Raw genomic sequence first — 65,000 nt, 5'->3', positions numbered from 1 at the left:
CGGATGACTCAAATTAACCTTAATCCATAACAACTACAAATGAAGCCTGACACTAATGTTGTACTTCTGCTTGCTTTAGATGTGATCATTGAACTAGAGGTTCCAAACACATCTTTCCAGAGAAAACACTCATGCAGTAGATTTCTACCGTGTCTGACACAGTAGATGCACAAAGTGTTGATTATGCAACCAGGCATTCAAACTTTAAAAAACTGGAAACCTGACAGACCGGACAGACAAGAACTTTCCCATCAGTAAGTTCAGGGAAATAAAAGGAGAAGACTGAGTAATTCATTCAGTAAATAAAACCAGGTCATTCCACATCAGTCTGTGTTACTGGTGAGCTCTGCAGTGCTTGAATATCAAATTGTAATTTCAGAGCCTCCAAGCATTACTTTTGTCTCTGGGCCTGTTTAAAATTAAGCATTTCCTAAGATGGCAGGTCCTTTTTATCATACCCATCTCGTACAGGTTCATGCTCCAAAAGGCCCATCTTTCAGAAGGCACTGTGAAAATGTAAGATTTAATCTTTTCTCTGTGCTGTTTAACAGGATTTTCACCATTTTTGTTCCTTGTCACAAACACAGAAATACCATGTTCCTCTTGAAATGTTCAGTTAGACTTTGTTGTCTTTTAAAAGGTGGGTGGATTACAAATGTAAAGTTGCATTTAAAGTGTGTACATAATTGTATAATACAGAATAAATGTTTCAGGATAAGAACTTTTTAAAGTTTTTACACCAAATTTTAAAACAGAATGCCAGGGCTATCATCTTTTTATCAAGCAACATTAAAAGAAACAACCTGAACACTCTTCTAAACTTGGTTGAATTAACAGATGAGGAAAAAGATGTTTACTATCAGGGACACTAGTACCCAAAAATAAATAATTTTTTTCTTCATCCATGAAAACGTCTAGAGCTATGCACGGTCACCCTCGTTCCATGATGAAGGAAACTTGAGCACTCGAGAGGAGACCGGCACCATTTAGATATTGTAAAATCTAGTGAATGTATTAGGTGTACTATCTGCTAGAAGCGCCCCATTCACCAAGGCTGCCATGGCAGCCATGCCCCTGGTGGAATGAGCTCTCGCTCCCAGCAAGCATGGACAGCCTATGGCCCAATAGGCCATGAGAATCAAGAAGGCCACCTGAAATATGCCACAGCTCCATAGGTCTTATTAACTTCCATCAGAGAATGTAATTCCCCACGGTCTTCCTTTCCAGCCTGCAAGTGTTGAACCTCTCAGAACGTTACCTTACCAAGTTGCATATACTCTTCAAACAATTTGATGACTTCTTTCTCTGAGGCTTTCAGACAGTAGTTTATCCTATATATTTTTGGGTTAAGTTTCACATCCTGCTTCCTGAAATGCCTTTCATACAAAGATAGTCCTTTTTTGCTTAACGGGTGTGACCAGGCCACTGGGATCATGCAATCCAACCACTTAACTCAGTAGCTCTCTTCTCGTCAGAGAATTAGGATCTTAGTCATGACCTCCTCTTGTAAGGGTCCCCTTTTCCTGCAGATTGGAATCCAGAGGCCCTGGTCGAAGGTAACTGCGTGTTCGGTCTTTTCTTTGCGTCTCGTTAAAAATCACTGATATTTATTGATCTTTTGCCTTTCCAATTATAGTACTGACCTTATACATAATTTTATCTGACTCCAATCTTTCGTGATTTTAGTTGTATTTATTTAAATATAACTGCTGATCCCTCTAGTTATGATTAAATTTGGATCATTAATTAACTATAGTATTTCCTAGTTTGACTTATCGTTCGTTAGGAGTCTGGGTCGCTTAGAGACCTTGTTTGGCCAGAACAGACTCACGATCTGGGCTTGTCCAGGTCTTAGTCAGAGGCTACCCCTTAGATCACTTACCTTAATGCAGCCATCTCCTCGATAGACTCAAAAGAGTAATTTTTATCGTTCCCTAAGTAATAACATGCTAAGCCAGTTTGGTGGCCTCAAAGATCTCAAAAACGTGCCCCCGGCTCCATCCATTGATCGTTGATCTGACTCACCCTAGCATGCCAACAATGAGGAAAACCTCAGAAGTCACTAACCTACTAGAAAAGTTATTTCAGACAATATTTTAAGTTAACCAAGATTAATGTTTATTTTGCCAGGCAAGAACAGTTTCCAAATTGGTTTAATTCATAGATATTTGACAATTGATCAGCAGTACAAAAATAACACAAAGCAAAATAAAACAAAATTAAATGGTCATTATGGTCTTTAAAAAGTACATAGTGTAGTGTATAAGGACACACACCACACTACTGAGCCGATCTGGCTACAGAATCACTCCTTGTTGTGTTTTGTCACTTTCCTTATATACTCAGACCAGACAAATAGATCCCAAATGTAGTTATAAAAACCTTTTTGGTGTTTAGGTTCCCGTGCTCCAGTGTCACACCTAACTGGAACACGTTCAGAGACCAAAAGGAGGACACACCTCCTTCTCAACAGAACACAGTTCTACCAGGTTCTTAATCTTTCCCATAATATAAGTGATTACTGTGAAATTGAGACCAATTTATCAATCATACAGAGACCTTTCAGAAGGTTAAGTAAGCAGGAAGAGCAGAGGTGAAGAGGGTGTCATAAAACCACAGGGTTGTTTACTCCCTTTTAATGTCATTTTGTTCCTTTGGATATCCCTTCTTAGATTAGTCTTATTGCATTTATAGGTTCTTGATTTCGCTCCTTACAACATAGTCTGTTAATAATTCTAACATAGATTGATTGACTTTGTCCATTGACACATTTATATTGAATAAATTAAAGCACAAAGCTGCTTTCATTGGCTATGTGAATAATGTAAGTATGCATAAATATCCTACATTTCAGCCACAATTTTTTCATAAAGGTGAACTCTTATCTATAATGTAGTTACGGTTTGTGGAATCCCAGTCAAATCTGAGTTAAATATCCAGGTGTAATTATATATAAAGATCAGAAAAAGAGATCAAAGCTTCATTTTAAACTCACCTCAGATAAACGTGTGCAGATCTTTCTTCTTCGTCCTGTGAACTGTAGTGTTCCACACCTCTGAGCTTTTACAGCTTTTACGTAACAAGTTAAACCAGTTTTTCTTCTTTTTTAGAGAAGAACGCATGTGTTGTGACATCCATTCTCACATTCACTCTGCTCTGGTTCAAAGTAACTGGGAATGGAATAATTTTGGTAGACCCCAGAGTATAACTTTTCTTTCCCAGTTTTATTAGTATACCTTTATTATTAAAACTCAACATCAATATAAAACTCTCTAGGGCTGCCGCTAATGACTAAATTTATTTTGATTAGATTCTTTTTTTTAAACAGTGAATAGATTAAAGAATTGATTTTAATTTCAAAAGCAATTTTACTGAAAATATATATTAACCATACTTTACTTCGTATTGTGACGTACTTCCAAAAGAAACAGAATATTGAATGAGGAAAACAGAGGGCGTGGCTTGTTTTGTCTGCTTTCAAATTGATTGGATGTAGTAAGGAAGGCGTTTAATTTGTTGGAGGGGTGGAGAATCAGTGCGATACAGTTCTGAGTGAACTTCCTAGGAGGGTTTGACGTCATTCTGGGCGAGAAATTTGCCACAAAAATATTGTATAGCATGACAGCATTGGATCATAAATCACGGTTTGGGAGGCACCTCCATGGATTGGAAGGACAGAGCTCATCATCAAAGTAGCAGTCTGACAGGCCAAAGGTATAGGGGAAAAAAAACTAAGACAACAAGTCATGTGTGACAAACCACTTCATACCGTATGACAAACAACCATGTCTGGGAACCGTCAAAAGAGATGAGGCATATGATAATACCCTTTCTTGACTTAGGACAACTTTGATCTAAAAAAAAAGGTGTGTGCTTTTAATCTTTTAAAGAGTGTGAATTGATACAACTTGTTTAGAGAATTGCATTGCAGTGAAATGAATTATTATTGAATGTAATACTGCTTAGTGACAAGGTTATTTTGTGTGAGTAAGGTGCGTTAACAACAGGACAGGTGCGTCTTATTTTGATCACTGTACCGTAAATTAATTTATCATAAACCCAGGGACAACTGAATCAACTGTAAAATAATTCAATGATAGCAAACTACAGGCCGATCTGGCTACAGAATCGTGCCTTGTTGTGTTTTGTCACTTTCTTATATACTCAGACCAGACAAATAGATCCCAAATGTAGTTATAAGAACCTTTTGGTGTTTAGGTTCCCATGCTTCAGTGTCACACCTAACTGGAACACGTTCAGAGACCCAAAAGGTGGACACACCTCCTTCTCAACAGAACACAGTTCTACCAAGTTCTTAATCTTTCCCATAATGTAAGTGATTACTGTGAAATTGAGACCAATTTACCAATCGTACAGAGACCTTTCAGAAGGTTCGTAAGCAGGAAGAGCAGAGGTGAAGAGGGTGTCATAAAACCACAGGGTTGTTTACTCCCTTTTTAATGTCATTTTGTTCCTTTGGATCTCCTTCTTAGATTAGTCTTATTGCTGCGCTGAAATATAGTGCTGAGTATCATCAGCATAGCAGTGAAAGCTAACACCATGACTCCTGATAATATCTCCCAGAGGTAACATGTACAGGCTGAAAAGTAACGGTCCTAGCACTGAGCCTTGAGGAACTCCATATTTCACTTTTGATCAATATGATACCTCCTCATTTAATGCTACAAACTGATAGCGGTCAGATAGATATGATGTAAGCCATGCTAAGGCGCTTCCTCTAATGCCAACATAGTTTTCTAGTCTATCCAAGAGAATGTTGTGATCGATAGTATCGAATGCTGCGCTAAGATCTAATAGCACTAATAACGAGATAAAACCACGATCAGATGATAAAAGCAGGTCATTAGTAACTCTAATGAGAGCAGTCTCAGTACTATGGTACGGTCTAAAACCTGATTGGAAATCTCGCAGATACCATTCTTTTCTAAAAAGGAATACAGTTGTGAGGATACTACTTTTCTAGTATCTTTGACAGAAAAGGAAGATTAGAGATTGGTCTGTAATTTACTAAGTCTTTGGGATCAAGATGTGGTTTCTTAATGAGAGGTTTAACTACAGCCAGTTTAAAGGTTTTGGGAACATATCCTAATGACAATGATGAATTAATAATGTTTAAAATAGGATCTATGACTTCTGGAAGCAGATCTTTTAATAGTTTAGATGGAACAGGGTCTAACATACATGTTGCTGGTTTAGATGATTTAACAAGTTTGTACAAGTCTTCTTCTCCTATAATAGAGAAAGAGTGTAATTTTTCCTTAGTGGATCTAAAGCTCACTATCTGATGTGAAACTGTAGTTGACGGCTGCATAGTTACAATTTTATCTCTGATGGTACCGGGGTTGTGTTTGTTTTCTTCTAAAAGGGATGAAAAATAATCAGATCTTGCAATTTTTAATGCTTTTCTGTATGACAGGATACTCTCCCGCCAGGCAATACGAAATACTTCTAATTTGGTTTTTCTCCACCTGCGCTCCATTTTCCGGGCTGCTCTCTTTAGGTGCGTGTGTTGTCATTATAATTGCACCGTATCGATCGCAAGACCCTCCAAAGGATAGTGAGGACAGCTGAAAAGATCATTGGCATCTCTCTGCCCTCTATCACGGACATCTACACCACACGCTGCATCCGCAAAGCCCACAATATAGTACAGGACCCCCACACACCTCACACACATTATTCATCTTCCTTCCATCTGGAAAAGGTACCGGAGCAGTCAGGCCCTCACAACCAGACTGCTGAACAGTTTCTTCCCACAGGCCATCAGACTCCTCAATAACCACACCTGAATGGCCTTCATGTCCCATAAGCATTCTTGCACGTCATATTCATTGTTGTGAACCTCATATTTATTGTTGTTTGTATTTTGTGTTCTTGCACTAATTTTGTCTTTGCACTGTTTGCACTAGTTTGCACACTGGGTTTGCACTCTACTTTCTGCTGTTTGCACTAGTCCGCACACTTTGCACTTTATGTGGCTAAGACACTGTTTTAGCTCAATATGTGAGTTCTTTTGTATTTTGTTGTATGTGTGACTCCATGTAGCACCAGGTCCTGGAGAAACTGCACAGCTATATGTAGTTGAAATGACAATAAAAGCCACTTGACTTGACTTATTCCTAATGAACTTTAAACCAAGTCCTTTGGGCAGAAGGAGGAAGCAGGAAGAGAAGAGGTGAAGAGGTGTCATAAACACAATGGGGGTGGGGTGTTTTGAAGTCCTTTTGTTCCTTTGGATATCCCTTCTCAGATCAGTCTTAATGCATATACAGGTTTTGATTCACCTCCTTACAGCACCTTTTAAAATAAAGGGGAACACTTTATAATAACGAGCCGTTGTAAGGCATTTATAAGTGTTTAGTTAACAATGAACTCATTATTTACAAAACATTCATAAATGATTAATAAGTGACATGCTAAGAGTTTGTGTATATTTTGTTAATATATTTACAAGTCATTTACAAGGATTTAGTTAATGATGAACTAATAATTTATAAAACACGACTAAGTATTCCTTAATGATTAGTAATTGATATGTTAATATTTTGTGTATGTTTTCATAATACATCACATAATCCTATGCTAGAATACATCTCCTATAATTCACATCATTAGCTCCTGACTACCAATACTATGAATGGTCGCTACGCTAATTTTCTTTTGTATCCCGAGGCATCTAGGGACTGGGCCTCTTCAACTGACCGTGTGAGGAGATGACCTTCCTGCGTTGATGTCAAGGAAAATAGAAGCTTCCTCACTGGACAATTAATATTCTTAATGACACATTTTTTCTTGAATTGTAATTTATCCTGTAATGTAATATCTTTCTCTTTTGTAAAGCTGCTTTGGAACAATGACCATTGTAAAAGCGCTATACAAATAAACTTGAAAACTTAAAACTTGAATGTAACGTTTAATTGCATTTTTAATTTAATTAACTCTTCATTAATAATTCTTAACATTTAGTGTTTTGTTAAAGTTGTAAGCTGCTCTCGGTTAAAAAGCACAATAAATGGAATTATCATAAAGCTGTTTTTAATAAAGATGAGCAAATTATTAGTTGTCAAGTGATGTGTAGAAATATGTTTCAATGACTTGAAGGCTGTGGGATCTACTGGTAACATGAATCATATTTACCTTCCAGTGAAGATCAGCAGTGAGCATTAAATTACTCCATGTGTCAAAGACATCCGTCTTTAGTTACACAGTGTTTGTAGATATTTCTTCCCTGCTACAAATGATCTGTAGATGTATACAAGGCATTTCTGACACTTTCTGCATACCCTATTCTAAAGTGTAAACTACTCCTCATTTGTAAATGTTTTGTAGATCTTTTTGTCTATTACAAACGATCTGTGTATGTATACAAGGCATTTACAACACTTTGTGCATACGCTAATGATAACAAATGTACGAGTAAGAAAATTAATTTATGCTATTCTCACCTATTGCAATTGAAATTTGTCAATGTGTGAATTATCTGCTAATCGTTGTGAACGTGACTAGAAGCAAAACCAGCTTTCTGTGACTGTGTACAAATATGAGGAAACGATGCTTAAATGTGAAAGCAGAATCATATTTATGAAACAAAGCTCTATCAAAATAACATTTTTTTATAATGTACTGTAACAACTTATGACAAATTGTATATAAAATGTATCTTTATAATAGGAGAAGATTTACATTCTTTCTTATATGACTGACTATCCCCACAGTGCTGGAAAATCACTGAAACTTTTGCAAAGTTGTAAAGTACAGCATCCTCGATAGAGTTTTCTAGTGTCATGAATAAGACGACCTAGAGGCCCACTGTGATACTCTCTTTGCCAGCCATTCAATAACTGCAAGGTGGTCCATCAGTAGCTCTTCTGTGCGGTTTCCCTGAGCCTCCACACCTTCTCCTTATAGGTCCTCCAGGCCCTCTCGAGATGTTGGGTATGAGCTCCTGTCTGACATCAACAAATGCCACACTGTGGTTCACAGTACAATGCTTGTAAATCGAGCTGTGGCAAGGCATGTTTGTAAGCCCTCCACTCATCACTGATGATGATGGACCCTCTCTTGGCATGATGAGCAATAAGTGGAATCAGTTCCTTTCTGGTTCTCCTTTCAACTAAGCGTAGAAGTGGTCTTGCAGGTTTGTGTCCCTGGTATTTCACCCCCAGCCAAACACCCACTTCCTCCTTTTCCATCCACCATCCATTCTGCCTCGCCTGCACTGAGAAAAAAGAAAGTCACAAGAAATAAAGAATTTGAAATAGATTTGAAATCTATTTAAATAGTTTTTATTTTAATCATGATTCAAGCCCCTCTGTGTAGTTATGGTGGATGGGTTAACATTTAAATGATTCATGTGATAAGTAAAAGAGAATATAAAAGAAAATTATAAAAATAATTAGGTTACAATTTATTTGAAGTTGTCCTTGTTACCACACGCATAATATATAAAAATGCATAATTTATTGTTATTATAGTAACGTGCCTGTAATAAGGACAACATAAATTGTCTTTTATGTTGAAAGTGACTGTCATCTATAACAATGAACTGTCTTCTTCCCCTATTTGCTGTCCTCTTCTTCTCCTCAATTGGTCCATTGCCACTACACACGCCTCACGCACTTTTTGGTCGTCATTGACAACGTTGCAGAGCTCCTTGCTATGTCATCCTCAATCATATCAATCTGCCGCAAACGAAGTCCTTGAGAAAACCTATATAGTACAGAAAAATTAACTGAAAAACATGTAATTGCAGCATATATGTAGGGTGTTAACCCCTTAACTGTCACTCACAGTTTTGAAGACAGACATAGTGCACTATTATTGAATAGGGACGCACCGATACCACTTTTTGGAAAACGAGTATTTGCATTTCAGTACTACGCCCGATACCGATACCGAGTACTTAATAAAAACATGATTTAAATTTACAGGTAACAGCTTTAGTCATATAATTTAACAAAAAACCAAGGGACTAGTTTGGAATTAAGAACATTTATTTAAATGAAAAGCATGTTGTATGCAACATATTACAGAATAAATAATTGTCAAAATGTAAACAGTGACAGTGCAACTCAAGTATTTTTTCAGTTTGTTGTAAACTCTGCCGCTTTGGACAACACAAGGGGCATTAATAAACATCTTTGCTATTTAGTGCACAATATTTGAATAAACTAACAACATCCACCAACATAGAACTGTGGCAGTCAGTGCAACTGAGGTAGGGATTAACATCAAGTCTAAGATGACTCACTTAATGGAGCCCATTTAGAAAAAGTGGCAGGTTTTTTTAAGAAAAGTAGCTTTTCTGCATTATCAGCAGTCAGCCTGTTTCTGTTTTCATCTATAATGTGTGACACTGAGCTAAAAAGCCTTTCACTTTCCACACCGCTACATGGGGCTGAGAGGTATTTATGGGCCATTTTAGCCAAAGTGGGGAACCTGATTTTGTTGACACCCCAGTACTTCAGAGCACTGTCTTCACGAGGGCTTGGGTCCTCTCCGAGGTATGTGTCGAGCTCAATGGCAGCACCTGCTTCCAGCGGCTGCTCCTTAGCGATTTCTTCAAATACGGTTTCCAGACTGCTGCTAGTGCTGGCCTGGGCCTTGAGGAACAGTTTAGCAGGAGGTTCTGCAGCTTCTGCCCGACTCCCCTCTGCCTCAGCTCTGGACATCATCTGCAGCTCCTGCTTCAGGTGCAGCTTGGCCTCCGGAGCAGTGTTGTTGGAGAAGAAGCAATCTTTATACCTGAACAAAATTCATGAATGTATTAATATGTGGAAAAATAGGACTGATTTTAGTTTCCCCTAAACCACTGTCACAAATGCCAGCCATTTGGCTTTCTGGTAGTAATAAGGGAAATATATTTCACATTATATATATTGCATACATTTGTATTTGTGTATTTTAGTTACAAAAATCTAATCTAATATTTCAGATGGAAATTAATCTTACATTTAGTACTGTAGTTTATCATTGAATACCTATAGCACACAGACTTTACCTTGGGCCAAGTATGGTGGAGATGAAGTACAGTGGGTTGGTCTCGAGGTCACTGAAGAGCTTCTTGACAGCTGCCAGTAAGGTTGCTTTCATTGTCTTGACGCCGTGGTCCTCGTCTGTTTCTCTGGTTAGAAGTCTCACTAGCACAGTCACAGCTGGGATGACATCAGAGGCTAGTGCGTCCTAGCTGCTCACTTTTTAGTTAGTTCCTCAAAGGGGCGAGGATGGCAACGGTCTTCTCCATAAGAGCCCATTGGTGAGCGGTGAGATAGTCAGGAGTTCATGCTCGGAGATGTACACCCCCAGCACTCGCTTTTGCTCAATGAGGGACTGGAGCATGTAATACGCCTGTACGCCCTGCTGCAGTCTCTTTATTGGCTGGCTGAGCTGTCCCTGAATGTCCTCGAGGCGGAGTAGGCTAATGCGAATGTTTAAAATGCCCACACGGCAGACTTGGGAGCCCTGCGTCATTCATGGCTTTAATCATGTTTTTGGCATTGTCACGAAGCACAACATGTACTGATGTTTTAGGTAGACCCCATGTCTGGAACATGCGCTATAGCCTGGCTGGTGTGCGAGCAGCGGAATTGTTTCGCATGTAATATGGCTCGGTGCGGCGTGAAACTCTCGCCTGTCCACTGGGAGGTTAGGCTAATTAGCGACACGGGCTAACACTGCTTGTCCAAATATCCGTGGTGAAACTAAACGCAGAGGAGGTTTGCAGTAGGCTGTGGATGTGTTTTTATGTGTAGTTTAGGCAGCTCCGTGTCAGTCATGTAGCGGCGTGCTTGGGACATCATATCTGGGCTCCAGAACATGAAGGAGACGCAGGAATCCCACATTTTCTACCTCCGAGAGTGGCTGGTCACTCAGTGCAATGTACTCGATAATTGCCTGTGTTATTTTCACAGCACGTGGATTGTCTCTGGACAGAGTTTGCTGCAGCGTGGGTACTCTTTGTACTCATTGTCGTGTCGGGATTTTAGGTGCTTGATTAAATTACTTGTGTTTAATGCGCTACCTTTTGAGCCTCCTCTGGACAATTTCGCTAAGCACAATTTTGCAGTCCGCCTTTGTTTTGTCATCTTCATTCACTTTGAAATAGTTCCACACGGCTGCCATGTTTCGCCTCGCCTTCTACCCGCTCTGAGCTGGGGCGGGGCCTGGGGCGGGGCCTGTGATTAACCTACACGCCTCTCAAACATAGACATTTCTCAGACTGTGGTATCGGTCCCCGCATCGGGGACTTTAACGAGTACGAGGACTTTAGCAATTGTGGTATCGAGGTCGGTATCGTGCATCCTTTATTATTGAATGACAAAATTCATGAATTAAAACATTTTTAACTTAATTTTGATGTACCTTTTTTTACGATAATGCAATGTTTGATTTTAAAATGGGTTTCAAAGGATGAATTTTGAGATTTTAAGTTTTCTAATTGGAAAAATCAATTGTTATGATTTCTAAAGTGTGATAAGAAAACTTTCTGTTACAAAGGTCTGAACTGCTGTAGGTACTTTTGTCATAATTTAACATATTACTTTTGCTATATAATTTTCTAACCAGAAAAGTGGTAAAATATATATTTAGGAGTCTTGACATTTCCCCGATATATAGTTTGTCATGATTAGATGACTATTTATTTCACAATTAAATACTAAAGTAAATGTAGGTGTCCCACTAGTGAGAAGTTTAACCCTACCTGTCCAGAAATGTCATCCATTTGAAGAGGGAGACTAATGACTAAATATTGACTTGTGCCTAACCGATGTCTTTATTCTTCTGCCTCTGTGACTGTTTCGCTGACACCTCCTAGGAGATAAGTGAAAAGACATAGAAGGCAAATAGGTTTTAATATACATTCAAATACAATATTGAACATGATCCACAGTGGTGAAAGTTCTTATAAAGTATTATAAAGAAATAATATTATATATTTCGTGTTGATATGAAGCATTCTAATTGGTTGTGTTAGTTGTGACGTAAGTGATGTGGCTGTTACTAGGAGCGTCAGAATGCAGCAGCAGTCGGACTCGGTTCAAAAACTTGGACCCGCTTTTAGAAAAGCGATTAGAACAGAATACTAATGAAACAAGCGTTGAGCGAGAAGAAGAAGTCGAAGCGGGCAGCAGCACAGGTAAGTGTACATTTAACACACAGTGCTAGCGTTTCTGTTAGCTATTTAAGGTACTTGAGGCCTTGCTGTATCGTGAATAAATCACAGTTGCCGACCAATCACTAACCGTTTTAAAATGAACCGTTTTTCAAAATGCACAAACACGTTTTGATTTTATAACTTTATAAGTTGAAAAAGCATTTTACTTGTTGTTGGTTAAAATAGGGATTATATATACTTCAAGACTACCTTGCCATTAACAAAAGTATAATAATGTATCTTGAATTAAAATATATGAAATGTAACCATAACGTGGCGTGGGATTTGAAAGTGTACACTTATTTAGCACAATCACTTAATAGGTGTAAAATCAGGCCCCGAGCTTTGCCCTTGTTTCAAAACTAAAATAAAGAAAACATTTGCTGGTTACATTGAAATGATGAAAACTGCAAGTACTGTTACATCTAAAGCACAAGGTATATCATGATAGAAACTATTTATTTTAGTTAATTTATTTGTTAATTCACTCAAACACATCCTGTTAACTTTTAAGTATCGTTTCAGGTGTGACACAATCCTCGACAGCTGTGCTGTTTGCAGAGAAATGTCATACACAGCTTAGTAAGGCAAAGAAAAAGAAGACCTTCAATCAAAGAAAATTGCAGAGTTGACCAAGAACGAGACTCTCTACTGAAGCAGTTGTCAGAATGTAACTCATTTACAATTACATTTACAATTACTAAACTTTGTTTAAACTATGGCAAACTGATGAAGACAATAGATAAGACAAGTTTGCATTCTGCCACATTTTTACTATTAAAGTAACAAAGCTTATCTCTAACAATAGACACAATATAGTCCAGATTATATATATATATATATATATATATATATATATATATATATATATATATATATATATATACATATATATATATATATATATATATATATATATATATATATATTAGACAAGAAAAGTAATGCTGGGATAGATGTTTCAGCTGACCTCAATGACTCAGACTTTTCTAACTCATCAGAGTCATTTAAGCAAACGGCATCATCATCTTCCTCCTCCTCCTCTTCATCTTCTGATGATCAGAGAAAGAAAGCAAAAAGCACAACAAGCACAAGAAAAAGAAGAACCAGAAGGAAAGAAGAAGAAGAAAGAGAAGATAAAGAAGGAAAGAAACTTGTTAAAGAGAGGTACAAGTGGTGTCTGTTTTTTTTTTTTTTTTTTTTTTTTTTATTGTCTTCAGCTGAGCACTTGATTGGTGGCTTGGTCAGACAGATGTAGAGAAGTTCTTCAAGTTGCCATGTTTAGGACCTTATTTTGGAGAATACACAAGAAAAAGGACAACAATTGTAGTGTTATTGTAATTATGGTCCCTTTGTTTCAGAGTACAACTCCATGTTAACTGTTTTTTCGCAGTGTTTATGTGCTGTTTGGGTTATACTTTTACTAGTTTGCATCCTACATATTTTTTCTGCCTACAAAATGTTTTTATCTTTAGGATCTGTAATAATATGTATTTAAAATGTACATTTCAAAACTGCTTTAATTTCCAAAGTTAACCATTTATTTTGATGAACAGAATGTTAATCAAGAATAGTGTTGAAATTAATTGTATTATAGATTTAGAGTTTCTTTGAATAAAATTTTAATTTTAATATTTAAGAACAGCTCATAATAAATAGTACTCATAATTAAATGTTACATTAAGAAGAATATTACTAAATAATTTTTCAATGTTACGGATATTTTTTTCAACTTGGTCATGTGTTTTATTTGTTTTTTGCAGCTGTACATCCAAACCAGGTTGTGAAAAGATACAAAAAGATCTTCCATCAGTTCAGGCAAGGGAAGAACTTGAGGTCTTCTTACAAGGCTGTTGGAGTGGACAGAAACACCGTGGTCGCCAGTGCTGCAATTGTTTCTCCAACAAAGTATGAAGAAGTCCCACAAGGCTACTCCAGAGGCCAGAAGCTGCAGACGTCTTCAGATGTCTTAAGCAATGACTCCCACACTTTTTTCAAAGGTAGATCATTTGAAAAGAAGGGAATGCTTCTCTCCACAATTAAGAGAAAGTAAAAAGTAGGGTACTACTGTGCCAGTTTGGCAAGGTTATGTTTTATACTTGTATTATACTTACACTACTTGTTCTACTAAAAGGAAGAGTTCATAGTTACCATTTATCATGTGGAGATTATAGAACTTCTACAAAACCGCCGGTTACATGTTGTGGGGCTTTTATATACAATTTGTCATAAGTTGTTACAGTACATTATAAAAATGTTATTTTGATAGAGCTTTGTTTCATAAATATGATTCTGCTTTCACATTTAAGCATCGTTTCCTCATATTTGTACACAGTCACAGAAAGCTGGTTTTGCTTCTAGTCACGTTCACAACGATTAGCAGATAATTCACACATTGACAAATTTCAATTGCAATAGGTGAGGAATAGCATAAATTAATTTTCTTACTCGTACATTTGTTATCATTAGCGTATGCACAAAGTGTTGTAAATGCCTTGTATACATACACAGATCGTTTGTAATAGACAAAAAGATCTACAAAACATTTACAAATGAGGAGTAGTTTACACTTTAGAATAGGGTATGCAGAAAGTGTTGTAAATGCCTTGTATACATCTACAGATCATTTGTAGCAGGGAAGAAATATCTACAAACACTGTGTAACTAAAGACGGATGTCTTTGACACATGGAGTAATTTAATGCTCACTGCTGATCTTCACTGGAAGGTAAATATGATTCATGTTACCAGTAGATCCCACAGCCTTCAAGTCATTGAAACATATTTCTACACATCACTTGACAACTAATAATTTGCTCATCTTTATTAAAAACAGCTTTATGATAATTCCATTTATTGTGCTTTTAACCGAGCAGCTTACAACTTTAACAAAACACTAAATGTTAAGAATTATTAATGAAGAGTTAATTAAATTAAAAATGCAATTAAACGTTACATTCAAGTTTTAAGTTTTCAAGTTTATTTGTATAGCGCTTTTACAATGGTCATTGTTCCAAAGCAGCTTTACAAAAGAGAAAGATATTACATTACAGGATAAATTACAATTCAAGAAAAAATGTGTCATTAAGAATATTAATTGTCCAGTGAGGAAGCTTCTATTTTCCTTGACATCAACGCAGGAAGGTCATCTCTCACACGGTCAGTTGAAGAGGCCCAGTCCCTAGATGCCTCGGGATACAAAAAGAAAATTAGCGTAGCGGCCATTCATAGTATTGGTAGTCAGGAGCTAATGATGTGAATTATATGAGATGTATTCTAGCATAGGATTATGTGATGTATTATGAAAACATACACAAAATATTAACATATCAATTACTAATCATTAAGGAATACTTAGTCATGTTTTATAAATTATTAGTTCATCATTAACTAAATCCTTGTAAATGACTTGTAAATATATTAACAAAATATACACAAACTCTTAGCATGTCACTTATTAATCATTTATGAATGTTTTGTAAATAATGAGTTCATTGTTAACTAAACACTTATAAATGCCTTACAACGGCTCGTTATTATAAAGTGTTACCCATTAAAGACTTGCCAAAAGCTATCTAAAACTTCTCATGTTGGGCCACACTGACATAAAGCCCAAGTTACAAACATTAAAAACAGCTTGCAATTTAATTTTGACAGGAATGGCTGTTGTTCTTGTATTGTTCTTTGAGTTGCTCAATTAATCTCTGAAGAGATTATCTTGTTCAAAATGTCCTGTGATTGCAGTAAGTGATGTAAAGTTTAACAGTGTTTGTGGTAAAAGTGTTTAAAATTCACAGTGGTCATCTTTAAGTTTTAGAGACTTGACTCGAGTTTTAATGCATGTCCAGTCTAGTCACTCAGAAGGATATGACATATTGTTGAATAGTATGTGTTCCTGTTCCTGTAAGCAATTTGCACAGGCGTTAAGAAACAAACAAAAAGATTTGCATGTAAAAATTTTTTACTTGTCTTTTGTATGACAAGTTCATTCATTGATGAATACATTGTGCGGTAACACTTTAGAATACTGATCCTTCATTAATCAATAACTACATAGGAACAAATCAGGTGCTTTAACATTTTAACTAATTCACAAGACTGTTACATTATCAGTAACCTAATAACAGACTTGTACCTGATGTCCTATTTCTGTTTATATGGGACACGCGATATAAAATCTGAAAATCAGACAAAATCAGAGAGTTTCTGTCCTCTTTGTAATGTGGCAGGCAGATGTTTGTGTGCCTCATTGTCACATGCTTCGAGCTCTGAGACTGCAGCAGTATCCACAATTGTCTTTCTATCCACACCGCATTTGAAGTACGCCTTCAAATAGCCCAAGACCTTCTTGTATCTGTTCATGGCTTGCTCTGGAAAAAAAGACTAACAAAGAACAGACAATAAAATATTAGTGTGTTATAAATAAATGGAAGTCTGACATCTGCTACAAGGATTACAAATATTACAGCCAAAAGGTCTTTGCTGAATTTGGTTGTATGTCAAAAGTTAGAGAAGCTTAACTTGGAAAATTAGGGTCTAAGAGGGAGAAGAACTTAATAATAATAATAATAATTTTAAAGTGCCTCTATTATTCTATTTCAATAGCTATTCATTTGTTTTGGGGTTAGATTTACATGCAGTTGAGGTTAAGGTCACTCTTTTCATTGCAGGATCATTCGTCTTCTCTCAGAAGATTCTGACCAGACCTCCTTTCTGAATTTCAGCTTTAGGGGCTTTTGGTGTAAAGTAAATTAATGACAAATGGATTTGAAAAAATAATGAATTGCACAAATTGTAAATAAGATCTATAAACAGTGTTTGCATTTTAGGGTTTGAAGCTCAATGTGGCTGTTTATTGAAAGGGTTCATTTGATGCAGTTTCAGTCTTTTCTTTCTCTTTGGAGTGTTACAAGCTCTTGGTGCATAACGATTTCATCTAGATATGTATATCTGAGACGCCTTATAATCAAATAAATGTTACATTTTTAAACATTTTAATGAATACATTTTAGACTTTAGGGTCCATGGGAACCCAGTTAGTTTGTTGTCTGTATTGTCTAAGTGAAGTGTTTGTATTCTCATGTGATCTCCTTTGTTTTCTTTAGGAGTATTTAATGAAGACTGTTGTGCAATTTCATCACTTCATCATTTGTGACAATTCTTAAACTAAAAAGTTTGTTTCACAAACATCAAAATGTTTCCACATTTTTCTTATTTATCTATTTTTATTTTAAAAGTTTATTTCAAAAAAAGTATCAGCCTCTCCCATTTCATTCCAATGCGTTTTTCAATAAAGAAATAAATAAAATGAAACATAAAGAACTGGTCTGATAATTTTCGGATTACATATACCAGAGATAGTTTAATGCAGCTCGACTTCATTCACGTTATACTGTTCTTACGGATGGTTTTCCTGAGGAAATACTTCATGGATTTATCCAATCAATTCAACTTTACCGTAACAGTATTAAGGGAATAGAAGAGGAAAGAAGAAGGGCGCGCAAAGCCAGACTGAAACGGGAGACAAGGAAACAATGTGCGCTCCCGTTCATTATCATGGCGAATGTGCGCTCTCTTCGAAATAAGATTGACGAGCTTCAAGCCAATGTCTATCACATGCATGAGTATAGAACTGCTTCAATTCTCGATTTACGGAAACGTGGCTTTAAGAGTAATGATGATGAAGATGCGCTGCATATAAATGGATTTGCTCCACCGCTGCGCCTGGACCGAGACAGTAAACTTACGGGAAAACATCATGGTGGCGTGCGCGTATGTTTATATGTAAATGATAGCTGGTGTTCTACTTGGTCATAACGAGGAGAAAATATGTACTTCAGACATTGAGCTTCTGGCTGTCTCTCTTCCCTTTTATCTCCCCAGGAATTTCCACAACTTTTTTATTTTGATTTATATCCATCCCAGAGCTAACGTTATAAAAGCTACTGAGCATATTATGAGCACGTTAAATAAAATGGAATAGCTATCACCAGACTTCCAAAGTTCATTCTGGGAGACTTTAATCTTGCTGTCCTGATAAGTTTTTAAAAGGCTATCAGCAGTATGTCAATTGCAACACTCGCTTGGGAAAAATATTAGATAAATGCTATGGTTCAGTTCCAGATGCATTTAGGAGTTTTCCCCTTCCTCCATTAGGCTCTGCTGACCATCATACAGTCTCTACTTGCTCCAAAATATATACCAGTTGTTAGGAGAGTAAAGAAGGTTACAAAACCATCAAACAGTGGATCAAGTGGAAAGTATTCAATCTCTTCAAGCATGCTTTGAATCCACAGATTGGGATGTCCTTCTTTCCATCTCCCAAAACCTCAATGAGCAGGTAGATACAGTTTCATCATATATTTCTTTTTTGTGTTGAAAGTATTATTCCTTCAAAAACAGTTACTATATTTTCTAACAATAAACTTTGGATTACCAAAGAGCTAAAGGAGATCTTGAATAGGAAAAAGAGGATTTTTTTCACTGGCTCTGAAATGGAGAAAAAGGAGGTTAATAAAGAGGTCAAGAGGGCTATTAAAATTGCCAAGATGAAGTATAAGAATAAAGTGGAGCAGAAGTTCACTGATGGAAACTCGCTCAGCTTGGCAGGGTCTTAAAACTATGGCTTCCATTAATAATGCGAAGTTACAAGCAACTCTAAAATCATACAAGTGGAGGGCAGTAGTTTTGATTCCCTACCTGATGATCTTAACTCCTTCTTCACCAGATTTGAGTCAGATAATTCTACACAGCTCTGAGGTAATAAGATCTCAACTTAAATCAGATAATTCTGCTTATATTTTCAGTACACAGGATGTTGTGAGAGCTTTTAGAGGAAACTAAAGAGAGGAGTTCATCTGGCCCAGATAATATCAGTGGACGTGTCCTGAGGTATTGTGCTCAGCAGCTCGGGGATGTTTTTTCGATTTTGTTTCAGAACTCAATGGATAGCTGCATTGTACCCTCAATTATGGAAACATTCCACAGTTATTCCCATCCCTAAGAAAATAAGATCACAGTATTGAATGACTTAAGACCTGTGGCTCTGACATCTCTGGTGATGAAAGCTATGGAGAGGATTTTAAAAATCATATTATCAGAGCAACTTACTCTTTGATAGATCCACTTCAGTTTGCATATATCGTGCAGGCAGAGGAGTTGATGATGCAAAACATTCATTATAGATGCTATTCATAAACATCTGGAGCATTCTGGAACTTCAGTCAGACTTCTGTTTGCAGATTTTTCTTCAGCATTTAATACTTTGCAGCCTCATGTTTTGGCCAATAAACTTTCCTCTGCGTTTTCATCTAGATGACCAGTTAATCTTGTGGATAATCGATTTTGACTAATAGGTCTCAGAAAGTTTTGGTCAATAATGTTTTCTCTGATCTTCGCTATACCTCCACGGCTCCCCAGGGATGTGTGTGCTTTCACCCCTGCTTTATATCCTGTACACTGATGACTGCAGATCAACTCTCTACCTAAAAGCTATTTAATCAAGTATGCTGATGATACAGTTCTTCTGTCTTTGTTGTCAGATTCCTCACAAAATCATGGACCCGTTCTACAGGAGTTTTAGAGAGGTGTGACAGCTCACACCTAAATTAAATGAAAGAGATGGTGGTGAATTTTTCTAACAAGCAGAGGGGAAATTACTGCATGATCTGCAACTTCATTCATGGTATGCCTGTGGAGTTAGTCGAGATACAAGTGTGAGCACTATTTTTGATAATCAGCACAGAATTTCAACCAATACAGAGGACATTCTTGAGGAGGGTGTGTCAACGTCAGTATCTCGCCAGAAACATCATTTGGAGTCTGTAAAGACATTATGCTGACTTTTACTATTCTTTTATAGAGAGCATTGTCACTTTCTTTGTCTTGGTGGTTTTCTTCTATTAATTGGCACAGAACAGAGGAAATCAGCTGCAGAGTGTTATTCTGGTGTGCTCTAGAATGAATTAGCCCTGCCTGTCAGATCCCTCATAGTGTATATGTAGTCAGCAGATATTCAGGCTAGCAAATAAGATCATCAAGGATCCTCATATTCTCCATCCAGTGGATAGAAGCTTCCATCTGGCGCGTTCGTTGTCCTGTTTGTGGGAGCTCAGAGAAGGAGGGCTGCTTTTGTTCCCCAAATCTATTTTGCTTTTAAACTCTAAAATGTAATTTTGTTTGTAACTAATTCATAAACTGTATTGTATTTAATTGTATTTTAAAATGTATTCTATTGTGCTGCTCAATATGTCTTAAAATTGCCCCTTGAGGACAAATAAAGTTTTTGAAATTGAAATTGAAATTGAAATAAATGTATGGACTGTTAAAAGACATGCCTCTTGTGCATTTTCCTTTTGTTCCTTTCCTTTTCTTGTCTTTATCCTTATGTTTTGCTGGATTTTCAGGGTGCAGGGGATGAAGGGGACTGAGTTGAGTTGATTCAGATGAGGATGATGAGTCAACTTTGTGATGTTTCTTTTCCTCTCAATTTGTCGTCTCATTGTCTTCTTTTTATGTTTCTGTATGACATTCGTCTTCTGTACTGGAAGACTTTGGCTCAGCATGACTCCATGTCTTTCTTTGCTGAAAGGGCTGATAAAGATACAAACAAATTATATTTACAGCACATTTATTTCTTCCATTTTTGCCAACTTCCATCTAAATTATTGTTAAATGTTAACTTACTTTATTACTTTTGTTAAGGAACACCACAAAATATAATTTAAAGCAACGACAGACTCAGACTGGAGTACACTGCTCCATTATATACCAGGGTATGTTATAATGTAGACTATCCCGTTTCCTAGCAAATAAAACATTTTATAACTTCTTTGTACTGTAGCACATGATAAACGCACCATATAACTGTATGAAGTATAGTTGATTTTAGAGATAAAACAGCTTACCGTTAGTCAGGCTCTACGTGAAATCTCTCTCGCTTTCGTGTCCTTGGATTTATCTTCAGAATTTAATTTTTAGCTTTTATAAAGCATTTCCTCCTTCAGTTTCTGAACAGACACCCGTTAGTCAGTGCTGTTGCTGATCCTGATGGAATCCAAAAACACTGTAAGCTGCCTTTGTTTATTACTGTAACTTTCATCTATCTAAATATCTATGCTGAAACAACAATGCACAGTCCTACATCAATGGCTTCATTTTGTCACAGATCAAGTATATTTTCAATATTTCATCAATTTTATTAATTGGTGTAAAATGACCCAAGTTTACTGAATAGCTACAGAGGAACATATGAAAAACTCAATATGAATATTCTATTGTGTATATTAACACTTTTTATTCATGAATTAATAAGTAAAATTACACAGCTAAAGTGGTAGTATAATTAGCCAGGATTGTTGTTTTTGTGGGATGCCAGGTCCTTACAATGTAGGTTAAACAAAGCACGCACACACAATGTAGTGTGTCAACACTAACAACACTAACATTAAAATAACAAAAAATAATTCAATATTTAATGACTGTGTTTTGAGTGCTGGTTTAGGTTGGTCATAGGTACATAAACATGACACTAAAACAACCAGTAGATGGCAGCATGTGTCTGTTCAGGCGGAAACAAACGATTATTTCAAAATGGCTTCAATTCATTTTAGGATCAAATCAATAATCACAATTAGCTCACTAGAGTTCGAACAAAACAGATTGATTCAAAAATAAACACAGAAAGCGTTGCTCCGGGAATGCACATCAGCTCTGCTCTAGCTTTATTTTAATCCATTTCATTAAGTAAAACCAGAAAAAAGACCATGTAACTTTCACTCAATAAACTTGTGTTGAACTGCTTTATATATAAAATAGACATTTAATCACGCGCACCTGCTGATTCAACTAGATAAAAATAAATAAAACATAGGACTTCTTCGTTTGTAATTTGAATTATTGTATTCTAACAGGAGTTCATGCAATTTAGCTAGAAATACTTTTGGACTCAATTATAAAGCTCATTGTACTGGGCTCTCAGAATCAAAAATCAAATTCAAATTCAAATTTTATTTGTCACATACACTACATACATAAATACGACATGCAGTGAAATATTCTTTACAACCGTCAACATCAAAATAGAAAATGAATTTAAATATATATATATATATATATATATATATATATATATATTGTGGTTGGCTCCCAGGCCGTTGATCCTCTAAAGCCCTGGCGACCGGGAGAGAGAAGAGAAGCGGCGGAATGCACGCAGAAGAAGCCGCCGCCCTCGCCTTTTGAACAGGAGGGAGGGAGGCGCGTGCATTCGTGGACTCGCCCACCACCTGGACCCTGCCCCTGGAACACTACCTGACCCCACTTCCTGGGCTTTGCTTGAGGGCACCAGTTCCTTTTTTTATTTGGACCTTCCCCTGGACACTTTGTTTGTGCTGTCAATAAAAGCCTCTCCGGGCCTGGCCATGCGCCACTGTGTCTATGGGTGGCTCCTCCCGTCACACTGGTGGAGAGAATGCAGGCAAGGCGGAGCCAGACGACACAGTTGGGCGACATCTGATGGCGTCATCCCCTCTCGCTAGTACTGCGGAGGCGAGAGGAACCGCGGAGCTACGCTCCAGCCACCAGGAAAGAGGTAAGTGGCGGCTTGCTTGTGCGCTCATTTGCAGGTGGCTGGTTGAGCATATCGACTAATTCGGTTTCTCTGTCCCGGTGCGAGGAGTTGCCCGAGAGAATCCTGCCCGCCGCTGCTGGAGCTGGTTGAGAAGTAGCACTCCCTGCGTGAGGCGGCGACTGCTGTGAGGTTGGCAGGGAGAGGAATGTGAGCAGTTGGCTGCCCCTTCGTTATTGTCATCTTGCATCCTTTATTAGCACGCCCCTTCACCAGGCTCCAGCGGAAGTGGGTGTGTTCGAAGGAGAAGCGTGGTATGTTCCAGGTCTGGCGTGTGGCGCAGAGGCACACCTGAAAGGGATTTAGCCTTGTCACCCACCGCCGTTAAAATACCGTCAGCGCCTCTCCTCGAGGGCGGTCTTTCCCCGTGCATGCGCGCTGGTGTCATTAGGTCCAGGAAAGTGCGTGAATGAGCTACGTCCACACTTTAGAAAACAAGTAAATAGGACATGCTCCTCCGTGACAATATAAATATAAAATATAAAAAATATGTGCATAAAAAAATTATGCAAAAGTATAAAAATAAATAAAGTATAGAATATAAAATATAAAGTATAAAGTGTAAAAAATTAGTAAAGTGTAAAGTGGCTGTGTGAATGTCCAGTGCCAAAGTAACTAGTTTAATTTCCAAATGTAGTGTTGAGTATCTGGGAAGAGGGGGTGAACATGGAATTCAGGTGATTAGGTCCCTGGGTGTTCTCTGGTTCCAGACTCGAAGACTAGCCTGCGGAAGCTCCTCTCATTCTCTCTGTGTTTGCCTTCAGAGCAGAAAGCGCTTTCTGAGCACTTGGCAGAAAAAGTCCATTGTTAGAGTGGCTGAGGGTCTTCCACGATGTTCCTGGCCTGGTACAGCACCTTTGTTGTAGATGTGCTGCGGCACAGGGAGCTCCAGTGCGGATGAGTGCGCTCAGCTGACCGCTACCTCTAGAGAAACTCGCCTGTCCTGCATGGTGCTGTTTCCAAACCAGAGTAGAGTTTCCGTCCAGGACACTCTACGATGGTGCAGGTGTAAGTTTCCTGAGCACCTGAGATGGGAATCTAAAGTCCCATAGCGCCTCCAGATGGGCATGAGCAGCTGCAGGGCCTTCTTCACCAGGGTGTTGATGTGACAGGACCAAGACGGTCCTGCGTGATGCGAACACCAGGTACCAGCATCCACTCTCTCCTGGGGTCCGTAGTGCTGGTGGGATGGTAGATGCACCTGCTTCGTGCAGTCACTATTAACTCCTTTGTTTTGCTGACGTTCCAGGGCAGTTATTTCTCCTGACACCATCTCGGAGTTGTTGATCCCTGAAGGTGGGCCATCTCATCATTGTTGGAGATCAGGTCCACCACGAGCAATTTAATGATGGTGGTGGAGTTTGCTGTGACCTGATCATGTGTGCAGCCCGAGAGTATGGCAGGGCCAAGGCCACAACCTGAGGGTTGGTGCTGAAAGTGAGGAGGATGAGGTGTGTTTTCCCGCATCCGTGCGGCTTGTGGTCATCGGTCAAGTTGGTGATCCAGTGAAGCGCAGGGATGTTTGGTATCAGGACCTCAACTTCGAGAGTAGTGTGGAGGAACTATGGTGTTGAGCAGCTGAACTATAATCCGCCAGATAGCTTTTCCTAGTTCCGTTTCCTAAAATGCAGGTGGCGTGGTTTTGTGGAGGTGTGTGATGGCGTCCTCCGTGGGCCGGTTTGGCGATGCGCGAGCTGTAGTGGGTCTAGTGTGTCCGGTGATGCGGTGATGAAGTTTGTGAGTCTCTGCAGGCCTTCATCACCGGCGTCAGGCTACAGGCGGTAATCATTAAGGCAAGATGGTTGGGGTTTCTTTAGCGCACAGGAACAATGATGGACTGTTTGAAACATGAGGGACTGTAGACTGTTTCAGACAGAGTTAAATATCTCCAGTGAACACACGGTGATAGCTGGTCAGCACAGGCTCTCAGGAGCCCGACCCATGATGCCGTCAGGTCCTGCTGCCTTCCTGGTGTTCACTCCCCTGATCTTTCTCCTTATGTAGTGCTCCGAATGGGTAAGGCATGATTTCCTCCTCGGCTCTCGCTTTGCATGCTGTTCATCATACCGCTACTTGAGTAACTAGCGGCATTAACCAGCTCAGTCTCGAGAATGAGCATAAAAGTTATTTAGCTTGTCTGCCAGAGAGAAGCATCCATCTCCACTCTGGGTTGGCGTTTTTATAGTCTGTGATGTTCTCAGTCCTGCCAAAGCTCCTGAAGTCACTGTGTTGAAACTGAGCTCTAGTTTCCTCCACGTCAGCGCCTCTTTTAACATCCCTTTGCAACTCCTGTACACATTATGCAGCGCGGCCTTGTGATGGTCATATCTCCGGTATTAATCCCGTGTTATAGGCTGCGGAGGCGGGGATTCTCAAAGTGCAGATTAGTTTGTCTACCCACGGTTTCTGGTTGGGAAGCGTCCTGATAGCCGGTTTTCTCTACTATGTCATCCACTTGTTTGTTGATCCCACCACAGCTGCGTGAACCATGTTGAAAGTCTCGGGCTACACGGGTTTAGCAAGCCCAGTCTCGTCCATCAAGCGTCCTGCAGGCGACACGAATGGTCAGACCAGCGTGACACCTCCTCTGTGCAGGCCTGTTCAGCCTCTGTTTGTAAACAGGTACAAAGGAAAATGGCGGCATAGTCCGATTTACAAAGCAGTGGAGCATGATTTTGCCTTGTAGCTCTCCTCTGAAGGGTGTGTAGCAGTGATCCAGAGTGTCTTTGCTTGGTGCATTGGGTAGTGTGCTGGTGAGGATTAGGCAGTCGCCTTGAAGTTTGCACTGTTAAATCCCCCAGCACAATGGGTGCGGCGTCCGGTGCTGTAACTGGTGTGTAGTGAGGTGGTCAGTGTAAGTCCCGCCTTGCAGTGTCGATGTCCGCTGGGTGGAATGTAAACGGAACGACTATGACGGAAACTGAATTCCATGGAAGATAGAAGGAGCGACATTTGATGGTCAAGTTCCAGGTTTGGTGTGCAGGAGTGTAGAGGAGAACTAGCGCTCGCTGTTTGCCGCGTAATTAAAATGTTTAACCAGTTTAAAAAAAAAAAAAAACGTGTGCCTGTAATCACAGATCGAACGATATCTATATCATTCTATAGTTGAGTTGTTGTATTAAAAATTACATTTATAACAAATCATGTGAAAAGAGCGTCTTCCTGAAGGTTCGGCAGTTTCTTCTGGTTAGTGTAGCGTTTTAGGAAGAAGCTACAGTCCAACAATGAGACTTGCAAAGAAAGGAATTTTAACGCTTTGTCAGAGCAAGGACGTAAAGGAAAATAACTAAATGGCTAAAAAAACAGGCTAATGCCTTCAACAAAGTAAGAATATAACAAAAAAATAGAGCAGAGGAAGACATAAGCAAAGTGAATACCAATGATAAATATACACACCTTAGACACCACTTTTTTACATCAAAATGAACTGATTCAAATCAAAATTATATGTGTTGCTATTACTTTTATTTAATTCATTAATTCATTTATTTGTTTTAGTACTTTGTTAGATATGTCAACAAAGAAGCACACAATGAAAAGTGACAAGATCATGCAGGTCAGGATCAATGTTTTACAAGACCAAGACACGTTTACAAAATGGATGACTTTTATGCTGGTAGGTGTAATAAAACTGGTCATGTCATTTCAAATAGATTTTAAAATGTTTTCATACGTCTTTCAATATTGCAGTTCAGTCCAAAGGATTATGTTTAAATCAAGTGGACATGGTCAGGATAGCTTGTGCTGGAAGCTCTGGCCAGGAAACTAGAATTTATCACAGAAAGCCTTGAAGATGTTCAAAAGCAAGACAGGACAACGGATTGGTGGAAGAGAGAATTCATTGTGAAGATAGAAAGTATCCATGCATAAAAGGAAGGTGGGACATCCTTCCTGTAACTGTTTTATAAGTGAAAACCACTGAAATACCATACAATTATTCTTTAAATTAGTTCATTTAATGCATGGATGAACCACGTGCACGCTAAACTGCATCGTCTGAAAATGTTGCATCTCGTATAAACATATTCCATATTAGCACTGTTAGCTCTTTTGTGACATGACAGTTGATTTAACAAATCGATCTCTAGTGATCTGCAGTTTTAGCTGATTATCTTCTAGCAGGACTCGGTTATGATATTCATACTTCATTAGAATGCATTCAGGCTGTGCTTTGCTTTAAATTCATATTTAAGAACTAATATGAAATATATTGTGTTATGATACATTAAGTGAATTTATAAATAATTGACAAAACTTTTAAATAATTAATGTAGCCACGTATAAATTAGCCATGGGATGATTTTCCAGTAACTTTACAAGGAAAACAAGTTTATTTTTTACCCAGTTGGCGCAAATGCAAAATAAAAATAATAATAAAATACCGTAGTTCAGCAGCTCAGTGTATATGGTGTTCATGGCGATTAAATTGTTTGTAACGAAATGCGCGCTACTCTTCGTTAATATTAATTAGTTTCCGTTGACATTAGCTGACAGTGTTGTTTAGAAGCCTTCTTTGTGCTTTCTTGGGAAAAGAGAACGGAGTTGGTTAGTGTCTGACACACACTTCACCCGTAGTTATTCACTGTTGAATTTACACCAGGTAAGGAAGTGACAACCTTTGCGCTGTTTTGTTCTGGTAAAAATGCGACTAATTCTTTGCCTGCGAGATAAACTTCGGTTGTTTTCTCATTTTTCTTTAGTTATTACAGGGTTATTAGAAGTAGTTTGGGTTTTGTTATATTTATTTCTTTACTTTGGCCTTCTCTCAGTTCTTTTCCTTTGGCACTTACATTTTGTAAATAGTTCACACTGTTTTTAGTGGCTTATAATAAAACAGACTTTGATAAAGTCTTTTACGCCAAACCAGCCCGATACTTTAGAGCGTAAATGCAAAGAATATAAATATACAGTGGTTTGTTGTTAAAACTAAATATTGACAGTTGAAGCATATAAGTCTTGTGAAGAGAACTGTGTTTTCATTTCTTGATAAACTTGTGATATTTGTATTTTCAATCAGAGACAAACTCAGGTATGATGATTCTTGAAATTACAGATTATAAAGAAGATTTTCAAACTCATAAAAGATTTGTAGATCAAATCCAAAATGGTTTTAAATTTAACAATTTGATTTACAATCGAATCTATTTATTTCATGCAGTTTCTTCTATATATAAGAATAATAGAAACATAACAACTGTTTGATTTTTGCTTTGTTCTTAAGTTTGAGATAATGTTTTAATAATGATAAATGCATTTATGATATAAATAAGTGAAATAACAAACTCTTCTTGATTTCCAATCATTTTAACCACATCAGCCCAATAATTGTCTGAACAACCTCTGTAGCTCTAGGCCAGGAGCTCTGCGATCTCATCTCTGAGACTACATTCCACAACCCAGCCTTAGGCTGGTGCAGCCATAGGTGTTGCCTCCAACCAGCCTTTATAATGGTCTCTCACGTTTAGCAATCGCGAAGTCTTGTTGTATTAGCTGCAATTCTAGCGTTATTCCCCGTGTTTATTTCCTGAAAGCGCGATCTGTACCTTGTCTACCTCTTGCTTGTTGATATCTGCCTGCCTTTTGACCTTCTGCCTGTTTTCGTTTACGTCTCTTCGTTTCCCTAAATTAGTATTATCATTTCCTGTTTGGCCCGACGCCCGACCACGATTAAGCTAGAGCAGCAAATGGATCCTCACGTCTCCGGTATCATTACAGAGAACACGCTGGATCAAGCGGAAGTATCTTCGATGTCGAAGTCGTCTCAAGCTTGCATACTCTGCTACACATCAGCAACAGTTGCACAAAGCTCTACGCAGCGGAGGAGCTAGTGAGGTAAATTCGGCGCTAACCCTCCACGACTATAATCCAACCCAGCACACCGCCCATCTGCCCAGCCGCGCGGCCAGTCATGGCGCTCAACCTAACGTAATCCGGCGTCTCAAGTCTACCTGACAAATTCGGTCAGCTATGAGGATTTTTATTACAATGCTCCTTGTTCATTCACCAGCAATCAGGTTCACACACAGGATGACAACAAGAGTTTCCCTGATTTGTTCCTTGCTCTCCAGGAAAGCGCTCGATTGAGCCACAGCTACTTGGGAGGCGGCCGTATGCTTTCCTCATTTGGCAAATTTCCTGCCGGAATTCAGGAGGTTTTTGAGCATGTAGCGGAGGAAAGAACAGAGAACAGCTGCTGTATCACACAAGGTACCGTACAGCTACGGATTACTGCTCAGCTTCCGCCGCTTGCACGCCTCAAGTCAGAGCTGGGAGAGAATTACGCCCTCAGCTCCATGTCGGAGGTCTGAACACGAGCCTCCAAGCAGAGACAGGCGTGTGTGGTAGGGCAAATCTCGGAATTCATGGAAATCACACCATAAAATTGGACAATGTTCTCATAGCGCGCCCGTGCAGTACCCGAATTCCCTCTTTCTCACCCTGGCCATTCTGACACGAACCCATGCAGATCAGCTCAACTCACGCCCGATCGGAGGAGAGAGAAAGAGTTCGGGAGCGGTTATGTCTCTACTGTGGTCTAGCCGGTAATTTTCAGGCTTACTGCCCAACACGTCCTCAAGCGCCAGCACCAACAACCTAGCGATGGGCCGCGCACTCATCAGCTCCTTTGAAATCAAGGTTCTGTTAAAAGTAAAAAGTCGACATGGTTTTCTGCAGCTCTTATTGATTGGAAGCGGCTGTTAATTTATTGTCAGCATGTGAGGACTCTAACAGAATCCCTCTTGTTCTTGTTTTACCCAGCTAGCAGTGGCGGCGGTAGATGGGCGGCCAGTCGGATCTGGAACCATTTCTTCCGTTACCCAACCTTTAACACCTCAATAAGCCCCCTTCATTCCAGAATCCATACGCCTGTTTGTATCCACTCTCCCAAGCATCACCTCATCCTCGGACTACCTGGCTTGAGATTCACAACCCCACTATATCCTTGGACAGATCGTCAAATAACACACTGGTCAACCTAACTGCCATAACCACTGTCTTAAAGCCCCAGTGCAGTCTCCTTCTAAAACGCTTCCTGCTGAAGAGAGAGATCATCAATGTCTGGCTCCCAGCGGAATATCAGATTTAACCCTTGCTTTTAGTGAAGAAGGGTAACTCAATTACCACCTCACCGTCCATGCGATTGTATATCGACCTCATGCCGGGTCGCTTCCCACCTCAGCAGTTGCGTCTTTCCTCTCACAACCCAGAGATCAGAGCGATGAGATCCTACATCGAGGAGGAGTTGACAAAAGTTCATCCGACCCTCTCGTCACCAGCGTGGCGGGGTTTTCTTAAATCCAAGAAGAAGGATGGAAACCTTGACCTTGCTCGATGCCGCAGTCTGAACGAGGTAACTTCTCCGTCCCCGTTATCCGCTGCCTCTGCATTACCAGCCTCCCTAGAGCAACTCCGTGAGCCTAAGTTTTTACTAAATTGGACCTCAGAAGCGCATATAACCTGATCATTATCAGGGGAGAGGACACGAATGAGGCTGCTTTCTCCACTACATCCTGGGCACCATGAGTATCTGGGTATGCCCGTTCGGACTCATAAATAGTCCTTCCTGTCTTTCAGGCTTTACATGTGAGAGTATTTAGAGGACATATTTGCTGTTCTCATTGTCTATATGGATGACATCTTGTGCCTCTGACAACCGAGTCTCATGTTACCGCGTCAAGAACAGTTCTTCAGCGCTTGATTGACAATCAACTATGCGCCAAGCTCCAAAATGCTTAATTCCATAGGACCCAAGTGGCTTATCTGGGGTACATCATCGGTTCTGGCCAGGTGTGATGGAGCGAACACAAAGAATCAAGGCAGTGGAAGTGGAGTGGCGCGCCCATACGATCGAGAATTGCAGCGTTCCTGGGGTTCTCTAATTTCCTCGCGGGTTATCGCAACTTCAGTATCATTGCGGCGCCACTCCTCTCTGGTTAAGAACCTCTCATACTTCTCGTGGTCACCCGATGGCATCAGGCATTTGATCAGCTCAAGGAAAGGTTCGACCGCTCCCATGCTTCATCACCAGACTAATCGAAATTCATAGTCGAGAGTAGATGCATCAAGTAATGAGCATCGGCGCCATCCTGTCTCAACGTCCACGAACATTAACTAAACTCTTCCCTTGTGCTTACTTCTCCATAAACAACACGACATAACTATGATGTCGGGGATGGAAGCTCCTTGCCATGAAATCAGCCCTTGAGGATTAGCGGCACTAGCTAGAGGAACTGACTACCATTACCATACTCACGATCACGAAATGAGAATATATCAATCCGCCAAGCGTCTAAACTCAAGACAAACGATGTTTGTTCTTCTCCGGCTTTGATTTTAATGTCACTTGCGCCCAGGGTCAAAGAACACCAAAAGCGGATGTATCAGGCAGTTGAGAGCAGCCCTCAGAAGTCTCTCATGGTGCATCCTGCCGCCAGCCGCATTACTCGGCTCCAATCGGTGGGGATATCGAGGCCGAGATCACAGAGCCCAACTTTTCAGACAACCCCACCAGCGCCCTCCTAACGGGCGTCCATTGCCCCAAGCGTTACGACAAAAGTTCATTGGTTCATGATACCTGACGCGAGTCATCCAGGAATCACAGCCACTCCAGCCTAGTTAACTGCCGTTTCTAGTGGTCAACCATTAGTTCAGACACCATCATAGTTCCAACAATTAATGAAACATGCAATATCAAGACCTCCCATCAGCACTTGAGCTCAGCTAGCCACTACCCATGCGGAAGAGACCCGGTACTTTTACCAACTTCCCATAGACCGTGGCCGACCTACCAGTCTCCCAACTCCTTCTACAGGTGCTCTGATCATAGACCCGGTTCTCTAAGTCATGCAGATTCATACCATTACCCAAACCAGCCTGGGGGGAAATGCCGAAGTCCTCTTACAACAGGTGGCCCCGGCACTACGGGTTACCAGAGAAGATGTAGTCTGATACGTGGCCCACAGTTCACCTGGAGTCTGTAGCTTTCTGCTCACAATGAACATCAACACTGAATCTCACTTCAGGTTGTCACCCTCAATCCAGCGGCCAAGCTGACGTCAAGGCAGGCTGTCTGAATTCCTCCGGTTACTGCTACAAGAACCAGCCTGACGCTGGAGTCGTTTACTTAGTTGGGCTGAACTGTACAGAATTCCTTAAAGCAATCCACTGGGCTAACTTCGCTCAGTGTCGTTCTGGGCTTTCAACCTCCACTATTTCCATGGTCTGGAGAACCTTCACTACCGCAGTCAGCTCACTGGCTCTTGGAGGCGACGTCAGAAGATTCCAGGCTCAGGCAGATCGTCATGCGAGATGCTCCGAAACCGCGCCTGGTGACTGAGTTTGGCTATCAACTCGAGACCCTCCATGCCAGCCCACCCTGCAAGAAACTGAGTCCAAGGTCGTGGGTCCCTTCAAAATCATCAGACAAGTTGCACTGCTGGCAAACCGCCGGTGGTCCCGGGAGAGAGAGGACCAGGGAGGTTGCCTGTGACGCCCCTCCCTTGATCGCCGGCGAGCGAGAGGCCTACCCAGATTGAAATCACGGACTCTACTCGGCGCGGGGCAGTGCAATACCTCATAGACTGGGAGGCTATGGACCGGAGAGAGGAGTCTTGGATACCTGCCTCGAGACATTCTCGACCACTCCTGCCACCTTTCACCCGCGACCATCATGACCTGCTCCCAGACCCCGTGGAAGACACCAAAGCGTGATCACCGGAGCTGCTGCGCAGAAATATCACGAACAGCACCTCTGTGGCTCTCCTCCGACCACCACCGGAGGAGCTCTCACGGAATATACTAATGTCTCTAAGGACCATTCCCTGGCCCATTACCTTGGGCTGATTACAGCCACCAGTTAATTCGCGCTCGCCACCCTTTATAATGGACTCTCTCCGTTGGCTGATCATTTGAAGTCTTGTTTGTGTTAACTGCAATTCTGGTTTATTCCGATATTTGTTTTCCTGTTGCCGATCTGTACCTTGTCTACCTCTTGTGATTGATATCTGCCTGCCTTTGACCTTCTGCCTGTTTCGTTTACGTCTCTTGATTTCCCTGGTATGGCTTATCATTTGCTCCTGTTTGACCCGCGCGACCACGATTAAAGCTAAATCGCAAATGGATCCTCACGTCTCGATGTATCATTACAATAATAAATAACACAGAAAATTAATAAATCTGTCTTTTATAAGGATAGTCTTTATTAGGAACAACTGTGTTTAAAACTGTTTGCAGTAATAAAAATACAGAGGATTCATTGACAAAAATACCAAAAACATTAAAGCAAAAGCATAAACACTATTTCCTGCATCTAAAATTAGAATAAAATTCAGTATTTCCTGTAACAACAATAATAAATAAATATCAATAAAAGTCAAATCAAAGACAAATGTAGATTTATTTTATAAAAATTATTACAATTTAAATGAATAAACTATACATATAATATTTTTAATAAAATAGACATTTTATTTTATTTAACTACACACACACACACACAGACACACACACACTCACACACACACTGACATCACACAGACACACACACACACTCACGACACACACACAGGTCTTTTTCTATTTATTTACATTTCTTCTTTTTATATCTATTTTTTTTTAGATGAATTATTAGTGCCCATCTTTCTGTTTCTAGAAGTTGAGCTGCAGTATTAATGTCTTGAAGAGATCATAACATCTCACTGTTACTGATTCATCCATGCAGCTCAAAGAAGAGCATTCTAGGTAGAATCTCATCAGTCTCTTCTGATTCATCAACACAGTTTCACTGATGATTTATAATAATAAAAACTAAACCCAGGACACAGTGTCTGAGTGAATGTGGTCTGGACTGTGTGGATGAGTCTCGATGAGTCAGAGGCGCTGAAGAGAAGGACAGAGTTCCTCTTGCTCTCCATCACATACACTCCTACTCTGTAAGATATCTTACATATCTGTTCTTTATTCTGATGATGATGGGCTTTAGAGAGATCAGTCTCACTGTCATTATTGTGTCTGAAGGAGTAGCATGAAGGAGAGCAGATCAAGCTCCAGGACTGATCAGTGGATCAAACTCACACTCTTTACCCCATCCCTTCCTGCTGATGTTCTTATATGATACTGATATAAACACAGGTCCACTCCACCAGTCTCCCAGTAACAGCGCATCACACACACTCTCTCTACACAACACCTGAGGACACAGATCAAATCTGTCTGGATGATCAGGATACGACTGAGACTGAGACACACCTGTCACCTTTCTGTTCTCCTCAGACAGAATGAGAAGAGTGTGTGCTGTGTTTGGATCCAGTGTGAAAAACACACCCCTGAACAGAAGAACAGAGACATTAATAACACAACAATCACTACAGTGTGTGTGTGTGTGTGTGTGTGTGTGTGTGTGTGTGTGTGTGTGTGTGTGTGTGTGTGTGTGTGTGTGTGTGTGTGTGTGTGTGTGCGCGTGTGTAAGTGTGTGTGAGTGTGTCTTTGTGTTTGTGAGTGTGAGTGTGTCTGTGTTTGTCTGTGTGTGTCTGAATGAGTGTGTGTGTGTGTGTGTGTGTGTGTGTGTTGTGTGTGTCTGTGTGTGTGTGTGTGTGTGAGTGTGTATGTGTGTCTGTGTGTGTGTTTGTATGTGTGTGTGTGTGTGAGAGTGTCTGTGTGTTTTGTGTGTGTTGTAACAGCCCATAGTTCTGTCACTATATATTTGGAGGTGTTGTAGTTATACACCCTCCTCCTAGGGGCTCTAGGGGAATACAATCTCCTATTTGTGCAGCAGTAGAGCGAGGATATTGTTTGGAAGAAGCATGGTCTGCTCCCATGCATTTTTTTTTGTGTTAAAGAGTTCTGTTTGAGAAGCTTTGACATTTGAAGCCCTATCAATAAGGACCTTTTGATATTGGTCTTTTGTGCTGCTAAGATGGCCATTGAGGACATATGAAGGGTGGTTTCACAGCTGGTATCTGAACTTGATGGACCCACTTGATGAACTTTTCACGTCTGGATGTTGGAACTCAAACTTGATGGTTACTAATCTGTGAACTTTTGACATTATCAAGCCTCATCAACGTTATCATCATCGTCATTATCAACAACAGCTTCTGCTTTGATAAGTATCAGAGACATTTATGAAAAGACCTTGAATCCTGTTGTACCATGTGCAAATTTAATCATTTGTGTAGTGTTTGATTATGGCATGTTAAAAGATTACACGATCTTGGGTATTCTTATGATGTTATTTTTTTGTAGCTATGGTTCACCTATTGAAGTTTGTACTTATTTAAGGTGCGATTCACAAAATGGCTGATGGGTCCTTAATAAAAAAATAATATAATTGTAGCAAGCAGTTTCTTAATATAGAGAAGAGCAAGTTACAGTGTGTCTGTGTGTGTGAGTGTGTGTGTGTGAGAAGTGTGTTCATATTTATAATAAGGTTTTTGTTCAGAAATAATAACAAATCAACTCGAGATCAAATTGAATTGAAGTTTGTATCATGAATAGAATCGATTCCTCACGAGACTGAAATTAGCTTCGACATAAAATATGTCATCACAGCATTTAATAAAATATATTGTAATGACAGTAAAGTTGTATAAAAGAATCTCTTTCAGTAAGTGAGAGAAGCTGTCAGAATATATTTTAAATGTGTCACAGTACATTTATACACAAAATCCTACAATTGTTTCAATTTATTTGTCTTGATGTAAACAAGTTATTAATTTAGACATAATGCAAACATTACTTCAGCTGGCATATTTGCATCTGCTTTTTATTTCAATAATTGAAATACTAAAAGAAATAATACATCAATATTAAAATGTAGTATAATAACAATAATGTTAATATTTATGATAATAATAAAAATGATTATGTATTTTAATGTAAACAAATTAATAAAACTATGTTATGATTATAATGTTGTTTTACTCTTAAATAAACAAGTATTGCTGGTTTATCTGAATGTTATAGCAAATAAAAAGAAAAATAATAATATTACAATAATCATATAGCTCTTTAAAAAGTCAGTATTTACTATTAATGTAAAATGATTATTTTGGCTATTAGCATAATGTAAACTTTATAATGTAAACAAATACATGGTTGCAGTAATCATTTATTATTTAAATTACAAAACTAAAACATATTGCAGTAGCGTTGTTGCAATATTTACTAATTAAAATGTTATAATAAATAAAAATTATAATGAAATAAGTATATTATTATTTTTAATTAATTGTAATTGTCATAATATTATATATAAAATAATTACTATATAATAATAAAAATAAAACTACTAAATAATTAACATTAATAATAATAATAATAATAATAATAATAATAATAATAATACTGACCTATAATATAAATAAAAAAAAATTGTATCATATATATATATATATATATATATATATATATTATATATATATATATATATATATATATATATATATATATATATTATATATATATATATATATATATATATATATATATATATATATATATATATATATATATATATATATATATATATATATATAAATACTATTTATATATATTATATATATATATATATATATATATATATTTATATATATTTATATATATATATATATATAGATATATATATAATTTATATATATATATACATATATTTTATATACATATATATATATATATATTGTTATATATATATATATATATTTATATATATTATATATATTTATATATATATATATTATATATATATATATTTATATATATATATATATATAATCATATATAGTATAGTTTATATACATATAGAAGACTATGCACTATTTTGATAATTATTATATAAAAATTATATTTATCTTATTTACATCAAATCATTATATAGATATTATAATTTGATCTTAATACAATTATAATATTGACATGTATAATTGTCCTACATTTCTTGAGTCCTGCTGTAATCCTGGATTCTCCTCCATGCTCAACACTAAAAACATCATATAGTCAGTCAGTCAGTCAGTGAAGACTATGCAGTTGATAATATTGAAAAAATTATTAGAATTATATAGATATTGTTTTTGTCTTGTTTCCAGACAAACAACTTCCTTGCTGTCCACTTTTTTATGCCACACAAGTTCATAGTGTGTGTGTGTGTGTGTGTGTGTGTGTGTGTGTGTGTGTGTGAGTGTGAGTGTGTGTGTGTGTGTGTGTGTGTGTGTCCAGTGTGTGTGTGTGTGTGTGTGTGTGTGTGTGTGTGTGTGTGTGTGTGTCTGTGTGTGTCTGTGTGTGTGTGTGTGTGTGTCTGTGTGTGTCTGTGTGTGTGTCTGTGTGTGTGTGTGTGTGTGTGTGTGTGTGTGTGTGTGTGTGTGTGTGTGTGTTGATTTTGCTCTTTAGATGTTTTAGAGGTTCACTCCTTCATTTCATCTTCATTGTTGGAGATTTGTAAATTGTACACCAAATATTTTCTGTATTTTATCTCATTTCATATTAAAGAATCATATTTTTTATGATGACTTTTTTTTCAAATCATGTCCTCAATTCTTTTGTGTGTTTCCATAACAATAAGGGTTTTGTACACTGTTAAAAAAAGTTGTTTTACAGGTAATTGTCTGTATTTTTTACAGAATTTCCTTTTTTTCATTCTACAGTAAAATACATGCTGTTTTACAGATATTTCTGGTGTTTTAAATTTACAGGTAATTGCTTGTATTTTGGTATTACATCAATTTTCAGTTTTTTAAAATAAATTTTCAGTATTTTCACAGTATAATGTGTAATTTTACATAGAATGTTATTTAATATTTACAGATTATTCCTGTAAAATGAGGGAATTTGAACCAAAAATCATCCAATGTTTTTATTGCTATTGATTCAAATTCAAATTTCAAATTTGTCGCTAATTTAGCTCCGCCACGCTGTTGGCCGAGTTCAGTTGGAAAATGTAGAATTTATTTCTATACATATTCATCACACAGGTGCGTAAGATGTCCAGTATCTGGCGGTAATACTCTAAGGCGTAAACAGCCATTACACAAAAAGAAGAAGAATTTATGTTAGACTACTGATTGGGAAACAACTCTCAGTAGTTCGCTCTCAGTTAACCTGTTTCACCAACTACAACAAATTCTGACGACACGACAGCAGACATCATGCCAACCGACTAAGGTAAGTCTCTGCAAACAACACATGAACCATATTTTATATAGTGTAGTCGCAAGCATTTGTGTTGTTAAGTGTATTAACTTCACTCAGTTTTTGAAACTCTTCAACAGCGGTACATTTTGAAATTGGCTTCATTAAAACACTGCTGGGAGAGAATTCAGTAGGCTGTAAGTTACACCTTGATAATGAAGATGAACACAACGTGGTAAATGGCAAGGTAACGTTTAGAATTTGGTCTTAATGCTTTAAGAGACTTTGTAATGGTTTTCGTGGGAAAACCATTAACTTGCAATTAAAAGCTGGGCGATTTGCTCACCTACACTTATGTTATGCATGCATAAGTGTGTTATGGTTATCTTAAAGTTAGTCATTGGTATAATCTTTGTGATATATATTGTCTGGCCTGAGGCTAAGTAACTTACATGTAATTGTCATTAGTGCATTTATCCGGACAGTTACAGCCCTATGTATTACTACGATGAGGCTAAGTCCAGCAAATTATATACATGTAACGTTGCTTTATATAATTTTAACTGAAATCACATGGAGGGCCAAACATCAATGTTAACCTTTTCTGGTCAGCTTCCAGATCATCATCTGAGTAGAACATAATCTATACATGAATCTATGAATATAATACAAAGTATTAAAAATGATCTTGGTTTCAGGTCGTGTGGAAAGACTGTGGAGACCTACAGCAGATAAGCATGGCAATTCAGGTGTGCAGAACAAATTCTACGTTTGTTATTTATAATATACATAATAATAATAATAATTATTATTATTATTATTATTATTATTAGTTAAATCTGTAACCAGCATAAACTTCTCATGTCTTCTCAAGTCATATAATAACACAACAAATTTCTTTTTTTTCATGCAGCTATTTTTTCTTTTCTTTCTTTCATTTTATTTTTTTAATTGTTCTTTGTGTGTAATTTTAAGTTGCTATGTAGTATGAGATGAATAAAACCAAGGGCCTTTTATAAAGCGCACCTGCATATAAGCCGCATCCGCTCTATTTAAAAAAGTTTTGCTCTTCCCGCTGCCTCCTCCAGCGCCTCACCATAGACTCATTGACGCTAAGCTTCGAGGAGCAGCGCGGTTTCCTTCTTGTATAGCGAGATCGATGGCCTTCAACTTAAAACTTGCATCATATGAACTTCTTTGTGTGGGTTCCATGATGAAGGGGTGAGGATTTGAAAAGATAGAGTTTGACAGGATTGGTCATTTGTCGCCCTTCTATCCGCTTCTACCGACTTATATCTGCTAAAGAGGAACTAGCTTGAACTATTCTTCTTTGCATTTATTTTGTCTTAGTTTTGATTCTAATTCGGTTAGAGCTCCCTAGCGGTGGGAAAAATCTGCAGAATAGCATGTTGCACCTTTGTATGAGCCGCATGGTTCAAAACCTATGAAAAAGTAGCGGCTTATAGTCCAGATTTTACGGTATTTCTAAGTGTTCTGCTCATTTCTCTATTGTCCAAACATTTGAAACTGTAATTTCTGGAAAATGAATGATTAAAATGTATATCTACACACATTTGTGTTTGTTATGAATTTACTACATTTTTATAATTTTTTTGTTGTTTAATGTTTTACAAACTTATTCTAGGTAGACATAAAATAACTTATAAATGCCTTTTAAATTACAGATTTATTCCAGAAAAGAAGGATTTAAATCTAGATTAAAGACACATCTTTTAACTTGGCCTACACATAACACACCAACACACTTTTTATTATTCAAATCCGTTAAAGGATTTTTAGGCTGCATTACTTAGATTTGCTGGAACCGGGAACACTACTCTACAATACGATGTACTTGTGACATCGTGAAAAGAATGGCATCTACGCTAATATTAGTCCTGTTTCTTTCTCAATCTGCTTTCACAGTTTGTATCCAGACTAGATGGTGGATCAGCACACAGAGATTATGTTCATCAGAGACCAGAACACCTAGATGCGCTGGTCGACAGATCACCAGATCCTGATGCACACACACACACACACACACACACTAAGTCATTTACACTACCTGACACAGCTGTGTTTAAAATTGAACTGGAAGTTAAGTGCTGGGCGCCCGGTCAGAGGAGAACTGACCCCAACTGAGTCTGGTTTCTCCCAAGGTTTTTTTTCTCCATTCTGTATGCATGGTTTTGTTTCTTGCCACTGTCGCTCTGGCTTGCTTTGTTGGGGACACTTAACTTCTAGTGATTTAACGTCGAATTGATTACAGAGACTGTCTCTGCATTTAATAAGAAATTGGTCACTCTCGTCATTATACATCCATGTCATTGTACTCTTTCTACATTATACTGTACAGTGCTTTGATGCAACCTGTGTTGTTAAAAGCGCTATATAAATAAAAACGATTGATTGATTGATTGATTAATCATGTAAATATACAACATTTTGTAAAAAAAGTGCTTACTGTATTTTTAAACATTATTTCTTAGTTATTTCACATAGAAAAATTGTACTTTAAAATAAATTACTTTAAATGGAATTAGCAACTATATAAAATAACTAATTAAAACCTTAAATTTACAGTGATAAACCTGAAAGTTGGTGGGTTTTATATGTATTTTCACGTAATTTGTCATTTTTTTAATAGTCTAAAAACATATTATCACCGGTAATATACTGTAATTTAATTAATTTTGACTGTAAATTCAATTCTGTATTTTTACAGTTTTGCTTGTAATTTTGTGAAATGGTTATTTTCTGTAATTTAACGGAATATCTCTGGAAGCCCTGCTGCCAGTCTTTTACGCTTTTTACAGATTTTTTTTTTACAGTGTACCATTCAGGTGAAGCTATAATTAAAAAAATATTCTCTGGTCAGAAATGGACAAAAATGCATAAGGGTTAAACAATAAACCCCAAAAACCTCTCCTGCATAACATACTTGAGTTTATTTACTGAGCAGTTTGGATCCTTCAGTTTTTCAGAGAGCAGTTTCACTCCTGAATCTCCAGGATGATTGTAGCTAAGATCCAGCTCTCTCAGGTGTGAGGGGTTTGAAGTCAGAGCTGAAGACACATAACCACAGCCTTTCTCTGTCACCATACAGCCAGACAATCTGAAAACACAGCAGTGATCCTTTTATTCATTAAATGTCCATTTCAGCCATAAATTATTCCTTTAGAATCATGACATCTGAAGCAATTTTCTACATTTTCTTGCTTCCACCCATTACTTAAGAAACCAGCTTCTGCTTGTTCTTAAAGGCTGACTAATTCTAGTATAATCTCATGTAGCCAGACTTTCAGACTGATGAATGAAGGTCTGGATTGTATAGTTTTATGCAACATCACAGCCTTATAGAAACACTCATATGGCTTTGCTTCACTCAACGCCAGTTATTTTTAAGGAATAAAGTCGTAAAGCCCAGATATTAAAGGAAAAATTCAGTAAACACCTTATTGATTATGTATATTTTGTCCAGACAAGAAGATGAACCCCACAATATAAAAACTATGCTGTATTAATATGACAAATACTGAACTTAATATTTTATTATTATTATTTTTAAATATACCATGGCACTTTAAGTGTTTCTACAATGTTTTGTCTCACTGTTTAATATTAATTGCCGCAAATCCTTAATCTAGATCGCTTCATTCCAGCATGAAACACGATACATAACTCTAAATGTTTTAATGATATGACAAGATATTTCACTTTGCTATTACTCTGTCTTGTACATGTATATTTATTATTGGTATTATTGTTTATTTATAGAACCACACTCATAATGACGTAATGTATGTATGACGTAATTTGTGAACAGTGAAGACGTTTATTGTGGACATGAACCGAGTGATTTCTTGTTTGCCTGTACAATCTCTAGCAGTTGTCACACAGATTAAGAACTGAACCTCAAACTTCCATACAGTAAATATTCCATAATTCTCTGTTTAATAGTTTTCCACACATCAGCCACAAAACTTATTGCAGATTTAAGTGTCTATTACCAACAGAATTAATTTAATAAATCGTTTGACCTGACCATCACAGGTGCAGTCCAACTATTTATTCAATCAAGTTATTGCATTTTGCCTCAATATAAATATTATCTGTTCAAACTGCCTCTATTGTGTACAAGTCGCATGGGAATAATGTAATAAGCAATTGCCAAACAAATTGAGTTCATGGGTCAAAATTGTATTTTTTTATGCCAAAAATGATTAGGATCTAAAGTTAAAATGATGTTCCATGAAGATATTTTGACAATTTATTTTTTTCAATTAAATGTTTAAAACATACCTTTTAAATTGTAATGTGCATTGCTAAGGACTTTTTAGACAACTATAAAGGTGATTTTTTTGTTGCTTCAAATCATAGATTTTCAAATATTTGTCTCTTGGATAAATATTGTCATAACCTAATAAACCATCAAAAATAAAAACACCTCAACGCTTATTTATTCAGCTTCAAGATGAAAAACTTTACTCTTCAGACTGGTTTTGTGGTCCAGGGTCACATATAAAGAAATATAGAGCTAATATTAAAATGATGCAAGCATTTCAATTTGATAAACACATTTTTCTTATTTGTTTCATTGAAAGCCTTTACCTCAGAATCTCCAGATGACAGTTTGGACTCTTCAGTCCTTCAGAGAGCAGCTTCACTCCTGAATCCTGCAGGTCATTGTTACTCAGGTCCAGCTCTCTCAGGATGTTTGAGTTTGAGGATTGTAAAACTGAAGACAAACTTTCACAAGACTGAGCAGTAAGTATGCATCCACATAGCCTGAGTAAAGAACAAGACAAACAATTAGATTTAAAAAGTAAATAGCCTTTCTTTAGATATTAAATGCCAGTTTCTGTAATTAATTTCTTTATAAAACAACTGTTATGAATGGATCACACTGCAGCAGTTTTGTATTATTTTAAATGAACAAAAATATATAACCCCAACAAAACGGCTAACAAACTTGCATCGTTGTCTGATAAAGGACTATAAATAACATAATGTAGAACTAAACTAGACAGATGACAAACTAATCTGTAATTATGAAAACAAATAAACATATATTTAGGAACCAATGAAATAAAGGACAAACAATAAACAGAAAACTCAAACTGATAAAACAGGATAAAAGGAAATAGAGGTATGTGTGAATAAGATACTAATCTCTGTACAAAATTAAATGTAATTAAAATTATTTTTATAGACCTGTCATAAAGACTATATGGGTCAAAATTGTACATTTTTCTTTTATGTCAAAAATCATTAGGATCTTAAGTAAAGTTCATTGTCCATAAAGATATTTTGTCACTTTCTACCATAAATATCAAAACTTAATTTTTTATTTGAAATAAGCATTGCTAAGGACGTAAGAATAAAGGTGATTTTTCTATTTGGATTTTTTTGAAGCCTCAGATTGCAGACTATCAAATTTTTGTCTTTTGGTTAAATATTGTCAATAAACCATGAAAAATAAACATATCAATGCTTTATTCAGCTTTAAGATTATGTATAAATCCCTTTTTCGTTTGGTCCAGGATCACATATAAGTAAATATAGAGATGGATTGGATAATAATATTAAAAGGACACTGCAAGCTTTTCAATTTGATAAAAAGTTTTGAAAAAATTTTCTTATTTGTTTTATTGAAAGCATTTACCTCAGAATCTTCAGATGGCAGTTTGGACTCTTCAGTCCTTCAAAGAGCAGCTTCGCTCCAGAATCCTGCAGGTCATTGTTACTCAGGTCCAGCTCTCTCAGGATGTTTGAGTTTGAGGATTGTAAAACTGAAGACAAACTTTCACAAGACTGAGCAGTGAGTTTGCATCCACATAACCTGTGTAAAGAACAAGACAAAACTTGAAAGTACATTTCCTAAAGAACTTTTGAGTGGTGCTTGCCATGACAAAACTTGGGCTCTGGGTTGTTTCTTACTATTGTTTTATAGAGTTCTCATCATGAATGAGCATGTAGCTAGACACAGTTAGCATGTAGCACTGCTAGCATCACTAATATGTCTGAAGTCCGGTTTGCTCTATGTCTCTATCATGCTTATCAAGTGACTAGCATGTGTCTAGCATGTTTCTAGCATGATTAGCAAGTGACTAGCATGTCGCTAGCATGACTAGCATGATTAACAAGTGACTAGCATGCGAACATAACACAGGTCGCTATTTACTATTGAAGAAGAACCAACTACCATATCTGTACAATATTCTGATGCAAATATATAGGTCTTGCTAAAAGGTTGCTAGGGTGTTGTGTTTGGTTGCTAAGAAGGTGGCTCTGCAGCTATCAGTCATGATATTATAAAGACTGCTTGTCAGTATGAATTATATAAACCAACCCATATGTCTCTATTACTTTCCTGAATGAAAGATATGCCTGTTTGAGTTGGGGTTGCTAGGGTGTTTGATAATGGTTGCTAAGGCGTGGATAGAAGAGATGTCTATGGTGACTCAGGATTGGCTGTTTGCTGCCCCGAGTCAATCGAGCCCACCCCCATGTCTCTGTGACGCCTGTTTTGAAGATATGTAAGTTTGGAATTTGGCTGCTAAGGTCATCAATAATGGTTGCTAGGGCGTGGCTATGAACAGGTGAAGTAGTTCATGATTGGTTGTTTGCTGCCTCGAGTCAAACGAGCCCACCCCCATGTCTCTATGACGCTCTGATCCAAAGATACCCATCTGAACCATTATAATGGCGCACTCTATGGGATCTGTTGCTAGGTGCTCTAAATGGTTGCTAGGGCGTGGCTTGACACCTTCACAGCGATCCCGAGACTTTGATTGGTTAGCTGAGTAAAATGAGCCCACCCCCATGTCTCTATGACATTTTAATGCAAAGTTATTTTGATTGCAAAATTCCTATGTAAATTTTCATAGTAGGAAAACACATCTTTATTTCCCTCACCATAGTAAGTCAATGGGGCAAGTTTGGGGGTCTCTTGCCCCCCAGGGGTAAAACTTATACCCCACTGCGGGATATGTTCTCGCACAGCTTGATAAAGTCTTTAAATTTGGTGATTTACAAGTTTGTACGAAATTCTCGCTTGAGCTGTGATCCGTCAAAGTCGGTCGCAATGTTAAATTGATGGGACTTTTCGGGGATTTTTTCGCGGTGTACGATCATCATCGACACCCGATCGCTTATAAAAGTCATATCACATCTTTCCTCAATACCCTGCACGATTTAATGCCCGTTTCATGGGTCTGTGGCAAAAACTGTGGGAGTTACGCCACCAAAATCGTGACGGAATCAGTATGAGGAATAGTAATAGTGTGCTTCGCCTTAAAAGGCAAGCACCACTAATTAGATTGAAAAAGTATATGGCCTTCCTTCAGATTTTAAATGCCAGTTTCAGTAATTAATTTCCTTGTAAAACAACTGTTATAGGAAGAATGGATCCAATTGCACCCTCCGAGGATCGCCACCTTAACGCTGGGTGGAGGGGTTTGAGTGCCTGAATGACCCTGGGAGCTAGGTTGTCCGGGGCTATATGCTCCTGGTAGGGTCTCCCAAGGCAAACAGGTCCTAGGTGACAAGCCAGACAAAGAGCGGTCCACCTCACGCTTATGGAGAAAAACGATAATAGAGTCGCGACGCCGCTCGGTATGGCGCAGCCGGGCCCCGCCCTGGAGCCAGGCCTGTGGCTGGGGCCGGCATGCAAGCCCACGGACCCGGCCGGGCTCAGCCCGAAACAGCGACGTGGGGCCATCTTCCCATGGGCCCACCACCTGCAGGAGGGACCGTAAGGGGTCGGTGCCTTGTGGTTTGGGTAGCAGTCGGCGGGGACCTCGACAACCCCTCCCTGGACTCAGAATCTAGTTCTAGGGACATGGAACATCACCTCTCTGGGGGGAGGAGCCTGAGTTGTTGCGGGAGGCCGAGAGATACCGGCTAGATATAGTCGGGCTCACCTCCACGCACTGCTTGGGCTCTGGAACCCATCTCCTCGAAGGGGCTGGACTCTTCACTACTCTGGTGTTGCCCGCAGTGAGAGGCGGCAGGCTGGTGTGGGCTTGCTTCGGGGCCTGGTTGGCCTGGTTGGCTCATGGTACTCCTGAGGCAGCTGACAGGTACTGGTGGGCTGGCGGACCGCTGGCCGGGTGGTTGTGCAGGCAAAAACTCGGGTCTGGGGGAGGAGTTCGGGAGGGCATGGAAAATGACTATCGGACGGCCTCAAAGAGGTTCTGGTCAAACCGTCAGACACCTCAGAAAAGGGAAGCAGTGCCCTGCCAACACCGTGATACAGTGCTGGTGGGGAACCTGCTAACCTCGACTGGGGATATTGTCGGGCGGTGGAAGGAATACTTTGAGGACCTCCTCAATCCCGCCAACTCGCCTCTTCCACTGAGGGAGCAGAGGCCGGGGACCTGGGGGACTCGACCATCACCCTGGCTGAGGTCGCTGAGGTTGTTGAGAAGCTCCTCGGTGGCAAGGCACCAGGTGTGGACGATATCCGCCCGGAGTACCTCAGGTCTCTGGATTTTGTATGGCTGTCTTGGCTGATATGCCTCTGCAGCATCGCGTGGACACGGGGACAGTGCCTCTGGAATGGCAGACCGGGGTGGTGGTTCTCTCTTTAAGAAGGGGGACCGGAGGGTGTGCTCAAACTATAGGGGATCACACTTCTCAGCCTCCTGGGAAAGTCTATGCCAGGGCACTGGAGAGGAGAACTGGTCCGAAAGTTGAACCTCAGCTTCAAGAGGAACAATGCGGGTTTCGGCCCTGGATGTGGAACACTGGACCAGCTCTATACCCTCTTCAGGATGCTGGAGGGTTCCTGGGAGTTTGCCCAACCAGTCCACATGTGTTTTGTGGATTTGGAGAAGGCATTCGACCGGGTTCCTCGTGAGTGTCCTGTGGGGGTGCTCTGGGAATATGGGGTAAGGGCCCTTTTCTAAGGCTTGGGTTCGCATTGCCGGCATTAAGTCAGACTTGTTCTCAGTGCATGTTGGACTCCGACAGGGCTGCCCTTTGTCACCGGTCCTGTTCATTATTTTTATGGACAGGATTTCTAGGCGCAGCCGGGGCCGGAGGGGGTCTGGTTTGGTGACCACAGAATAGCTTCTCTGCTTTTGCTGATGATGTTGTTCTGTTGGCTGCATCTGGCCAAGACCTACAGTGTGCGCTGGGGCGGTTTGCAGCTGAGTGTGAAGCGGCTGAGATGAGAATCAGCACCTCTAAGTCTGAGGCCATGGTTCTCAGTCGGACAAGGGTGGCTTGCCTCCTTCAGGTTGGTGGGGAGTTCCTGCCTCCAGGTGGAGGAGAGTTTAAGTATCTTGGGGTCTTGTTCACGAGTGAGGGAAGGATGGAACGAGAGATCGACAGACGGATCGGTGCAGCTTCTGCAGTAATGCGGTCGCTGTACTGGTCTGTCATGGTGAAGAAGGAGCTGAGCCGCAAGGCGAAGCTTTCGATTTATCGGTCGATCTTTGTTCCTACTTCACCTATGGTCATGAGCTTTGGGTCATGACCGAAAGGACGAGATCCCGGATACAAGCGCCGAAAATGAGTTTCCTCCGTAGGGTGGCTGGGCGCCCTTAGAGATAGGGTGAGGAGTTAAGTCACCGGGTGGAGCTCGGAGTAGACCCGCTGCTCCTCCACACGAGGAGGCCAGCTGAGGTGGCTCGGCATCTGTTCCGATGCCTCTCGGACGCTCCCAAGGGAGGTGTTCCAGGCATGTCCCACCGGGAGGAGGCCCCGGGGAAGACCTAGGACACGCTGGAGGGACTATGTCTCTCGGCTGGCCTGGGAGCGCCTCGGTGTTCCCCGGAAGAGCTGGAGGAAGTGTCTGGGGAGAGGGGAGTCTGGGCGTCCCTGCTTAGACTGTTGCCTCGTGACCGGCCCCGGATAAGCGGAGGAAGAAGAAGAAGAAGAAGAAGGATATAATTGCAGCAGGTTTGTATTATTTTAAATCAACAAAAATATATAACCCCAACAAAACTAACAAACTTGCACCGTTGTCTGATAAAGGACTATAAATAACATAATGAAGAACTAAACTAGACAGATGACAAAACTAATCTGTAATTATGAAAACAAATAAACATATATTTAGGAACCAAGAAAATAAAGGACAAAAACCCATAGAAAACTCAAACTGATAAAACAGGATAAAAGGAAATAGAGGTATGTGTGAATAAGATACTAATCTCTGTACAAAATTAAATGTAATTAAAATTATTTTTTATAGACCTGTCATAAAGACTGTATGGGTCAAAATTTTACATTTTTCTTTTATGCCAAAAACCATTAGGATCTTAAGTAAAGTTTATTGTACATGAAGATATTTTGTCACTTTCTACCATAAATATCAAAACTAAATTTTTAACTCGAAATATGCATTGCTAAGGACTTAACTATAAAGGTGATTTTCTCTATTTGGATTTTTGGACCCTTTTCGTTTGGTCCAGGATCATATATAAGTAAATATAGAGATGGATTGGATAATAATATTAAAAGGACACTGCAAGCTTTTCAATTTGATAAACACATTTTTCTTATTTGTTTTATTGAAAGCCTTTACCTCAGAATCTCCAGATGACAGTTTGGACTCTTCAGTCCTTCAGAGAGCAGCTTCACTCCTGAATCCTGCAGGTCATTGTTACTCAGGTCCAGCTCTCTCAGGATGTTTGAGTTTGAGGATTGTAAAACTGAAGACAAACTTTCACAAGACTGAGCAGTGAGACTGCATCCACATAACCTGTGTAAAGAACAAGACAAACTATTAGATTAAAAAAATAAACAGCCTTCCTTTAGATTTTAAATGCCAGTTTCAGTAATTCAATTCTGTATAAAAAAAAAAAACAGTTAAAGGAAGAATGGATCCAACTGCAGCAGGTTTGTATTATTTTAAATTAACAAAAATAAATAAATAAACCCAACAAAACCTCTCCTTCCCTTGAGTGTGACATATGCAGATGGGAGGCTAATGTAAATAATTCAGGTGTGACTGGTGAAAGGGTTTCTGGTCCCCTGGTGAGCGTGTGCCCCAATAAAGACCATTTGATAACCATTTGTCTTTGCTCCAAGGATGAGCACGTGGAATGAGCCGGGAGAGATTTCACATTTGGATGCTAAATGTTTGATTCTTTGATCGGTCTGGGTATTTAAAGGAAGAGGGCAAACCACTCAGGAAGTGTTCTGTAAGGAGATCGACGCACAACTTCTGTTTGTCTTTATTGTCCGCACGATGACCTTTGAATAATACTTTTTATAATTAGTTTTATATGTTTGTTTTAGTTTGCTTTCTTTATTTTTTGTGTTTACTGCTGATAAGTTGTGTAAATGTTATGAAATTTCATGAATTAGAAAACAGTACTGTCTGGCAAAATAAACGTAAATCTTGATTAACTCATAATATTGTCTGAAATATTTTTTCTAGTAGGTTAGTGACTTCTGAGTCAGATCAACGATCAATGGATGGAACCGAGGCACGCTTTTGAGATCTTGACTTCTGGCCACCAAACTGGCTTAGCATGCTATTACTTAGGGAACGCATGAAAAAATTACTCTTTTTTGAGTCTATTGAGAAAATGGCTGCATTAAGGTAAGCGATCTACAGAGTAGCCTCTGACTAAGACCTGGACTAGCCCAGATGTGTCGTGAGTCTGTTCTACAAACAAGGTCTCTAAGTTACCCAGACTCCTAACGAATGATAAGTCAAATTTAGGAAGTATTATACTTAATTAATTATCCAAATTCAATCACAACTAGAGGGATCAGCAGTAACATTAAAATTAATATAGCCCAAATCACGTAAAATTGGAGTCAGATTAAAAATTATATAAGGTCAGAACTGAAACTGGGGAAATAAAAGATTAATTAATGTAAGTGATTTTGCAGAAGCACTAGAAAGAGTCTACATGCATCCAGCCTTTGACCAGCCACTGGATTCTGGCCGTGGTAGGTGGACCTCTACAAAACTCAAACTGATAAAACAGGATAAAAGGCTGTATGGGTCAAAATTGTAAATTTTTCTTTCATGCCAAATATCATTAGGATCTTAAGTAAAGACCATGTTCCATGAAAATATTTTGTCAACATATTTTGATAATTTGCTCTCTAGTCCCTACATCAAAGCTCCAAAACATTTCAATGAGGATGAGGATTGTAAAACTGAGACTGAAAACATCCACATAGCCTGAGAAAAGAACAAGACAAACAATTAGATTGAACAAAAGTACTGAATGGAGTACTCATGTTTTAGCTAAGCTCCTCTATATATTTTATATTTTTCGGTCACTACTGTGATTACTCTGGGTTTCACTTGTATCTTTACATAACTTTGATTAGTAAAGAACTATACAATGACAAAACCTAAGACCGAAAGGGGTGAACCATTGAATGATCCTCCTGCTCAGTCACCGCTGGAGATAGCAGAACAGAGAGTCTGGTTTCGAGTCTGAATCTAGCAGTATTCTTTTGACATTAAAGAATATGAGCAAAACGATGACAGACCGATTCGTTTTTTGTGGAAGCATCTTTGGTGTCCACTCAGGCATCTTTTTTGAGGCTCTGGGATAGAATCAATTGAGGTTGTAAATGCTACTGCAGATTTTGACCGCCTGCTCTCTCACATTGAGCAAAAGTGTGTGAAAATACAGTCAGAGAATGAAGCCCTTTGTCATAAAACAATTTATGGATTCATCACTTTCCAAAGAAGAAAAAATACTTCAACTGGTTCTTCAACAGTTTCCTTTTCACTACGAGGGCAGACCAATACACATCTTTCCAGATCTTCCGGCTGAAATTAGTGATGTTCTGAAGCATCTCCGGAGTGCCAGTGTAAGGATCATCTACCCAGAGAAATTACACTTCACACACAGCACTACTGACAAGGTGTTTTCTCAAGACCTTGAGACACTCACTGGGGTGCTGTCTTAAATATAACTCATATACAGTATATGCAGGCTGGACTACATTTATTTATTTCATGTTAATGTATATTATATATTATATATGTATATATGAATATATGTACTGTATATTTCACTTCTCAGTGTATATTGTCAGAACTTTGATGACCTTGCCTTTCTTTCTTAAAATATTTCATTTACTGTCTGATTTCACTGATTCACATGTGATTGTAGGTGGTGATTTTAATCGTGTACTTGATCATTGTTTGGACAGGTCAGCCCAAATAATCCAGATGCCTTCCTCTCCTGTAGTTTTAAATAACCTAAAGTCCTCCATGAACCTGGTTGATATATGGAGAATGACACATCCTGTTAGGGTTATGTATTGACATTATGCAACTTTGACCCTTCAGTTTCACCTTCCATCTGGTATAACACTTTTTGTTCTAGGTCATGACATGACATGGCCTCTATGTAGTATCTTAGACTGGTATGGGCGCCAGGGGAATCTGAGGGAATGAAGATTCTGACGCACAAAAAGATATGTGACTAGTCATAACTTATGTGACGAACATGTCTGAAGTCTTTGTTTTGCCAGTTGGTTTTTACTTATCTTGCTCTGTCCTTTTCTCTATAAATAAAGTGACTTGCGGTCTGAGCTTCGGAGGCAAAGCAGGGAGGCAAAGCAGAGAGGCAAAGCAGGCAAAAGAAGGGAAGGAGGCAGAAGGCCTCAGGCGGACTGTGATCCGTCTGGAGGCAAAAGGGATGTTAAGGAGAAACCTGCTTCTCTCCCGCTTGCAACCGACAGTGCAATCCTTGCAAGCTTTAAAATCCAAAAACTTGTCTTGTGTTTTATTTCGCCTTGAGTTGATCCTTCCTGGTAAAGAGCCGTTTGAGTGAAATAGTCTCAACACATCCCACTAGTAGAGACTATTCTTTTTCACTAAGACACAAGTCTTTCTGTAGAATAGTTTTTTGCTAGTTTCAAACTTATATCAAATGTGATTACCACAACATCTTATTTTCTGATCACTGAAGAGAAGTCACAGGCATTTTTATTACATTGTGGAACACGTCATGGGTGTCTCTCCAGTCCTTTGCTGTTTGTGATAGCGATTGAGCCTCTTGCAATCATTATTAGAAATCATTCACCTATCAAGCCTGTAAGTCTGGGAAATCATTACATCTCCTTATACACAGATGATATTGTTCTTTTTCTGTCAGATACTAAACAGTCTTAGATCTTATAGATCTTATAAAATCATTTCTATGGTCTCTGGATATTTAATTAATTTATGTCTTTAGGTGCTGTTCTTGAAGTTATTCTGCCCAAAAATCTAATAAATTTTTAAGTAGTTTTTTCTTTTCTAAATTGGAAGATTTGAAGACAAACATAAATGGAGGACAAGTCTCTCTTTCTATGATAGGCCTCTATAAACAAGTCTTTTTAAACATTAGATTCATTAACTCTCCCTTTTATCTGGGGCTTTAAAGCTCACAGAATATCCATAAAGATACATTTACAGAAGTCAAGAGGTAAAGGTGGACTAGGGCTACCATGTTTCTTACACTATACTGGGCAGGAAATGACAGGGCCTCTTGTCTACTGGCAGGAGGATTATAAAGTGAAATCCCCACTGATACACCCCCTCAGGATGCTATTGAAAAAGATTGATAAGATTGATTATTTTATTGTTTTAAACTGTTTGAAAATATGGCGTAAAATTACAGAAAGGCTGCAAATTACCTGACATTGTTATTTTGTGCATGCATTTCCCCTTCTATCTCTGACATTCAACACCTGGAGGCAGAGTGGTATGGTCACCCTGCAGAATTTATATATTAACAAACATTTTGTCTCATTTTCTCAACTAAAAAGAGAAGTTTTCTCTCCAAACAACACACTTCTTTCAGCATTTACAGATTAAATTATGTACGTCACTCCAGCCAGCAGAGGAGTCCTCACCTGAGTACTAGCTGGGCTCACCCTCTACTTCTTCTGCCTTCATTTCCTGTTTGGAGGCCTTTACAACCAGAGGCGCTCCAAGAATACAATGTGAAGTATTACCTGCCTTACCAAGCGCTTCTTATCTCTGTCTCTAGCTAATCTTGAGTATGATCTTTTGCCTGTTTACCTGTTTCCACTTACATTTGGATTTGCCCTTCTCTATCGCTTACTGGATTGATTGATGTACTGGATCTGACATTCTGCCTACTCTTCACGTTTATGATTATTGTCTCATACCTAAATAAACTACAGCAAATGGATCCAAACACAGCCTCCGTGTCCTCATTACAGCAGTATCTAATTTTTGAATCTCTGCTGGAAGAAAGAAGGATTTATAAGCTATTGTTGGGCTCAACAATTCTAGACATCAATTAATTCAGTTTAAAATAAACTGCATTATTCAAAAATTAGAACTGCACAAATTTTTTCCTGCCATTTCTCCTATTTGTGACCGATGTAAATCTGCAGAAGACTCTTTGACATGTCCAATACATTAAGATTTTTGCTGCGACATATTTCTCTGACATGTACATACATATATTTTACACTTTATTTTATTGTCTTTATATATTGTTATTTTGATGTATATTTTTGTTGTTAGTATTTATTTTACATTCTACATTTAAATACATTTCTTTCTTTCTTCTCTGCAGTCTTGGAATGTACTAGAATAACATTTCACTACAAGATGTACTTCTACAAATTGTATGTGACAAATAAAATCGTGAATGGTTGTGTGTTTATACTTGGTCCTGAAATAGCATTATTTGGTTATTCTGTTTCTCTGTGAGATCATAATGTGTCTGTACAAAGTACCATCATTTAGGGAATGATTATTGCTAGAGTCTCATTCTCAGGCTGTGGAAATCAGACACTTTTCCTCAGTTTAAGACCAGGTTGACATATCTTACTGGAGAATTGCACATGGAAAGAGTCCGGTATGGAGTTATGTGTAACATTGTTATAGTATATGTTATGTGTCTTATAGTATATGGTAACCATTTCTAGACCAATTGTTCCAATGTAATGTTGACACTGACCAGCAAGGTCGTGCTTAGAATGTTTTCTGCCCCTATTGTGTGCTTCTTTGTTTTGCACTGAAACTGCTTATAAGCCAAGATTGTCCTTAAAAGTCTGATGTTTTTTTACTATTTTTATTATTAATAATATGTATTTTTATTATTATGAAACCAAATGCACTCATATTTAGGAACAAAGGATAGAGGACAGAAAATAAACACAGGAAATTCAATATATCATAGATTAAATAAAATCATAGTCTAGTTGTATACTTTGTCTTCATTTTGGGTGAACCTTGGTTAGACTTTCATTCTTTTTGTGTATTTTAATCCCAGATGTGTGGCAGACATTCATCACCATTGGTGTAAAGAGTTCATGAGACAATTTAAGACTCAATCTTTAAATGGCCATATCTTCATCACGGCTGACAAACACAAGGTTATCCTCCAGTTTCTCAGCATCTTCCTGAGCAGACATACAGTGACAACCAAGATATTTAGATTTATTTTATCTGGAAGATTTTGTTTCCTTTGTTGCCAGTAAGGAGCATCAGTATGAAACATGTTCACAGTACTTTAAGAACCTTTGATTCCTGTTTGCAATTAAGACTCAGACTCAACATACAGCAGTGCAGAGGATAAACTCAACAAGTACATGGCAGATGGGCATAAGATTGACCAGGAGGTCAGGGTGTTTGAGCCTTAGATAACAATGTGTTGCAAGGCCATTCCACACTTCAGTGATGTGCAACAAATGAACTAAATTCTGTGAATTGGATGTGTTCTGATATGCTCTAGTAATTGGCGATTCTATTGTACGGAACGTAAAAATAGAGAGACACCAGCCACCGTAGTCCAATGTTTACCGGGAGCCAGAGCGCCTGACATCTTGTCAAATTTAAAAGTGCTGGCTAATGCTAAACGAATTTCGTATAAGATTGTTATTCACGCCGGCGCTTAATGATGTTCGACTTCGCCAGTCGGAGATCACTAAAAATAATATTAAAGAGGTGTGTGAACTTGCAAGCACGATGTCGGACAATGTAATATGCTCTGGTCCTCCCTGCTTACCGGGTGATGAGATTTACAGCAGACTGCTGGGTCTCAATGGCTGGATGTCTAAGTGGTGCCCGCAGAACAACATAGGCTTCATAGACAATTGATGAGTTTCTGGGCAGACCTGACCTGTTGAAAAGAGATGGTCTTCATCCCTCCTGGGTGATGCCACTCTTCTATCTAGAAATATGGCATATAATCTTATAGCTCCAACATGACCAACTAGTGCCCAGGTCAGGAAGCAGACAGACCGGCTAAACTCGACTGGTCTGCTAGCTGCCTCACGCCACAGGAGGCAGTTAATTCTCAGCACATAGAGACTCTTTCACCTAGATATCACACTATAGAGACTGTGTCTGTTCCCCCGAATTAGAATATGCAGAGAACGTCCAAACCTAATCAAAAGCAATAATTTAATTAATGTCCAACAAATTAAAAATACCTATAATTCAAATAAGCAAACGATAAAACTTGGCTCACTAAATATTAGATCACTTTCCACAAAAGCACTTTATGTATATGATTTGATCAATGATCTGTAACGGTTCTGCTTTTGTGGGGATCAACCCAGGTCTACTAGACTCAGTGCTCTGTGTAGATAGGCTGAGCTAACTTCCCAACAAATGAATTCAGGTGCAGAGGTAGCAAAGCCAGAGTCAAAAAGTCTTCAAAAATAAATCAAACTTACTTGAGGAAAAGTCCAACAAAACAGGAATCAGTGACTCCAATAAACAGGAAAAACAAAGTAGACATGATAGTCAAAAACATAAACTCAAGACAGACTTATCTCACAGCTGACACTAGAAACCAAGGCTCAAGACTGAACAAACAAGCATGGCACAAACTCATTAAATAGTGCTGAACACAGGTGTCACCTATCAGGGCAAACGAAGGTGCTGTTCAGCAGAAGCCTGGAGAGAGGCGCCACCTGCTGACTAGAGGTGTATTACAGTCCAGTGGTGAACTTACAGGAGTCCCTCTTCTAAGAACGGCTCCTGACGTTCTCTTGATGGATTCTTTTGAGAACGGTGAAAACTGAAATAAGCTCAGGTCCAAAATGTCTCGAGCCGAACTCCATGAGCTTCTTCTGGTCCATAACCCTCCCAGTCGCATCAAATACTGCACTTTTCCACGGACCAGACGAGAATCCACCAGCCTGCGCACTGTATAAGCTGGTTGTCCGATGATACGGGCAGCTGGGGCAGGCCTTTGAGCTGGGGACAGAGAAGAAGAAACAACAGGCTTTAATCTAGAGACATGAAACGCTGGGTGGATCTCTCATGGATCTTGGAAGCAGTAGGCGTAAGACACTGATTTATCTTCCTGAGGATCTTAAAAGGGCCAATATAACGTGGGAGCCAGTTTATGCAGATTCCACCGCAGCGAAGGTCTCTGTGGACAGCCACACCCTTGACCTTGACGAAGCATTGGTCCCAGCCTCCGCTCCGGTTTGATTGTCTCCGCTGTTGTTGAGAAGCTTTCAGCAGAGCTGCCCGTGCCTTCTGCCAGGTCTGTCGACAATGTCGAACCATTTGAGCAGCAGCTGAACACATACTTCAGGCTCCTGTCCAGGGAACAAAAGAGGAGGGAAGCCATTCTGGCACTCAAAAGGGGACATGCCTATGGAAGAATGGTAGAGAGTGTTATGCAAATTCTGCCCAAATTAATCGAGAGCTCCAAGTGGTCTGATTATCTGCTGCTACATCTCAAAGTCTTTCTATTTCCTGATTCACCTCTCTGTCTGCCCATTAGACTGGGATGGAAACCAGATGATAGACTCAATGTGTGACCCAATGATGCCAAAAGCCTTCCAGAAACGGGAGGTAAACTGAGAACCTCTATCAGAGACCATGTCCTGGGGAAGCCATGAATCCTAAACACATGCTGCATTAGAAGCTCTGCAGTCTGGCTTGCAGTGGAAGTTTAGGTAAAGGCAACAGATGACAAGCCTTAGAAAATCTATCCACTACCACCAGAATGGCTGTATTACCTTGAGATTTAGGTAGACCTGTGACAAAGTCCAGAGATATGTGTGACCATGGATGTTTAGGGATAGGGAGGGGATGCAGTAGTCCCTGAGGGTGGGTTCTGGGATCCTTATTCTGGGCACACACAGCACATGCAGCAAACAAAGTCTTGACATCCTCCTGCAGCTTTGGCCACCAAAACCTCCTTCGGATAAGTTTGCATGTTCTAGTAGCCCCAGGATGGCCAGAAGGGGGAAGCATGTGCCCACTGCAACACATCAGAACGTAGTTGATTAGGTACAAAGAGGCGTCCTGGTGACCATTACCTGATCTGGCTGCTGGTTTTGGGCTTTCTTAATGGCTGCCTCCATGCCCCACTGGATAGCTGCTACTATTCTGGTGGTGGGTAAGATGGACTCTGGCTTGACCTCCTCTGGCAGGTCAAATTGTCTCGGAAGTGCATCTGGTTTAGGAATTCTTGATCCTGGTCGATAGGAAAGAAACAAAATCAAACCGTTAAGAAAACAGAGCCCAGCGGCTTGGCGGAGTTTAACTCTTGGCTTCCCTAATATAGGTCAGGTTTCTGTGGTCTGTCCAGATAAGGAATGTATGCTTGGCCCTCCAGCCAATGCCTCCACTCCTCTAATGCCACCTTTACTGCCAACAGCTCCTGTTTCCAATATCAGAATTCCTTTCTGCCGCAGTAAGTCGACGTGGATAGATAAGCACAAGGATGAAGCTTGTTGTCAACCCTGGCTCTTGGGACAACACTGCCCCAACCCCCACATCTGAAGCATCAACCTCCACTACAAAGGGCAACTCGGGATCTGGGAGAGTTAAGATGGGAGCAGACGTGAAGAGCCGCTTTCAGCTTATTGAAAGCTTGGCTGGCTTTCCTGTCCACAAGAATGGTTGGGCAGATTTCTTGGTGAGGGCTGAAAGAGGTTCAGCGACTGAGCTGGAAGTTCCTAATAAACCTTCTATAAAAGTTGGAAAATCCAAGAAAGCGCTGAACTTGCTTAACAGAACAGGGCTGGGGCCAGTCTTGCACTGCACGCACCTTGCCAGGATCCATCTGGAAACTGCCCTTAGATACGAGCAGTTTAGGAATGGGACTGAGGACACGTGAAAGTCGCTCTTTTCTAGCTTGACAAAGAGGCTGTGTTTCAGTAACTGAGAAAGGACCTGTCTAACATGTTGTACATGTTCTTGATAATTACATGAAAAGATGAGGATGTCGCCTAGGTAGACAAAAACAAACTTGTTCAGTATATCCCGTGAGGACATCATTAATGAATGCCTGAACACAGCAGGTGCATTTACTAGGCCAAAGGGCATCACCCTGTACTCATAGTGGCCCGTTGGAGTGTTAAATGCCGTCTTCCACTCATCACCCTTCGAATCCTGACAAGATGGTAAGCATTTCGCAGATCTAATTTAGTAAAATGGTGGCACCCTGCAGGATCTCAAAAGCAGTCAGCCATCAGGGGCAAGTGTGTAGTGATTCTTAATAGTGATGCGGTTAAGGCCCCTGTAGTCGATGCAGGGCCTGAGGTCACCATCTTTCTTTTCAACAAAAACCCCGCCCAGCAGGTGAGGTTGAAGGACAAATGAAACCATTGTCCAAGGCTTCCTTGAGGTACTTGTTCATGGCAGTCCTCTCAGGGGCAGAGAGGAGTAGAGTCTACCTCGTGGTGGGCATGCTCCAGTTACCAGGTCAATGGCACAATCATATGGTCTGTGTGGAGGAAGGAGGTGGCTCTGGACTTACTGAAAACCTCCCTCAGATCAGCATACTCTAAAGGAACTCGGGATAGCTCAGATGACTCAATGCTAACTTGAGGTAACTCAGGACGAGAATCCAAGGATCTTAAAATTACATGTAAGGGGGAGTCCTTGAAGGTTGGGTAAGACTTGTTTGAGGATCTCAGGCCCCGTGGAGTGTGTAGACAAAGGCTCTGGGTGTGCCTCAGGCATCTCGGGAGAATGGCAAAAGAGGGGTAGAAACACAACAGTTAGTTCCCCAACTTTTAATAGCCCCTTTAGACCAGTCAATGTCTGGGTTATGAGAAGTTAGCCACGGAAATCCAAGAATTAAGGGGAGCCCTGGTGACTGTATCAGATAGAATCTCATTAATTCTGTATGACTGCCAATCTCAAACTGAAGTAATGATGTGCAGTGACTAACCTGTCCTGACCCCAGAGGTCTGCCATCTAGAGCTGTGATCATTAGAGGGTTTTGAAGAAGCATGGATGGAAGGCCCAAGCGCCTGGCAACGCCTAAGTCCAAAAATTTCCAGCTGCCCCAGAGTCGGCGAAAGCACCAAGTTGGTGATGCTGGTTATTGTGAAAGATGGTGGCTTGGATTGTAGCTCCCGAGGTCGCAGGATGGGGAGAAGATTTTTACTCTCGCTCCAGTCCCCTCTTCCTGGACGAGAACTGGCTTTTCCCGACAATTCTGGGCAGTTGATCGAAATGGCCAGCTTTGCCGCAGTACAGACAGCGCCGTTTCTTTCATCCGCCATCCCTTTCAGTCTGAGTTAATCTGGTTGTACCTAGCTGCATGGGTTCTCCAACTCATTGGATTTCCAGGGTGGTTCAACAGCATTGAAGGGTTCTTGAGGGCGATACACTCTGGTCTCCCGACGCCTTTCATTCCTTCGCTCCCGGAGCCGATGATCTACCCGGATAGACATATCAATGAGAGATTCTAAATCTGGAGCAGGATCTCTAAATGCTAACTCGTCCTTAAGCTCGGAGACAATGCTTGGTAGAACGTGGCCTTCAAAGCTTTGCTGATTCCATCCACTCTCTGAAGCTAGTGTGCTAAAACTCAATTGCAAACTCTGCCACACTCCTAGTGCCCTGAGAGAGCTGAAGCAAACGATAATCCACATCTCCTGTACTGGCTGGATGGTGAAAACCCTCTTCATCTCCGCACAAAGCTTTCACAATCTGTAGTGAGTGGTGATCCTTGGCCCCACAAAGCTGAGGCCCAGTCTAATGCCTTTCCAGTGAGAAGGGTAATGATGTAGGCCACCTTGCTACCCTCCGTAAGGAAGCTACTAGGTTGTAGTTGAAATATCAGTGTGCACTGTGTGAGGAATCCACAGCACCTTTCTGGATTGCCATCAAATCGTTTCTGGTGCTGGCAGTTTGGGTTCTGCCAGGGAAACTGCTAGCGCTGCAGCAGGATTAGCCAGAGGCTGCTGGGGTTCTTGACCTGCAGTAGCTGTGTCTTGAGCACTTAGGCGCTGAAGAATCTCTCTGTAAGAACCTGCTCATGTTGCTGAATGGCTGCAGCTTGTCCTGCTATGGCCGCCAAAAACCGATCCACATTGGAAGGTGGTGAAGTCTCCTCTGCTGTATTCATATTTCTGGTTCAGTCTTGCTGTAACGGTTCTGCTTTTGAGTGGGGATCGAACCCAGGTCTACTAGACTCAGTGCTCTGTGTAGACAGGCTGAGCTAACTTCCCAACAAATGAATTCAGGTGCAGAGGTAGCAAAAGCCAGAGTCAAAAAGTCTTCAAAATAAATCAAACTTTACTTGAGGAAAAGTTCAACAAAACAGGAATCAGTGACTCCAATAAACAGGGAAAAACAAAGTAGACATGATAGTCAAAACATAAACTCAAGACAGACTGTTGAGACTATTTCACTCAAACGGCTCTTTACCAGGAAGGATCAACTCAAGGCGAAATAAAACACAAGACAAGTTTTTATGGATTTTAAGGCTTGCAAAGATTGTGCTGTCGGGATTGCAAGCAGGAGAGAAGCAGGTTTCTCTTAACCTCCCTTTGCCTCCAGACGGATCTCAGTCCGCCTGAGGCCGGGGCCGGGCAGGCCCCGCCTTCTGCCTCCTTCCTGCTTTGCCTCCTCCCGCTTTGCCTCCTCCAAGCTCAGATCGCAAGTCACTTTATTTATAGAGGAAAAGACAAGATACAGTAAATGAAAACACAATTGGCACATTTTAAAGGCCAGAATCTTCATTCCTTCAGATTCTTCCGTGGCCCTATCAGTATTCTCATGGAGGCCATGTTATGACCAAGAATCAAACTGAAACTAAAAGGCCACAGGTGCATAACTGTCAACATTTAACTCCAACATTCCGTTCTCACCAGGCTGACAAAGCCTGGCACCGATGGAAGCTCAAACTGAAGGATCAAAGTTGCAAAATGTCAATACATAACCCTAACATCTCCCTCCTGTTTGACGCTTTAGCACCTGAAAATAACATAATAAGGCATATGCATTTTGAACTACATCTCTACTGATTACTTGATTAAATAGTCGATGTTACTTTAAACAGCAAGGTTGGGCTTAAAACCCCAGTATCTGAGGAAAATTCCCAACCGAATTTCAAGATGTTACATGGGCGATCACCTGTAAGGCTTGCATCTTAATCATAATGTATACAATACAAAATTTAAAACTTGAACATAGGAGGAAAATGTGAAAATAAACTGAAAAGGAAGAATGAAATAAAACAGTGCCTCCTGTTCTTGGCACGCTACTGTAGCTTATCAGTGTACCTCTTGTATCATAAACATCAGCACTCAGCCATGTCACAGCTGTAGTTTTAACTGAGACTTCACACATGATATTAAAAGCTCTCCATTTCTCTCTTGGTGGAGAAGCATGGTAAAACTGGAAAAGTCTGGCTAATCATTTTAGTAATCATTGCCCTTAAACATGGTAAAACACAGATCATGCATACACATGTTCAAATCAAAATGAGTCTTTAGTTCATGTTGTTCTGTGAACCAGTCAAAATTCAATTAGTTTCAGTTCCCCTTTAATCGCTCTCTCTCTCTCCGCATCCATCCACAGCAGGACTCCACGCCAGGACTGCTACTGCCACAAAGGTGATCTCTTCCACGCCATGCTAAAAATGAGTAGGGCTCTGCTGGTTTCTTCACCGGTTGAGACCAGCGAGGCCTATTGCCTTCACCACCCTTTGTAACCGGACTTCACACCTGCACGCCGCTTTAGGCAGGAAACTCTGTGACCTTTTACAGTGGCTCTGATGAATCCAATGAGACCTCTCAGCGATCTTTAAGGCAGTTAGTAGTCAGCACCACGGTGCTTTAATCAGGATGCTGTCGCCTGGTTTCACTCTTGAGGCCTGTGGGGACAGAGGTATATCTGGCAGATCATTTGCTCTCACAACATCTTTAAACATTTTAAATTTCAACATTTTGTTCATCCATTCTGCTAGTGTATGCTGCTCTTTTGGTTTCTCACACATCATCACACAGCGGTAAACTGAACGCATAGTATTTGTACTGTTGGCAAGGTGTCAGTTCAATAAAATCCATGTGGATAACCTGAAAAGGTAGTCTGGCTTTGGAAATTGACCTCTCTTAGGTCTGCAGTTATGTTTACAGCAGATCAAACAAGATTCACAAAATTTTTTAGTAGTTATTAAAACCTGGTGCATAAAAGTACTGTTCTACCCTATGCACCATCCCTCCTGTTGACACATGTTTACTATATGTCAAAAATTGTTGCTGTTTTGTGCACCTGTTGTTAACCACATCTGCTTCTCGGATGCAAAATTTTTCTGGCTCTGCATTGAGAAAGGGATCTATCTCAACAGCAGCTAAAGAATGTCATGCTGTTTCTTTAGTCAAATGGGCTCTGGGGGTAAGTGTACACATCCAGTTCACTGTTTTGGAATAGAGAGAGCGCCTCTCATTCACTTCCCACCAATCTTATCTGCTTTAGACAAAGATACATGTGGCGGTCTGCCTTGACCTTTCAAAATGTCGCTGTGCCTCGCTGTAAAGTTTTACAGAGCAAACAGCATTTCCTTTTCTGTCTGTGTATAATGTGCTCAATGTCACATGCTGAGGGCCTAGCCTAGAAAATCTTTCTAAATAGTAGTCTGGGTTGGGCCCTGGGTCTCGCTTGTAATACATAGTCACATGTAGGTCCCTGTCAGTTTTAACTTCTGTTTTTGGGGGTGTTGGTTCTGGTAACAAATTTAGTAGATTCTTTTCTATCCTCCCTGGATCTTGATCGGGGAAATCTAAAGACCAGTAGTAATTGGGCTCTTTTAAACACTGCACTGGGTATGTGGGCACTTCCTCATCCTTCCCTATAGCAACCATGCCTGTTTTCAGTGGGTGTATGGAGATTTGAAGTGGGGACATGAGATCCCTACCCAGGAGGTTTACTGGACAACCTGGACATAACACTACTTCTGTGAGTCTGGGTCTGTTTTGGGGTCATTATTGGCTCGCCTAGTCATAATTGATCATTATGTGGGGCTGGTCTTTGGCTTTCCTCTGGGCTTCTACCCTGTGTTCTGGGCTTTAGCGGTTCTGGGCAGTCTCGGCTATAATGGCCTTCCTTGTGGCAATTAAAACACCTATCATATTCTCTGTCATCGTTTCTCTGTCTCAACAACTCTTTCTCTCTACCTCGACCACATGCTTCTTTCCCTACTTAACTTAACTTTTCTTGCCGATACAATGCCTCTGGTCTCCCAACATAATCTGCTGGTCTTCTTCTTCTGCACTGCAATCAATCTTTCTTGTTCCTTTCTCTTCGACTTCCGCATACCTTCTATCTACCTGCTCTTGCCATCTCGTCGCTTCAATCAATTGAAGTTTCAACAGATCACCCTTTTTCCCTTGGCTAAGGATAAATCAACCTTTATTTTGTCTATTAAGAGAGCGCAGTCCTTTTGACTAATTTACCACTGAAATCATATTTTTATTCCACTCATTGAGATATCGCACACTGTCTGCCGAATATGCATGCATAAACTTTGGATCTCCCTTCAATTTACTATTTTCTGCACCCATTTTTGCTTTTTGGTAAGAGTCAACGATTAGTCACACGCCTGATCAGATCGTCCACTGCACCAAGCTTCTACAGACACTAATTTGTCTGCGGATACAGCCGCCTGAACAAACCAACTTTTCAATTTTGACTCAAACCCAATATAAATTTTATGTTTGAACAACACAACTCCTTCCTAGTAGGGAGAAATATCAGTTGTGTTATTCCTAAACCACAACAACCACCTTATTCACCGTAAATCCTAGTGATTCACAATGACGCTCATACAACACATTCATACCATTCATACCCCGCGCGCTTTAGAACAATTTTTTGTCGATAAACCAATGTCCCAGACTATTGGTCGACAGAATTCAAATCTGTCGAGATTACTGTGCTTCCAAAGCAGCTAGTAATCTTGGCTTCACTGTCGATACAGATCCTTCACCTCAACAGGCAAATCACTGGCTACTTAACCTGCCGGTACCTATTATACTGCAGTCTCATCCACATACAAACCAATGTCCCAGACTATTGGTCGACAGAATTGCCTGTCGAGATTACTGTGCTTCCAAAGCAGCTAGTAATCTTTGCTTCACCCATAAAAACAATACCGGTATATCACCTGATCAGTGCGCTGAGTTGTCCTTCCAACGCTCCCGCCAGACAGCCCGGAGAAGTTGATTTTTCCAGACGAAGAATCACCGACCCCCTCGAATTCACGCTGGTGGATTTTCTTCAGGCAGCTATTGCCTGGCTCTGCAGAGACTGTCTCTCGGCTCCTCTTCGCCCTCTCCTCCTCCGCTCTGTCGTGTTGGGATCCGGCTCAAGGACCAAGTAAATGTTGAGACTATTTCACTCAAACGGCTCTTTACCAGGAAGGATCAACTCAAGGCGAAATAAAACACAAGACAAGTTTTTATGGATTTTAAGGCTTGCAAGGATTGCGCTGTCGATTGCAAGCGGAGAGAAGCAGGTTTCTCCTTAACCTCCCTTTTGCCTCCAGACGGATCTCAGTCCGCCTGAGGCCGGGGCCGGGCAGGCCCCCGCCTTCTGCCTCCTTCCTGCTTTGCCTCCTCCCGCTTTGCCTCCTCCAAGCTCAGATCGCAAGTCACTTTATTTATAGAGGAAAAGACAAGATACAGTAAATGAAAACAATTGGCCACATTTTCTTGCGCGTCAGAATCTTCATTCCTTCAGATTCTTCCGTGGCCCTATCAGTATTCTACGGAGGCCATGTTATGACCAAGAATCAAACTGAAACTAAAAGGCCACAGGTGCATAACTGTCAACATTTAACTCCAACATTCCGTTCTCACCAGGCTGACAAAGCCTGGCACCCGATGGAAGCTCAAACTGAAGGATCAAAGT

At 39.7% G+C, this 65,000-nt stretch overlaps 2 long non-coding RNA genes across 2 annotated transcripts in view; both read right to left on the bottom strand.

The window, feature by feature from the left end:
* Positions 1-3,021, bottom strand: part of LOC122331856 — a 26,020-nt gene extending 22,999 nt beyond the window's left edge. The window contains exon 1 of the long non-coding RNA XR_006248302.1: positions 2,996-3,021. This is a non-coding gene — a long non-coding RNA (uncharacterized LOC122331856). The remainder of the gene's footprint in view (positions 1-2,995) is intronic.
* A 31,072-nt stretch (positions 3,022-34,093) lies between these two features.
* On the bottom strand, positions 34,094-40,891 carry LOC122331857. The gene is made up of 3 exons (XR_006248303.1): positions 40,863-40,891; positions 36,727-36,773; positions 34,094-34,122 (listed from the first exon to the last, which is right to left on the bottom strand). It is a non-coding gene; the product is annotated as an uncharacterized LOC122331857 (long non-coding RNA).
* Positions 40,892-65,000: the final 24,109 nt, after the last annotated feature.

The sequence above is a fragment of the Puntigrus tetrazona genome, unplaced genomic scaffold (genome assembly GCF_018831695.1).
Source record: "Puntigrus tetrazona isolate hp1 unplaced genomic scaffold, ASM1883169v1 S000000003, whole genome shotgun sequence".
Lineage (NCBI taxonomy): Eukaryota > Metazoa > Chordata > Actinopteri > Cypriniformes > Cyprinidae > Puntigrus > Puntigrus tetrazona.
This window is presented reverse-complemented; position numbering and strand designations above follow the sequence as displayed.